Below are 57936 nucleotides of genomic sequence, written 5' to 3' on the forward strand. Positions count from 1 at the left end.
AGCAAGGAATAGCTCATGAAAGGTAATATAAGGGTAGAAAGCTCTCTAAGAAAAAGAAGTGATGATTTTATGATAGATTCGCCCTACCACCTTAAAACCACCCAACACTGAGTATTTATTTAGAATGAAGGAGTAAGGTTTATTGTCGGTTTTCTGTTAGGGATTGACCAAAATAAACGACACATAAAAAAAAAACCTATAGCAATAGGTGGTTGGCTTAATATACACTAGCACAATTCCAAGTCAACATGTTAGGATTGAAAAGCAGGTGCAATCCTGACTTAGGAGAGAACAGCAAGATCACTCCTATATGTCCACAAATATGAGCAAGTATATAAATGCAAGAATTACCTAATGGCGATGTGTTGAGGAGAGTAGCATTTGAAGTTTTGAAGTCGTCTATATTTATGAAGTACAAAAAAATGAATAAATCCTGGTTCTAATGACTCTCAAATTGTTGGGCTAAGAGATGCCAATTTTACAATAATTTGCACTGACATCGGTTCCATTCGTTAGTGATTAACCATTCAGAGACACAGCTAGCTAGAACAGCTCTGTCTCTTGTTGCAAAGGTTATTTTGCTGATAATTTTTTATTTTATGTTACTTTTGATGTTAATGAATTTCATATTATGATTCCAAGATATATAATTTATATACTTCTCCATCAGAGACACGTTCCAAACAACATGTTCCACGACCCAACTATTTCCCAAAATATATTTATTTTCCATCGTCCTTAATTCTTTGTTTCTCCAAGTTGATGTAACCCCTCTAGAAGATTTGGACACGTACACGAATGCATGTGCTTCAAGTCCTATACTTTTGTCTAATTGAAGTTGGTAGGCTTTAGCTTACTGGCCCCTTCTTATATTTCTCTTTTCGTCCTAAGAAAAAACCGTCTTGCGTCTCGGTTGGACAGCATTTTCCTTTCTTTTCTCAGCTACATAACACTCATCCACCCGCAGAGAAAAGGTAAATAGTCAAATCATGCACTCAACGAATTATTTTGAGATTTCATTGTTTATAGTTCAGCACTCGAATTTTACTAGACGCAAAACTCCAAAATTAAATTCTAAAACATAAACGAAAAACAGAAAACATAACAGCGCATCTAATTCATATTTTTATAATTCGTGTAATACATTATACGTACGCATAGGGTATATCACGTAAGATACAACATCAGACACACTGAATAAATGATTACAGAGTGAGCATGAGACTCTCGTATAGTAAAAATCTATCTTAGATTAGGGCTTTAATGGAGGAGAATTCAGTCTACCGACGTGCACTTGTACCAACATAAATAGATGGTTAGATTATATTAAATACATTCTTAGATTATTAATAAAAAATATTAATTATAAAGAACAAATGTTGAGATCATCTTATACGTGTTGGGTCATACAATAATGTCCGGCCTTTAATTAGGCCATTAAAGAAGCAAGGATTCATTTTCCACGTAAGGTCAAAAAGGTCAGTTAAACAGTGCCAAAATTTGCGGTGTCCGCAACAGACCTTAAATAATCAGGACTCAGAATATAGAACACAGTTAGAGCAAGTTCACCCGTTGGGTCACCAGGTTACCTACTATTCACTGCTTTTTAGTGTATATTTTCATTTTCTGGGTCACGAAATACACTGTGCTCGTGACACAGGGCACGAAATACACTGTGCAGGTCACCATGGTGACCCAGAACACTGTACAGGGTGACCCAGGGCACGAAATACACTGTGCTAGTGACCCAGATGGTGAAATTAACACTAAAAAGCAGTGAATAGCGGGTGACCTGGTGACCCAACGGGTGAACTTGCTCTTAATTGCTAGCTAGAATCCCCATATAATAAATGTCGGTCGTCCCCACTTTTTTAATTTCTTGATGAATTTCTCAACCAAAACTCCTGACTATACCTCACCATTTGGCGTCCATTAACCCCATCCCACACACTTTCACGCTTCTTCTTTCGCTTTCCTCCTCATGACTATGCCAAACAGACAAAGTCTTCTCTAATCTGCATTCAAGTCTCTCTCAGACGCTCACTCACTTCTCGCTTCTTCTTTAACTCGATCTCTTCTTCTTCCTCATGCTTTCGAGAAAGCAAACACCTCCGGATTCTCCATGGAAGGAGAAGGAAGAGAAATTGCTGCACTACTCCAAAAGCAAAGAACCCAACTTGTTGATGACCATCCTCAATAATCCCCACCTCAGGTTTGGTGCTTTCGTCTTTGTCTTTCTGTCTGCTTGGCTTCTACTACTCCTCTTTTGGTTCCCTCCTAAAATCACCATAACACAAACAACCACACCCAATGTCGTTGAGGCCCTTCTTGTTCCAGATCAAGATACCCAAGAACAACCAAAGTCTAAGTGCGAGGATCCAAGCGTGTCGGTTTATGTATACCCTTTGCCGGCGAAGTTCAACATTGCACTCCTTGACCGCTGCGAAGCCCTAAACGTCTACACCGACATGTGTCCTCACGTGGCGAACCACGGACTCGGCCAGCCCAAACCAAATATGGGTTTGGCCACATCGTGGTTCGCCACTCACCAGTTCATCGGTGAGATGATCTTCCACGCGCGCGTGGAGAATCACCCCTGCCGGACGCACGAACCCTCACGCGCCACCCTCTTCTACGTCCCCTTCTACGGCGGCCTCTACGCTTCCAGCAAGTTCCGCGAGGCCAACTTAACCGCCCGGGACGAGCTCGCCTTGGAATTGGTGGAGCACATTCAGTCCCAGCCCACGTGGCAGAAGCACAACGGCAAGGACCACTTCATCGCCCTGGGGAGGACCGCGTGGGATTTCATGAGAACATCGGACGGCCCAGATTTCGGCGCCAACGTCCTCCTCAACCTCCCTGCCGTTAAAAACATGTCGGTGCTGACCGTAGAAAGACAACCTTGGCAAGGCTCAAACCAGTTCGGCATACCCTACCCTTCCTACTTCCACCCCTCCACCTTGCCGGAGATGCTGACATGGCAGACCAAGATGCGCGGCGCCACCCGGTCTTACCTGTTCTCCTTCATAGGTGGGCCCAGGAAGGGGCTAGAGAAGGCGGCCGTACGTAACGAGTTCATAAGGCAATGCGGCGAGTCGACTCGGTGCTTCCTTATGAAATGTGGCGCTAACGGAGCTAGCAAATGCCACGAGCCGAGCGAGGTCTTGAAGGTGATGAGTGAGTCTCAGTTTTGCTTACAGGCTCCCGGAGACTCCTACACGCGGCGGTCAACGTTTGACTCTGTCTTGGCCGGGTGCATTCCGGTGTTCTTTTCACCGCACACGGCGTTCACGCAGTACAAGTGGTTTTTACCGGCGGAGGTGAGCGAGTATTCCGTTTACATTGACGAGAAGAGTGAGGCGAGTAAGAGGATAGAGGAAGAGTTGCTGAAGATTCCGACGGAGAAGGTTGCGATGATGAGGGAGAAGGTTATTGAGATGATTCCTAGCTTGACGTACGCGCATCCCAATGCGAGTGGTTTAGGGTTTAAGGACGCAGTTGACGTGTCGCTTGCATCATTGGCTAATCATGTCAATAATTTAGTGAATTAATTAATTTTGGAAGCTGCATTTTATACGTGTGTATATGAGGAGCCAGCGGTATGTGGAACGTGATGGTTTAAAGAATTAAACCTTACCGACAGTTTGGCCTCTTTTTTTTTTTTTTTTTTTCCTTCTTCTCTTTTCTTAGTGCTTTTATAAAGAATGATAATGTTCATTAATTCTGACCCATACATCTTCTTGCATTGTATTGTAGTGGGAAAAGCGAGTGTTACTTCTTCTTCTTTTTTTGTACGAGATTATAGATCCTCTTTTTGTCTAATTCGAAAAGAGTTCTACAATGTTGTATGTGAATTTCTAACAAAGGAAGGCTCCCTTGTGCATATGGCCACGTTTCTATGTTGCATGCTCATTCACATATTGTTTTTTTTCAATGATCATCTTGACCACATTTACTAAGTTTCATTTTTCTTGCATGCTTCTCTCCCTCTTATTTGCTAGACATGACTACAACTATGATAACATTTATAAAACCAAATGAACATATATAGGGGTTTTGGTGTGTATATGTATTGTGATATTGGAGGTAACTAAACGAAAGGCGGGAGATTGAGTTAGTACAGCACTTCATGTTTATAGTATGTGATATAAAAATTAAATCAGTATTGAGATCAAATAGTTTCTTTGATTAAAGTTTAAGGATGATAGAAGAAAAAATTTTAGCCTAGAAAATCAGGCCCAGTACTCTAGTGTCTACCACTACTACAAAAAGAGCCTAAGGGGACAGTTCATATGTGTCCCTAGCTACCAGTGCCTATATATGTGTGTGTGTGTGTGTGTCCATGCATGCAAAAGGGACACATAGTCATTTGTGCCTATTGCCAGCGTTCCTATTGCTAAATAGAATACTGAAGTTATTTGTCCCTATATAACATATACGTCCCATATTTCAAATATAATAAATTGAGTATTGATTTTATATGAATAAGTTAATGTAAAACTACAACGTGAAGTAGCATAAGAAGTCATTACAAATCACTTAATATTTTCTCCCGATTTGGTGCATTGATGCTACTTCTTTTCATAACCCTAAGCGGCCTTGCTTTGCCGCACTAAACCCTAAGCCAACTGTCGGCCTCCTTTGTCAACTTTGTCCACCTTTTTCCATCACCACATCTCGATCTCTTCATGTCGAGTATTGATTCTGTCACTAAAAATTTTGCTACCTCCTTGGCTATCGCTACCAATGAGGTTGTTGACATCTCCTCTGTGGATAATGGGGGGGCACAGCGAAATGCCCAATCATACCTTCTGGCAAGGCCTCTAGCTCTCAAGCCAACAAATGCTGCTGACCTGCGTAGGCATTTTCGTCGAATTTGGGTGCTGTATAAAGGCTTCAGCGTTCAGCAGAAAGCCCCAAATCGTTTTCTTTTCTCCTTTGATCTTCGGGGAGATAGAAATAAGGTATTGATGGGTGGACCGTGGAGTTTCAATCGTGCTTTGGTTGTTATTCAACCATACAATGGGGTTGCACCTCTACAATCTGTAGAGATGGAGGATCTTTTCTTTTGGGTTCGCATCACCAATATGCCGCCAGCATATAAGCAGAGGAACACTATTGCCAATGTCGCCTCTGTTGCGGGTAAGTTTCTTCATCTGGATCAGAAGCTTTTTGATGCAAATCGTGAAATTAGGTTAGGGTTTCTCATGCAATTTCGAAACCCTTCTTCATGAAAAAAATCCTAAAGTTTGGCAAAGGGGTTGAGCAGGAGGTCCACTTCTTTTTGAGAATCTTGTGGGCAAATGCAGCATATGCTTTTGTGTGTCTCATAAGGGGGACGCCTGCAAGACTGAAATCACTGCCCCGGCAGTCATGGTGGCTCCTACACCGACGGCAAGGAAGCTTGCGCTCAATAGTCCCTTTTTAGGGTTTCAGGAAAATCACTTCAAGGATGGTTTGTTTCACTTCCAAGGGCTTACCATCCCCATTCTTCCACCGGTGGGAAGATCTCTTTTTGGAGGTGCTGAGACAAGTAAGGTACGTAAACCTATTGTTCTTCGTCATACAGACAAACCACAAGCTTATGAAGACAATGCATTGGCCTTGGTATCGGTTGTAACTGACCAACCTACCAAGAGAGATCGGCCCTTCCCATCTCAAAAAAAGCTGCAATTCTTGATGTCTGATTTACTGGAGGGCAAAACAAGCCCTATTGCTCCCTCCAAGAAGGTAAAAATGCCTGCATTCCCTACTAAATTCAATGCCAAATCTCTGGGACTGGTGGAGACCCCAGGTGGTATGCTTGTGCAGACAGAGGTCATGATGCCTAAACCTTCACAAGTTGAGTTGCATAGGGGAAAGAAGAAGAGAGGTAGGCCATTGGGAGCCAAGAATAAAAATCCTCCCAAAGCAAAAAAGGTTCCCGCTGACGATGTCTAGAGTGTTCTGTATTCAGGTAAGCCTCCAAGCCCTAGTCTAATGGGCAAGGAGAAGATATAGGGTTTTCTTTATGTTTAGCCTATAAACTATGTAAATGTCTGGCATAGTTATAGGCTCACTTTAATAAGTGGGCGATAAGTTCTAATATAGTTGGTCTATCCTATGTATTACAGTGGCTCCTCCACGAAGTCTTGTCTGGCCATTGTTATGTGTCAGCGGATGGGTATGTAATGGCCTTTTTGGCATGCGCTTTTATCAATGGAATTACCATTTATTCAAAAAAAAAATAAGAAGTCATTACAATAATTACAACAAGAACAAAATATTATCAAGCGCAATTATTTAGAAGTACATTTTGTGCAACATACCTTCCTATTTGGTAAAATTGGATCCCATCAACCATTGAAATTTCATGACTATATATCATACAATTCGGTTTTAATATACAAAAGTTACAACTATTATTGTTTAGGATTTTATTAGTAGATTCTCTAGACAAACACTGTGTTCATCTATTTACCTAAACTAATTTTCTTTGACAAAATAAAGATATAAATTTGAACATATATCATGTAATATATATCATGTAAATAAAATTGCAGATGAGCATATATCATGTAATATATTTTGAAGTTACCACCTATGTGGAAGGGTCCTTTAGATAACATTATATTAAACATGATATTATGTGAGGTCTTTATTTATTTTTTTATTTTTTTTTAATCAAGTCCATGGAGGGAAATAGTATATTCATCACAAGCTAGAATAGACCGTTACATACCCTTCCACTGTCATTTAAGGACATAGACAAACAAGAAGCTAGTGGTAGTATCCACAAGTGGTACATAGAAATAGACCTACTCATTGTACATTCAAAAACGTAAAGGTAGCAGAAACCCTCCTTTGGTACTAATCCAGAGGTGGTAGAGATACATAGAGTGCACATCGGTGCTTAGCTTCCTAAATACAAGAAATTTATTGTAATTTAGACTAACTAAAAAACATAGGAAAAGGCTTAGGGCTATAAAACCCCAGCCTAAATTAGAAAGCCCAATAGGGCATCCCAAAGAGAAGAGGCCCAACTCAAGGCCCAGCAAGACAGGGCTGACCCAAGCCCAAACCACAACTCCACCACGCCTGCAGCTACTTGTTAAGCACCGCCCACGAGCCCCGCCACGAAACCAGCACTTCCGCCACGAGCCAGCCATGCCCCGAACCCCACGAGCCTCCGTCGATACAGCTCCCAGTTCTGAGCCCGCACTGTCGCCCAGACATTCCAAGACCCACACCGCCGCTGGATCTGGAACGCGCCATCCCTACACAGAAAGCCACCACAAACGCCTAAAAAAGCCGCTCACAACCTGCCATCAACCAGCCTGCCAAACCACAAGTCAAACATCCTCTCTCTTGTCCTCAGCCCAGGGCATTAAAATACCCGTCCGACAGCCAGCACAGTGACAACGCTGCGATACCGGCACTATCTATGGTCGCCGCTGGACAGAGAACGATTTGGTGGTGTAGTGGCTCTCGCAGCGCTAGAGCTAAGAGAGAGCTAATCTTTTTATTAATATAGTTTTTATGTTATTTGAGGTCAAATAAACGCTTGTTATGAATAATTGTCAATCTAAAATTCTAAATCATCAATTTGAGTATTTTTTATATATTTAAAAATAGATATAACACATTATGCTGTATGACACTAGTTGAGCTAATCCAATAAACATGCTTTACTGGAGCAATTTTTATTAAGAGATAAACAAGAATTATACAACCATATCACTAGGAACAGTCAGTAGCACTCTCCAATGGACGTAAACCCTTCCTACATACTAATCAATAACATAAAATAAAAAAAAAAAAATCAAAAGCAGTGTATTTAGGTAAAATGGTAACGCAAAATAAAGAGTAAAGAATGCCCAGGAAGATTTTGATGATCAAAAACAAGCATCCAACATGCAGCAGCAACATAGAGCAGCACAGCATCCCTTCCAGAACCCATCACCCTTCGACTTGGTTTCTACTGGAACACGAGCAGGGTTTTGGTCACCGACATCTGATCTTGTGGGATAACCGGCAGGTGGTGGAGCCTGAACATTGTAAGGACCCGGTGCAGTCGAATAAGGCAATGGAGGGTATGCTACAGCGGAAGATTTAGTGCTTGAACTCATCTTTAATGATTGAAACTTGGAGGCAAACGATGATCAGAGGAGCAAAAGGTAGAAGAAATTAGTAATGGCAACAATGAGAGTTACTCGGGAAGTTTGTGATATTGGATAGAAGAGAGATGAGGAATTTATACAAAGGAAAAAGTAGATGGGAATTGATGGAGTGGTTTATCTCTTACGTCTTAAGGTATATCGTGACTACTTTTACGTGCGAAAAGGCATTTTCAATACCGTGTTCTTCTTTTGACTGGAAGCTGCACAGAAATTCCTGAAAAGAGGGCTTCTAGAATTATTCTCGAAAGATTAAGATGGATACTTAATTGACGCTGTGTTTGAAAAATGGGACTTGAAAACAAAAAGCTGTCCAAGATAGTAATAGAAATTGTAATATTCCATTCTCAATAGATTAATGGGAGATTCCTTTCCCCACTGTCATCTTTCTGTTTGACAGGATCAAAGTGAAAAGCAACTTACTAGCTTTGCTATGACATTCTAGCCAAGTGCAGCAATATTTCTGAAGCAGATAGCAGGAGAAGAAAATTACAATTACCATTCAAATTTTGACGAATAGTAGTTCAAAGTCCACAAAATGGCGAAGTTTTATATACACACCACACCCCTCTCAAATCACTCAAAACTCAAGCTCCACACTTCCTAAACTCAACTGTATTCTCTACACTTAATAATCTTGATCTTTTTCTACACAGTTGAAATTTTATATAAAATAAAAAGAAAATAGATCAAAAGGGGAGAAAAAGAAAGAGTAAGAATTCACACGCAAACCAACATAATTGAATCTTTCACACAAATAACCGAAAATAGTTCCCTTTCTCGATGTGCATATTGGACGGGGCAAGAAAATTACTGTTGAATCTCAGTTGATATCACTCGATTCAAAAGCTTCATCCATTCATCCATGGTTCTGTTCATTCTGTCATTGTTGTTGAATGCTCATGTTTTAATAGGGTCTCACTGCATCCAAATTCACGGTTCATCTTCCGCAAGCTGCACATTGTATCCATGCTTTAGGTCTGTCACAAATCAAGGTTCCAAGGTAAAATGTTTAGATGTTCAATGATGATCTAATATGCTTCCAAGTACAAGGGTTGGTTTAGATCAGAACATTTGCACATGTTTAACTACTATACTTAAGAAGCAAAGGACAAAAGGTCGACAAAAGAGAATATATGACAGATATGATGGGCCATCAAGATCAGGTGGCAATGATGCTTGAAAACACAACTCACTAACATCATGAACTTATGAATCTATCTGATTCCAAAATGAATTCTTTCATTAGGATGAAATACTAAAGTACCAGCTAAAATTCTTAAGCTTCCTGAATTAATCGCCTAATATACAGATAGCAAAGCGTCTACTTAATTTTACAGATAAAAGTGTGACCAGGTGGCCATATTTCAGTTTACTTTAATGTCAAACCTACTATTCTACATGCATGCTGAAGAGGTAGCATGCAAGAAGTCTAAATGTAACATTATATTTGTATATGCATGGTATCACAAGGCATTTTTCACATTGAAAGGAGATTAAGAGTAGTTTAAATATGAAGTTTTTGCTTATGGGTGTAACAAGACGGTTCAAATTGTGATGTTACTCCCCTTTGATTTTGAAGGATCTTAATCACATTTTTAGACATTGGATGAATTACGTTTGCCTTAAACCAGTTAGTCAGTCACATTATAGGTAAGTGCCATCAAATAAAATACAAAACAGAGACTACATTACAGAGGATATCACAACACAAAAGTAAGAAGTTCAACCGACTAGAAAAAAGTTGTTTAATGATCTATTAAGGAATAATACTATCCACTGTACAATGAATCAGAACTAAAACTCTTGGCAAATTCCCTTTCAATATGTACGCCAAGACATACACAAGGAATTTGTCCTCCATCTTCCAAGAAAGCATTGTTGTAGATTAAAGAATACGAAAATTGAAAGAGTATGCGATCCATCTATAAATCGGATAGTACACATCTAGATCTAGATGTATTGATTTTTTTTATTTATTCTTATGCCTTTTAGTTTTGATTTTCAAAAGTATCTTCTCTTAACACACACACACACGGATATATACAAATGAAAGAACTAATGATGAAATTACAAAACTTACCAAGACAAATTATCATGCACTTTCAATAACATGAGTCAATATTGAAAGCAATATTGATTCAACCAAAAACATATGACGATAGAGGAGTTATCTTAACTTTATCTCTATATACTGTTTTCAAAATCTAAGAAGTATTGCATACTTAGACGGTACCTTTAACTGAAGATTTATCATATTTGTCTTTCCTCTCGTCCTCATTCTTCCATTCACTCTCATCATCATCATCGTCGTCATCATTGCCCATTGCATCCCTTCCATCATTTCCTATATCGCTCTCACTAGCTGTCTCCCATTCAGAATCATCACTCTCTCGGCCATATACATCACCAGCACCCTCACAATGCACACCCCCATGTTTGATAGCTGCCTCTCTAAATAACCAAGCTGCACGCATCTGCTTTTTAACCAATCGTTCAGCATAGTCAGGAACCTTATTTTGCCTCAATGAGAGATCAGGATCATTTGACTGAGAGCACTCGTTTATGAACAGAATGGCATCTAATAAACTCTCTTTTGCAAACCCAAGCATGTCGTAAGCCTGAGCTCTTCTCCAGAGACTTTTGGCATGACGATTTAGTGGGCTGTGAAGACAAAGTGCACGTGTAGCATCACTAATGGCAGCTAAGGGCTGTTGCAACAGAAGATAACACTGAGCTCGATTACTGTAAAGAACAACTCTCTCCTTTTTGGATCTCATTGGACACAATGTCAATGCTTCTGAGTATTTTGATGCAGCTCCAGATATATTTCCTGATGAGAACAGGGAATTTCCTTCAAGCTTGACCACAAGTGCTGCTGCCTGTTTAATATGGAGATCCTCTTTTGGCATATTCTTTTCCCATTTCAATCTCTGTCTGGAATTCAACAGTTCTTCAATCATTTCTTTCGTTCTGTTACTCAATGAGTTACGTCCAGTCCCTTGTGACTGGATACATTCCTGAAGAACATTGACAATGGAATCTCCGAGTTTCTTGTTATCACCTAGAGTTGTAATCTCCGCAAGGTCAACAAGTGCAGGTACAGCCTTATCAATGACCTGGATAATGGTTTCAGAAAAATTAGGTATTATAAATTAGGATGCACATTTATTTGATATTTAAAAAAAACAAAAAAAGTAAATGAAGTTATGATGTGCAATACTAAAACTTTGCATGCTAAAAAATCAACTATATTCAGGCCTTTGATAGCTTTTCACTTGGGACAATATTTACAATCTTCTTAAGGAATTGTTGAATTTTTAGAATGCTATTGACATATCTTCCTCCAGAAGAGATTTTTAAAAATAAAATATAGCTTGTTCTCCAACAGGTGTTAACACATATGATGTATTGAGAGTTTGAGACATTCATCAAGGACAGAAAAGCACACATGAGACAAGAAACAAATTTGAAACATAGGTAAGTGTAAGGAATGGGAACCATAAAATTCAAGTTTTTAAGAAAAAAATCATTAAGGCCACATAGCAGGGATCATGACACAAATAGTTAGAAACTAAAAGAAACAGTACTGAGTGTATGCACCATGCACAAACAGATGCAAAAACAATAATATAGAAGATACCTTATGACATGTACTAGGGTCTTGAAGTAACCAGAGAAGACAATCAATAGCCATATACTGCCAATCATCTGACGACCGAGCAATATTACACAATGCTTCGATAATACCAGGACAGCTAGCTACAGGTCCTCTACCCAGCTTATGATGACAAATTGTTCTTAATAAACCAATACCAGCTGGTGAGTTTTCATTGACAAGCCCACCCCACATGCCAGGTAGCTTTGTTAAGAATTCAGGCTTGCATATAGTTGGAAGAAACTCCGGTTTAAAGGCAAAGCAGTTAATGAGCTGGAGAGACCAGCATTGCAACTGACTTGCCCATTCTTCAGCCTTTCTGGACTCCATTTCAACACCTCCCATGCCACGAGTGAGCAGATCACAGTGATAGCTTAACCTTCGGTCAACGTACTGGTAGAAATGTGAATAGACAATCTCAAGTGAGCTCATTCCTAGTTGAATGGAAAGCTCAAGAATTTCACCATGACTTGCTACAGCAGGAAAAGTGCTGGCATAGGTAGCCAAGTGGCCTAAAGCTCGGACAGCCACTCTCTGTTCAACCCATGTTAACCTTCCTCTCAAAAGTTCAACTAAAGGAGCGATTACCCCTGCATGAACAGAACTTTCTGCAAATTCTTCCATGTTCATAGTGTATGAACCAATTATGTGAGCTGCATAATAAGGAATGTATATATTCTGGTCATGAGAAAGCCAGCGACGATTCTTCAGACCCTTCCATATCAGTGAAGCCATACACTCAAAGATACCAAGCTCAATGAACTCAGGATCATTTGGATGTGCCATGGCAGTGTTCCAAAGGCCACTGATAGGAAGAACCTGACCATCATCATCCTGTGTGGGAAGGTCTCTAAAGAACTTCAGGATACTTGCTCTTCGCTTACTTGGATTCCCTTCCTTCATCACACAAAAGAAGCATCCTGGGTAAGGACATTCGGAAGATGCTTTATCCATGTCCAGATGCAAGTTAATCTCACAAAAATCAGGGCGACTCAACTATTCATTACTCAGCTGAATCAAATAACTGCATCAACAGCTCATATGATTAACATGTTAGCTTAGCATCTATTGAGAAACAGATGGTAAACATAATCACAAGAGAATTAATACAGGCTGATAAGAAAAGGTTTACAGTTCACTCGTCTTTTTAGTTAATGATCTTCACATTTGAAATCACAAAAGTAAAAACCACAATTCTGAATTTTAATAAAATGATGTAGTCTATCACGAAAATAGGGGTAAATAGAAATGCGCGCCCAAGACATCCTAGCCAAAAGAAAATGTATACTTCACAATTATAATAGTAGTGGAACAAAGAAGACTCCTCCGACTTCACTTCCTTTCTTTATATTTCCACTAGAATTTCATTTTAAAAGCTGTCCTTTTCCTTAGGACATCTTATATGTTCAAAAAGCAGTCCAAAGTCATTTTGGTTCTTTCCAACAGAAAAACAAAATATCACAATTGTGTGGTACAAGTGCTGACAAAATTATTCCCTCCATTCTCCTCTCAAGTAAAATTTCAAAATGCCCCACAAATTTTTGGAGTACTCATAAAGTTATTTGCAAACAAAGATTAAAGCCAGCAATAAAAATGACAAACACATTTGTCATCATAAATGGATCACCATGTATTTCATCCCTTGTATTACAATGCAAAAGATAAAAACCTTTTGGAGTTTGAAGAAAGCAAGAAGGATCTATCGTCCAGAAAAACTTGAAACATGAAGACAAAACAAAGCGAATGAACAGAACATGATTTCATGAATATAAATTCACATTCTTCGCCTCCTCTCACACACATAACACTCTGTGTTACCATTTTTCACTTGTCAAACCTGAAGTAGTTCACCTTTTCATGTTCGTATTTTATAGTTGCTATACAGTTGACCAACTATCTCAAACAACTTTTCCTCATCTAATATCAATGCCATACCCACCCGTGAAGAAATATTTTCATTCCTATTTCCCAAGTGTATATTTCTTCAGATGTTGCTCATTCATGTTAACATTTGCCTCTCCATGACACTTACTTTTGCTAACAAGTGATTTCTAAACGACCCAAAACTTAATCCTAATTCCCTAAAGCATTCACGTAGAAATCTCCTGTCAACTATTTTAGTCACTACCCTATACTGTAATCATGCCTCCCATAAGCCATTCAACTCCCTCATTGTCAATAACTAACAATAACCTTCGCCTGCCCCAAAAATGAAGAAGCTAACAATAATCGATGCCACAAAACAATCACTTCTTAGTAATGAGTAATGACCACCAATGTTCATTATACCTCGCAGCTTTTCTTAATGTCCCCAAGCTGCCGCTGTTGAATATTTTATGTACACTCAGTCCTAACCCTACTTAATCTAAAACCCCTTAGCCTCCTTAGGCCTCTCTCGAAAACATGATTCTAAAACCTTTGTTTTTTGGCACTTTCAAAAGTCCAATACTTTCTACTTTATTAAAGTTTGGATTTTTATCAACTCCCAAGTTCAGAATCAACATTCCACCACAACCATTCAGCAAAGCTACAACATTTTTTTCCAAACAATTAGATCCAAAACAAAAATTCCAACTAATTAAGTGAGATCCAAACCAATCACTTGCACAAAACAATATTTGGAACCAAAAGCAAAAAGGGTTCAGACAATCAAACAGATACCTGAAAACAGAAACACTTCTTCTTCTGTAGATATAAGCTCACACTACGAAGTTCCAGAAGTAGTTGCAAAATCCTGAGCCAAAATGACAAAAATCTTTCTGGGTTCCCCAAAAGATGATTCCTTTTTCTCTGTTCCTGCTTCCCAACAACAGAAGAAGAACAAAAGAGTGTGCTTCTGTGTGTGTGGAAGCTGGTAGGAGACGAAAACGACTGTGTTTTAAGGGGTTTTGATACTGACTGGGAAGATGGGAACTTGTAATGAAAATTTTGCAACACTGTTTCAATTTACACTAAAATGGGATTAAATTAACATATATCTGTCTTCTCCACGCGCTCTTTCGGCGAAGTGGGGCTGTGGGGCCGAAGGCAAGAGAGGAAAGGGGCGGAGGAAACAGCGCGTGCGGCACAAACTGTACTTTAGTCGATTACGATTGCGCGGCGGAGGCAAAGACTGCAATGGCAAGAGGGGTCGCGGAGGGTACACCGAGACTTTATTCAATTCATAGTTTTTATGGCCCCATTTAGTTCCACGCCTGTCTTTGCCCTTTTGTTTGAATCAGAAGGACTTCGATTTTTATGTCGGATTTTGTTAACGTTTATGTCCAAATTTGATTTTGTCGATTTTTTTTTTCTAATTATATCTTCTTTTTTTTCCTGTTTTTTGCATATTTGAAAGGAAGTACTATGAATTTTTCGACTAAAATGACAACCCATTTATGTAATATTTCCTTTAAAATTGTAGTGAAAAACTTATAACGTCAAACAAAAAAACTAATGAGAAAAAATTCGGGACCGACTAAGTTAATGAGAAATTAATGAATCTGACATGTAGAGTTTTGAGGTTGTGTTCTTTTAAGTAGGGTTGGGATCGGTTGGCTCGGCTCGGGAATGGGTCAATACCGACAACGATACCAACTTTATAGTCAGCTCGGATCGATTCGGGATGCCGAAATTTTGCCAACGATACCGATTGATTCGGTATAGTTTCAGTACCAATCGGATTCCACATTTTCATTTTCGTGATCTGGGTTTTCCACATTTTCATCATTGAACTCACTTCGTGAATTGGGTTCTTGCATTGGTGGTGCAGAGGTGGATTGAAGCAAGGAAGAAGGTGGGTCTGCTGTAGGTGCAAAGGTGGATTGGGATTTGGGACAAAGAGATGTGGGAATTGTTAGTTGAAAAAGAAGATGAAGGAGAAGCAGAAGAATCAACCCATGTTCATATCCTAAATAATTGGTCTCAGACCAGTCATGGCAGCTCCACCACGTCTATGCGCACGACACCACCACCCTCGCTGTCTCCGTCAAACCGTATCCATGGCTCACCACGAATCCTAGCGACTCAATCTGAGACAGAACCGCCATGGACAGCGGAGCTCTAGAGGTCATGATCTGGATTCAGCTCGGCTCGGATAATTAGATATGTGTTTGACCCATACCGATGTCGACCCGTTTACATAGTTTTCAGTACGGTTCGGATCGGGATGCCGGAGAACTATCTTTTCATACCGAGCTGATCAGTTTCGGCTAGGATCGGACGGGATCGGTATTGGTTTCTCGGCTTTGAATTCCCAGGCCTACTTTTAAGTGAGCTTGGAAGTTTTTTGGACGTCCAATCTCTCAAAGTGAGAAAGCTTCGTGATAAGAACCTGTGCAAAAATAAGAAAAAAAGAAAGGTTTTTAGAGAGACTGCCTTAAGACTTACCAAAATTCTCACCCGAATCATATTTTATGAAAATGTGCAAATTTAATTAACTAAAAGAACTATTTTCCATTATGAAAATTATTCTATGCACCGACGGTGCAAATGACCCAACACTTATAAGATGATCTCAACCATTGATATTTATAATTAATATTTTTATTAATAACCTAAGGGTGTATTTAATATAATATAACCATCTATTTATGTTTGTGCAAGTACACGTCAGTGCACTGAATCATCCCCCTTTCCATTAAGGTTTTTTATCATCAGACAATAATTTTTTTTTTTTTTAATCAATTCATTAATGATTGTCATTACTCAAGCCAGAATTGCCATTACATACATCTCTGCTATCATTAACCAAATAGTCAGATAGACAAGAGGTTGTGGGTTACCAGGATGGTACATAGGTATAAACCATTCATTATACAATCAATGCTCACTTAATAAAGCGAACCTATAAGCTAGAACTAGCAAATAGTTGAAGTAAAAACTATATCATTAGAGCTTATTAAGAACTAACAAGCATAGGTCCCTAGAAAAGTAGGGAATTATTAGAGAAAACTAAACTAAACTAAATAGAGGCCAAGACATCCTGCCTAGGCCCAACAATTAAGCCCGGCCCTTCCACTCTCTATAGCCCAAAGGCCTTCATGCTTCACACGCACCTGCAGAACCATATTGTTGTACCCTTACACCGACGTCTGCACCGGCAAGCCACCTAACCGTCGTCCCCCATCAAGGAAGACCACCATTTCGCTCCACCACCCAAAAAATGAAGGACGAGTTGCAACATAGGGCGACCCCAACCCCAAACAGGTAAGAGTCTTTGTATCGAAGCCCCAAAACCCCTCCATGTTGGTCGCACAAGTCGCTGTCGTCTAGAAAGAAACCCAGTCGTCGCCTTCCCTGAAACCGGCACTCACAAACCTCTAACCCCAAAGCTATCTCAATCTGAAAGGCCCAGATACAACAACCATACTGCAAGCAAAGAAATCCCAGAGGTTTAAACCACATGTCGCCCGTCCGGCACCATCACCACGACGTCGAGGTGACGCTGGAGAGCCACCGAACAAGATCTGGAGGTGCCACTCTGCCGCAACCTTAGTGTTCTCGAGAGAGAGTTTTAGGGTTTTCTCGAGAGATAAAAACCTTGTGACAATAATTTTTCTATACCATAGTGTTTAACATGTTTTTAACTGTGGCTATAATATACATGTTGATAAGAGCATTTTATAATTAAAAATGTCCAAAAACTAAAATTTATTGTCAGACAATAAATCACTTTACTTTGAATAGGCAAAATTTTCTTATTTTTGAACTTATTAGTCAAGGACCCCCAGACTCTGGAGTCATACCTAACTGATTGTCCTTTCAAAAGAAGGTGTCCGTATTCCCTAAAAGTAGTCCTTAAATAAGTACAAGATGTAATATGGTGTTCAAGTTCGCAGTTTGAGTGATGTATGGCTCTAATATGACTTGGTGCTTAAGTTTGTTGTATAAGTCGTGAAATGTAACTTGGTAGTTGTGAATTGCTTAAGGTCAAGGTCAAGGTCATGATCCTTGAGGGTCAAGGTCATGATCCTTGAGGGTCAAGGATATCTTGGCCTTAGTGCTGGAAATACAATTCACACAATACAATGACAAAAATACCAAGCCACCAAAAACTCTCCGAATGGAGAATGATAAACAAATCACCACTATAGACAAAGACATTAGATATTGTCTAATTTCGACCTCACTACATGATTTTGTTCTTGGGTTTATATTCCAAAACATAGGGGTCATTATCGGCCGAGCTAGGGCCGGCCCTACCCTAAATTTTAGGGCTTAGGGCCGGGCCTAGTCAAAGTCAACAAAATTTAGGGTCGGGCCGAGGCTTAAATATGCTAACCCTTACCCGCCCCAAAAGCCCGATCTGACCAACCTTCCAAATAAAGCCAAATAGAGCCGAAATGGGCTTATTTTGTTTAACAAAATTTTTTTTTCTCAAAATGTGGCTCAATGGTTATATAGGTAATACAAGACTTATTGTTTTTTGTTGATCATATTTAATATATATATATATATATATATATAGGAATTAACTTATAACATTTATTTATATTTTTTTTTTTGAGAAAATGAAAGACTAATTCATTGATGAAACATCATTACAATAAGAAAGTATGAGAGCCTCCACACTTGGAGGAATGTTGGTAAAGAAATCAATACCAAACTGACCAACTTTGGCCTCCTGAGCCAAAGTATGCGCTACTAGATTAACCTGTCTACTACCAAACACCACTTTAGCATCTAAAGCATCATGCAACATGTTTCTCATATCATCAATTAAGAACCCCAACTCCGATTGATGAAGGGATGAGCCAGAGATAGTGTGAACCAAATCCATACAATCTGTTTCCACTATCACCGGTGTGAAATTCTGATCAATAGCCAACTGCACTCCTTGAAGCAGAGCCAACAACTCCGCATGCTGAGCAGAACTAGACACCATTACTGTGTGTCGAAAGCCCCCCAAAACAACTCCTTCATGGTTCCTGAACACAACTCCCAATCTTGTGATACTTGAATCCAAACAAAATGCTGCATCAACATTCAATTTAATAAAACCAATAGGGGGTTTTTCCATTGGGTCACAGACCTTGATCTATTAACAAACAGTGAGGGAGTGCGAGCACCAACCCATCGTTATTGGCACAATATCAGTAGCCAACTTGCACTCCTCATCCCAAATCCAGAAGTTTCTATTACGCCAAGTAGCCCAAATGGTCATCCATAAAGGAGCAAAATTTACAGGGGACTGTGCATAAATGGACACTAACTAGTCCGCAGCACTAGAGGCACCTGAAAGATTAGGAATATGAGCTACCTGGAGCATACTAACTGCATGGAGACAATCTCGTAGGGCATGAATAAGGGACTCAACTCAACTTCTTCCTTACAAAACGGACATTGGGTATCAATATCAATACCTCTTTCACTAAGCCTGCTTCGTGTAGGAAGAATATTAGAGGTTGCCTTCCAAGCACAAACCTTCACATTACCTAGCACAGGGGTATTCCATAATTTTTTCCAAAGAGCTGAACTAGGGTTAGGATTAGAAGGCTCTTCTTCAAGAATCCTACACCTAGCAATATGATAAGCAGACTTCACTATAAATATGCCTTTTCGGTCCGCATCCCAAATCCATATGTCTGAATGGTTCAAAGGGTTAAGTGGGATTGCCTGTATCTTCTGAACTAGGGGTGGGCAAAAACAACCCGAAAAGCGACCTAAACCAATCCGAACCGGCCAATCTTATTCTTTTTTTTTATGGGGTCTTCTATGTGTTCTCACCTTCTCAGGTCTTCCATTGCTTCTCTCTCTCTCTCTCTCTCTCTCTCTCTCTCTCTCTCTCTCTCTCTCTCACATTATTCCCTTTTCTCAGTCCGTCCATTTTTACTGATGAAAACCAAAAACAAAGATCAAATATTTCACCGAAAAACCAATTCAAACCCTTCATCTTCTTCAACCCAGATCCAAAGATCCCTCACCTACCTCACCATCTAGCACAACCACCTCTACAATGCCTCCGGCCACGAAATCAACGTCTACGATCAAATCCGAGCGACCCCAATCCCAGCCTTCATTAGTTCTAAAACCAATCTCTCTGAATCTCCTCTATCCAAACATCCTCAAGCATCCCTCGATCCCTCGATAGATCCAATAAGCAATGAGGAGTGACAAAGGCTAGATCTGATAGATCGGGCTCGCGGTGGTGGCGGTGTCGGTGTCGAGGTTCGAAACACTGAGGTCTCCTCCTCGTCCTCTCTGTCTCGCTTCTTCTCTCAACCATGGTCTCCTCCCACTTCCAATTGCAATCTGACAATGGTCTCCGTCAGATTGAGGCACTGAGTCTCCTCCTCGTCCTCTCTTTTCTATGGCGTGTTTAGGCTCGAAAGCCTGGAAACCTTACCCGAAAATTTTCTGTTCGGGTGTACTCCGATCCCAGAGTATGGATATCACGTTTTGGGCCCGACCCGAATATGTCAAGTTCGGTCTCAGTCCCTGTAAATATAGTGTCGGTCTGGGACCCTGCCTAGCCCTATTCTGAACAACATGTGCAGGGAATAAATTAGATAAAAGAGTAGTGTCCCACACCCTTAGAGCCAGAAAAAGATCTGCAACCACAACAGCTCGATCTGACCTATACAAACTCAAGTCCTCCCCCATTAGCCAAGGATCTACCCATATATTAGTGGTCGTCCCATTGCCAATATGTCTCCAGATGCCTGCCCGTAGAATATCTCTACTTGCACAATGCTCCTGAATAAGAGACTGAGGTAGCAAATAATAATTCATTGTATACAGTGGCATAGCCTGAGCTACAACTTTGATTAAGATCTCTCTACCAGCACTAATGCTTAATAATTTAGACCTCCATCCTGTCAGTTTCTTGGACAAGTTGTCTTTAATATAGGCAAATGTATCTATCCTGGACCGACTTACTAAAGTCGGGATACGTAGGTATTTCTCATGCTTGTCTACCACCTGAACTCCCAAAATGTTTGCCATACTTTCTCGCAAGTGGGGGAGCACAGTACCATTGAACACCGCATTACTCTTCTGCAAATTAACTTGTTGCCCCGACGCTTTCTCATAAATATTAAGTAACTGACGAATAAGATAACAATCTTGAGGGCTAGCATAAGAATATAACATGCTATCATCAGCAAAGAGCAAGTGACTAATAACAGGAGCCCATCACAAATGCGTAATCCCTGCCATTGACCACTAGAAACAGCATGAGAAATAAGAGTCGACAAACCTTCAACACAATGCAGGAATAAGTAGGGTGAGATAGGGTCACCTTGCCTCAGACCCCGCTGTGGATCAATGAAACCTTTGGCATTGCCATTAATGAGAAAGGAATAACGTACTGTGGATAGAAAAAACATAATCAGTTCCATCCACTGACTAGCAAAACCCATCTTGAGCATAATTTTCCGCAGAAAACTCCACTCCAGCCTATCATAGGCTTTGCTAATATCCAACTTAAGAGCCAAAAAGCCCTCCTGACCCCGTTTCAATCTATGCATGTAGTGAGCAACCTTTGAAGCCACAAGTGTATTATCAGAGATTAGGCAATTTGGTACAAAAGCACTCTGTTGAGGTGAAATAAGAGCTGGTAGAAAGCTCTTCAACCTGTTAGCAACAACTTTGGATGCAATCTTATAAATGACATTGCACAAAGCTATGGGTCTCAAGTGTGACATACTCACCACTTCCTTAATTTTTGGAATCAAAACCACATGAGTGAAGTTCAAATCCGGGGGCATCTCCAAGTTAGTCAACCAGCATTACTCACTTCATGGCCCACCAAATCCCAATATTTCTGAAAAAAGAAAGGAGACATACTTTCAAGCCCCGGAGCTTTAGAAGGGTGCATTTGAAAAAGAGCTTCCCGAATCTCCTCCATACTATACGGAGCCAATAAGGACCCATTCATTGAATCCCTGACCCTTGGCGCAATGGTTTGTAGTACCATCTCCTGAGCTTCCAAGTCTGAAGGCTGAGAACTAAAAATAGATTGGAAATAATCCAAAACAACTTTATCAATCCCATTCTGTGAGGCCTGCCAAACACCATTTTCATCAAAGAGACCCTTGATTTTGTTTTTTTTTGTAGTCGATTAGAGGCTCTCTTATGGAAAAATTTGGAATTCCTATCGCCATCTTTAAGCCATATTGCACGTGATCGTTGACGCCAGTAAGTCTCATCTATCAACATCAATTCATTCAATCTTCTGGAGAGTTGTTGTTTAGCTTCCTGGTCATCTTGATCAAAGGGCTTCTCTAATAGGGTGTTAAGCTGTGAACGAACTACCTGCACCTCCTCCCTTCGGCTTTGAAAACAGTACGATCCCAAGTCAACAAATGGTTACCAACTCCTCTTATTTTCCGACATAACTGAAGCATAGGATTCCCATTATAAGGCTCACTCCATACTTCCTCCACCTTCTGTGTAAACCCTTCATGAGCACACCACATTTCCTCAAAATGGAACCGCCTCCTCCGCCTCTCCAGCTGCAGTTGCTCACGACGCACCTCCAACATAATGGGGACATGATCAGAACGACTAGGATGCAAGTTTACTACCCTAGAGAAACCAAACTATGTCCCCCATGCTGGTGAACAAGTGCTTCTGTCCAAACGCTCTTTGGTGCCGGGATTGCTCCATGTGTAGATATCACCTGCAGCTCCCATATCCCCCAAATTACAGTCCAACAAAGCTTTCCGGAACACTTGCATATGGCCTTGACTCCGAAGTCGACCGCTTGACTTTTCCCCCAGTTCCAGGATCTTGTTAAAATCTCCAGCCACAACCCATTTCTCCTCCGAATTTCTGGCCAAAGATGGCAGCAAATCCCAAGAGACATGGCGTTGACCAGTCTCCAGATGCCAGTAAAAGCCGGTGAAATGCCATTCCACGTTGTCTGGCCCTTTCACCATCGCATCAATGAAATACCTGTTCAAATCTCTCACCTGGACAGAGATCGAATCATCCCACATCAATGCCAGACCTCCTGCTCTATCCACCTGATCAAAATGAGCGATGTGAAGAAATCCCACCGATCGAAGGAGTGTCTTATGTTGCTTTTTGGTACAATGGGTTTCACTAAGAAATACCAAGCACAACTTGTGCTTCTGAATCAATAACTTGAGGGCATGACGAGTTCCTCTGTTCACAATACCTTGGCAATTCCAAATCAGACAATTCATGGTGTGAAGGCAAGGTGTTAAGCACCTACTAAAGCCGAAGATCGGCACTGCAGAAAACCCTAGAAACAGAGGCGGCAAACCCTAGTTTTGAAAAGTTCTCCCTAGACGACTAGTTTATGTGAATTCTAGTTGTCATCAATTAACTTATAACATTTATTAATATTAGTTAAGTTGGTTATATTCAATTAACTAATCTCTCTAAATCTCCCAATATTAATTATTGTGTAACAAAGAAAATAAAAATTAAAGAAAACAAAGCTTACAAAATCGATTGCAAAGAAAGAGATAAATTGCATATTATAGGAAAAAAAAATATAATTAAAAAAGAGAAAATTATTAGGGTTTATTCAGGCGGACTTGGCCCTAAAGGGTTCAAACTGGCCGGGATTCATTTTCATGGCCCATACCCTACCCTATTTTAGAAAGGAAAAATTTTAAGAACAGTACATGAAGTATGGGCCGTTCCGAAGTTCGGTGTATTTTCATGATGTCAATAACACCGTTAAACCTATGAAATTATTCAATTTTCAAAGGGTAATTTTGGGTTTTCACTTCTCTCTCTCTCTCTCTCTCTCTCTCTCTCTCTCTCGGACACCCATTTCTAGGTATCTTTCTTCTTCTTCCTCCTTTTTCTCCTTCTTCTTCTTCTTCCTCTCTCCATTCCTCTCTCGGACACCCATTTCTGGGCATCTTTCTCCTTCCTTCTTCTTCTTCCTCCTTTTTCTCCTTCTTCTTCTTCTTCTTATTCCTTCTTCTTCCTCTCTCCCTCCCCGATTTGATTTGGATACCCAGATTATTTGATTTTTTCCTCCTCCTTATTCTTCTCCCTTCTTCCTTCTCCTCCTCCTTCATCTTCCTTCCTTCCTCCCTCCCTCCCTCTCCGATATCAAGTTTTATTTGGACACCAAATCTAATTTTCTTCTTCCTTCTTCTTCTTCAATCTTCCTCCCTCCCTCCCTCCCTCCCCGATTTGATCTAGACACCCAAAATTTAGGTACCCAAATATGATTTTCTTCTTCTCCTCCTTCTTCCCTCTTCTTTTTCTCCTTCTTCCTCCTCCTTCTTCTTCTTCCTTCTCCTTCTCCTTCTCCTTCTTCTTCTTCTTCTTCTTCTTCCCTCTTCTTTTTCTTCTTCTCCTTCCTTCTCCTCCTCCTCCTTCTTCTTCGTCTTCCTTCTCCTTCTTCCTCCTTCTGCAATTTTTTTTTTGTTAATTCATGAAGAGATGAATTTGCCCTTACAAATTTGACTAAAATCAGATTGACTAACGGGGGCCGTAACGGCATATACTGATTTTGGGTCGGGATTGTAACGTCATGTATCAAAGTTAATTCTTTGAAAACAAATACACCAAACTTCAGAACGGCCTATATTTCATGTACTGTTCTTAAAATTTTTCCTTTTAGAAAGGATAGGGCTGGCCCGCCTTAAATGCAAGGGTCGGGTAGGGCTTCAGCCCCTACGGGTCGGACGGACTTAGGGCCAAAGAGCCAAATGATGACCCCTACCAAAACATATCTCGCCATACAAAAATGAATTTGCACATGTAAAGCACTTCACCTTCCCTCTCTCAGGCGATGTGGAATTGTCGTGCACCTGTTAACCTTTCAGTGCCAATAAAAGCAACTTTGATTTAGTTGGCAAAATTGCAGATGTAGTCGCTGGTACATGACTACTCAGCTTGGGATGATTCTCTTCCTTCATCGAGAGCTAGAAGATACAGTTATTGCTATTTGAGAATGATCCCAAATTAAGTACCCTTCGCTTGGAATCATTCTCTTCCTCTTTCTGCTATGACAATAGAATTTAGATGTATCAAATGGTTTTAGGTTGTAGTTTGTTTTGTACCATCATTAAAAACAAATGAATTTTAAACTGAAAAGTATCACTCTCCCCAGTTATGCGGAAAAGGTTAATAATGGTCCAAAAGAACAGTAAACTAACTCAACTTTAGGATCTACTAATCGGGGATTTGTTTCCAACAAAACCGAATGGCCGAGGGGACCCAGCACAGACATTAGACAACTTTGCTCGTCATTGTTCACCAAAAAAAAAAAAAAAAAACAATTTTGCTCATCATGCGTTCATGCATCTATGTATCAGTTTGGATTAATCATCAACCCTAGCTTAGCCTTTCTTGGCTAAAATCTTAAGCACCATCATTATCTTATATATGCCTTTCGAACGTAGATCAGGCTTTTTATAACAAAAAGGTAAGACTTCAAAATCAAGGAGAATGAGCAAAGGGATGCCCAGGCCCAAATCAAGTAACGAGGTGGTTGATGAGTTCACCCAAAACAATGCTCGGATAACCTGTTTTACTCGTGTGCAGTGTGCTCATATCACCAATGCTCTCTCCAACACACCAAAACAGTGGTTTTCATTTCTGTCTTCAATACCTTTTCTTAGATTTAGTTCTTTCTTTTCTTGACTTGTATTTTCTAGGGCAGATTAATTTCACTATCTTATGTATTTTATGGGTCAACTTTACTGTTCTTTTAGGGTGTTGTGTATGTTTATGATACTCACAACTTTCTAATTTTAACGCATTGCAATTTGTACTTTTTCAAAATCGTAACAATTTTGTGCATTAACTAACCTGATGTAACGTCAACGAACCACAAAATCGAAATTGAAGTACAAAACTTTCTTTAACATCGATAGAGACTCTTTTTAGAATTCACACACTTTTCAAAACATGCTCGCCCATTTCTTTTGCTCACGCTAATGCATTCGGAAAAATCCACTACTTAGTGTTGACATCCATTTTGCATATATAACTATTAATCTCAAGATTTTTCAACGGTTAGATTAACAGTTAAATTGATTGAACTCGAAAAATTATAGTTTTGAACAGTGAATTTCTTCAATGCCATATCTTCTATTCTTCTAAGCAAGTATATATACATCATTACCTCATCAATCTTCACATAATATCTTGGTGCAGCTTCATGTAAACCTTTTCCCCGTCGATCGTTTTACATTGTCTGGGTTTCACCGATCTCCATTTCAGATCCAGCCAGTGAAGGAAGAGCTAGCTAGGTTTGCTTACGCACATGTTATTATTAATATGGTGTGGGGCAGAGAAGTACAGTAGTTGGGAGTTCACTGTAGTATTACCCCCATCGATGTAAAGCAACTGGATCGAAACCCTGAAAATGGCTGACGAAAACGACTGCTGCAAATCCATAAGAGTTTATATTATGACCGCAGCAAAAATGTCGGTTGCACATTAGGCCACCGACACCAGTTTCACTTCAATTACCAGTCGGTGGAGCATTTCACAGAATTGACATTAATAACATCAGCTCAGCCTTTTGCTTCTTCTACATACCTCGATCTCCTTCATAAATATGTTGTTACAGTCATCGACAATATTCCTCAGTTTCTGTGAAGAATACCAGAAACTTCATGCACTGGAAAATCCAAATCTAGCCCTTTTGAGTTCACATTGAAAATTGCACCAATTAAAATGAAAAAAAAAAAAAAAAAAAACGAAGCATCCATATGTTTGTTTATTTTCTTGTTAGATCAAAATCTAGTTCAACCATTTGTATTTTTCCATAATTATCTACAAACTCGATGGTCTAATATAAATCCTCATATCTGTCATTAAAGACATAAAAAACTATATTTTCGACGTCATAATTTTAAACATATCTTAAGAAAAACTTATTTTACCACCGATTGTTTTGCCCAATTTGACAAGTTCTTAAGGTGTTCCTCACTCTACTCTACTACTACTCCTATGTGTGATATAGTTTTTTTTTTTTTTTTTGGGTCTGATATGTGTGATTTTTTTGTTTTAAGAAAAAAGAAACTTTTATTATTGAAACATATGATTACAATGGTAAATAAGAGCATCCAGAACAAACGCTGAAGCGTTTGAGAATCATTCATTATGCATATTAGCATCAAAACCATGACTTGCAAAACTGTGAGCTACTACTCTATTGGAGGTTTGTTAAACATGTTGGGCTACCCTATAGTTATATCTTAATTTAAAAATTTAAAATAAAAAATAAAACCCTTAACAAAAAGAGAACCTTATTAATAAAATGGTAGACATTAATTCCACTTGCATATATTCTATATCATATTTCATAACACCATGTGGATGCACTTGCTTGCCCAAATGGTATTATTAATTACATGCCCACTTAGAATAAATTCTTCTTACTTAAAAAAAAAAAAGTGCTAAATTACAAGAAAAAAAGGACAAATATTATTTTTTGGCTTTCGTATATCAAGAATTTGATTGGTTTTAGACCAAAGGGAACTCTAAAATGGTACTATTTGGAACAACAAAAAATTTAGTTCTTCTTGCCCTCTTCACCACCTTCTTCCAAGTAAGCCTTCTTCCTCCTCTCCGCCGTGGCAAACAGACAAATCACAAGGTAACACGTGGCGTATATCCCGTGCACCTTCCAATTAGTCTTCGGCGGCTGCCGCAGCACCGCCCTGTGAAACACCGACATGTAGTAATGCAGCCCGACCGCGAACCCGAGAAAAGTCTGGGCCAGGCCCAACATCTTCGAGCCCAACCCGGAGTCGGTCGAGAAAACCAGGATCAAGTACATGATGAGGAGGAGGAGATAGAGCACGTAGCCGAGAGTCTGCAGAACCTGGAGGCAGATGTAGGTGGACTGCGAAGTAGCGTAGAAGAACTTGAGGGGCTCGAGGCCAGTGACCAAGGAAGAGAGGCAGAGGATTGAGAAGTAGATGGAGAGGTAGACTTGGATGAAGATGAGGAGCTTTTGGAGGGAAAAGTAGGCTTTGATTCTGTTGAAGAGGAGAGAGACTAGGAGCAATGGGATAAGTAGGAATGCGCAGGAGACTATGGAAGCGATGGTGGGGGCGTATTTATTTCCGACGAGTGGTTTGAACCTGGTGGTCATTTGCTTGTTGGCTTGGGTGAGGTAGATTTTTGATGTGGTTGAGATTTTCTCCAGGTCTGGGATCAGACTCTGTTGGAATTGGCCGGGTAAGTCTGTGAAGTCGGAGACGAAGTCGGTGTCGTCTTCTTGTTCGATCCAGCTGGGTTGGATTGGTTTCTTGGTGGGTTTTTGTGGGGTGGGGGTTTTCTGTGTTTTTTGGATTGGTTTGGGAGTTTGAGGTTGTTTTGTGGTGGTGGGTTTGGTTGTTTTGTTCTTGGGGGAGGTCAGTTTGGCTAGATCTGAGGTCTTCTTGGATGACAGTGAAGTGGGTTTGGTGGAGTTTGAGGGTTTGGAAGTGGAATTGAGCTTCTTGAGGCCAATCTTGATACTGGGTGGTGATGATGATGATGACTTGGTTGGATTGGTGCTTGGTTTGATGAGCTTAGTTTGGTTCTTGGATGATAGGTTGGGTTTAAGTGGCTTGAGCAGCTTGGTTTGGTTTTTGGAGGATGATGAAGTGGGTTTGATGAGCTTGGTTTGGTTTTTGGAGGATTGGGGAGTTGAGGTGGTGGTTTTGGTCTTGATCTTCTTAGGCTGGACTTCTTCATCTTCTTCATCTAATTCCAACATTTTCCTTGAAGCCAAAAACTGTGATGAGCTCTGAATTCGAGGCAGTTTCTCATCTTCTTCTGCGGCACAAAGGAGCAGAGTAGAAGAAAAGAGGAACACAACAAGAGAAACTAGCAAAAGTACCTTTCTGAACTTGAAGTACATGAGTGGAGCCATTTCTTTGCTGAAATCAAGGTCTCTGGGGGCTTCAGAGATCTTGGGTTGGATTTGGATCCAGGATTATATATATATATATATAGAGAGAGAGAGAGAGAGAGAGAGCAGAAGTGAAAGCAAGTATGGGAATTATATATAGGGCATGGCTAAGTGAGAAGAGAGAGTGAAGTAAGGAAGACTTTAATGGCAAGGAGATGAGATGAGGTCGGTCACATGGTGAAAGTCCTGTCCAAGAAGTAGAGAAGGAGGGAGAGAGGGAGGGAAGAGCTTTCAGTTCTGTCTCTAATTACGCGGTTTAACAGGCCCCTTTGTGCTTCACTGTCCTATAATTAGGCAGCATTGTTTGTTAGTCTAAATCTGTTGAGTGATTAGTTATATAATTAGGCAGTCTAATTTGATTCCTGAAATTATGACTTTTCATTAAATTGTGTTCAGACGATGACTTCAGACTTCAGAGGGTCAATAAGTACAAATGTACAATCAAATATATTGGTCTATTTTTATGATTGTATAAGTCTGTCCTTTGAAAGGTGATGAAGGTTATCAGAAATCATATGATCCTAATCTTTTTTTTTTTTTTTTTTGTTAATGGTTAAGATGTAAGATATGCTAGCTTTGAGTGGATTCAAATTTGCTAACCACTTTTATTTTTTGGTGATATCATCACCCTATTAAAACTTGTCATGTCATATATAATTAATTTTATACTTAAAATATTTTTTTTAATAAATCATCATGATTCACTTTAATTATGTTTTATAACACATGGTGATTTTTTATTGAGTCATGGTATCACCACCAAAGTATTGGTGGTGAGCAAATTTGAATCCGCGTTGAGTACATTGTTTTGGTCCCTCATACAAAGGTTACACAATCAAGACCTAATAGTGAGAATAACATTGTCCTAGTGTTTTTTTTTCTTGGTGAGAATGTTGAAATTGACTTATAGGTTTTGTAATGTTAGTCAAGAATTAAAATTGTTGAAGATTAAAAGAACAAATCATTTTATCTCATTTTTGGATCAATGTCATTTATGGAGTTTGGAACGTGAGGTCTATGATCTCTAGTTCAAGGCTTGGATTCAAGTTCCAAAATTTGGGTTATCTGGATAAAAATGTGGAGTTAGGGATCCAAGGCTCAGGGTTTCGAGACTTGGAATTTAGTGGGCTCAAGTTCAAAGAGCAAGGTCTAGTGTTTGAGTGTTTGAGATTTGGGGTATAAGGGTCGGGGCACTAGGTCTTAAGGTCTAGTGTCCAAATGTCAGAGGCAGCATTTTAGCTGAAACTATATAATACTGATTGATAACCACTGCAAGTGGCCTAGTGGTTCTTGCTTAGTTAGGTGTGCTCCCCAACCTAGGTTCGAACCCCGAAGCTGTCAAAGTGGCCAGGCATTGTGCTGCAATGCACAGTTGGAGCATTTCACATGCCCCGAATGGGGTTTATCTTGGGCCTAGGAAGCCTTTGGGTTCCCCTTGACAAAGTCAAAAAAATATAATACTGATTAATACTAAATATCGGAGATTGAATTTTAGTGTTTGTGATCCTTATAAGTTTCAGTTTGAAATTGAGAATTTAATATGCCTGAATTTTGAATAAGATATATTTAAACAAGTAATAAAAATGATCATGTTTTTTGAAATGGGAATTCTCATCTCTTATTCGACTATATATATTATCTTAGTTTCGGATTAGGAGAATATGAATGTCCAACTTTCGAAAGGATAATATGAATGTCCATTCATTCCACTAGTTTATCTAGTGTGCACCAAATATCATATGAATGACAATCCACTAAACATCAAGTCTTTTATTTTATTTTTTTCCAAAAAGTGTAACATCAAGAGAACTAATTCAAATTGTATGCTAATCAGTAAAAAGTCATCCTCTTACAACAACAATCAATCGTTATAGCACTAATACAATTATTTTTGTGTAGTGATATTACACCAGACAAAAAAAACTCCCCATTATGATATTGTGACAGCTTTTGATTTCCCTACTAGCAATACCCTGAAAAACCCACAACAAAATGTACCAATTAAGTTCATCATCGACATGGGCCATTTGACTCTCTGTGTTTCCACTCTTTGTGTCTCCAAAACCAAGATCTGGGGTAAGACCACTAGTTGAAATAGTTGACTTATTTTGCTCTCCTCCTCCTCTAGATTCATGGAGCTCTGATTCTCTAATTCCATTCTACTAGTTTATTAGCCTTTGCCTTAATGCTCTCCCATCTGGGTTTCCATGAGAAAACTAATTGATCTCTGTCTTGTAGGGCCCCTGACACAGTGTCCCTGCTGGTGGCCACGTTGTGATCATTGGGAGCCATGGGTCCCCGATGCGAGGATCCTAAGCTCCTTCCTCCTTCCTTCCCTTCAATGGTGAAAATAAAATCCCAGTTCAGAGAGTGGCTTAATTACCCTAACCCTACTTACCCTTATTTGTGAGAGTGAAGGGGACCCCAGAAAAGAAGGGCTACTGTCCTTCAATTTCAAGATTTTTCCAATATTGTTGGTGGTGAATATTCTTGTGATTCAGAGCTCATCAATCATTGCAACTGGGAACTGTGCAAAGTTTGTCAAGAACCTTAAATTCAGGGATTTTTTTTTCCAGTCTTTTTAGTTAATGTTTGAGTTGTCCCCTGGAGGTGAATATACTCACTTGACTGCATTTCAATTTTCATGAAAGTTTCAGGTCATCTTGGCTTTAAAAGGGTAGTAGTTGCAGCTATTTATAGCTTTCTAAATTTAGGGGAGGGTATGATGGAGAGGGAGATGACTTCTTTATCAGCTCATTTATTTAAGGCATTCAATTTTAAGGTCATTATACCAGTTTCTCACTCAATATCACATCTTTAATGTTTTGAAATGTCTTTCAGTTTAAGTAACAAATATATCACAACTTACTATAGCATCCTCTGACTAGTAATGAGAGTGTCAATGTGTGATAGAGTTGTATATTACTTGATATTTATTGTTTTGGAAATTATTCACAATCTGAGTTTACACACTAGTAACTAGTTACTTGATTTAAGAAGCTATTGAGTATCTCCACCATTTTGTTTCCCATCAAATAGCTCAAGGCCTCAAGTTTGCTTATTGATGTAGCTCGATGTATAGTAATTGTAGATCAACTCTTTATAGTGGTAAATTAGGGAGGGTGTCTATGACTACAAGTCTACAACATACTGGGTTACGTACTACTATAATGGTCTAAGTTATCATCAGTGTATTTATACATTAATATAATGAAGACTTTTCGTATCACTCCTCATAATTAGCAAAAATATTGACATATATGACGAACGTTCACAACGAAGATCTAACACTGCAAATGCAAGTAAATAAAAGTATAATATTATAAGTGTTTGAAGATGAGGTAAAGTGAAATATAATGTCAACTTGCTGATCTAAAGTGATTTTAAGGTTCCAATGCACCTAACAAATTTTAGTCTTAGTTGAATCGCAACAGAAAAATTCCCCCCAAACCACACCCAAAAGTGCTATTTTACCATCCGTTGAAAAACAAATACCACTAGGAGACCGAGAAAAAGAGAAGGGTGGGGATAAACTCTCCACGTACGCGGGCTTCTTCGCAAAAATATTTAATGTACTGACGTGTACTTACATAAATAAAAATGAACGGTTGGATAACATCAAAATGATCAAATACATTTTTTGGTTATAAGAAAAAAGATTGCTTGTAAATATAAATAGTTAGTGTATGCTGGATTTGTTGGTTCACTTGCACCATCAGTGTATAGAAGAATTTTTCATTAAAAGGATAGTGACGGTTCCTTCCCCGAGTAGTGCCAATTCATGTTTTTTTGCTCATTAGGCTTTGGGTTATTTGTACTCTTTTTTATACTAGGGAAGAAGATGTTGTTGTATCCTCTCTAAGACTTATTTTTTCTTAAGCACCAAACTCTGGGCTCTAATTTTTAACTACCTATACTAAAGCTCTAACTCCTTATGAATAGTAATTTCCATATTGGTTTACTATTTTACCCCTCTTTGTTGTTTTATTACGATGTCATTTAACCTTAATAATTGACAGTAATATGTGTTATTTTAGTATTTTGTCCCTACTCCAAAATCCACCACCCACTACAAATATATACACATAATTTCGGCCTTAATCCATAACTCACACATCATTCAAATGGTGTGTTGGCAATTTCTAATTTTGTCCTGTTTGGCTATTCCATAATTTAATTTTTTGTCAACTTATATTGTGTCAAAGAATATGTGAAATTATTTAATTTTTTTTATTGAGACCCCTGAAGAATAGTTCATTATGTGATTTAAGAACATATCAGTTAAAAAAAAAAGAAACTTTCATAAACCTTGATTTATCTTTTATTGCTCTTCATTCCTCTTATGACACGTTTATTTATTTGGAATGTAAATAATCATGAATCAGAGACAACTGAAATGGGAGAAGAAATGAATCGGTATTGATTCCTAAACCCATCTCCCCCATTCGGAATCAAATTCCTGAGTATTCAAGAATCGATTCCTTATAAAGAGGTGGGACCTACACCCATTCTGATTCCTTCATGAGTTCATGTATTAGTAAACGCATGAATACTTTTACCCTGAATCATTCCAATTCCTTTATGTGTTAGTAAACGCATGAATAAATTTACCCCGTAATCATTCTCTCCCATTTTAAGTAAGTAAACATGCCCTGAGATATTACGAATCTTATCGATGTAGAACTAGATTCAAGTTTTCAACCAATTTATTTGGACCAATTCCTTTGGCCACCCACCTAGAACGTAATATATTCACAAGTCTTTGTCAACGGGATTTTTTTGATGATTTATTAATTTTGATTTTCTTCAGTAACAGCCCACACTTGCACTCACAATAAATCAACCTACCTTCAACAAGATCATGGGTTCATATACTCTAGAGTCAAGATTTTATAGAAAGATGAAGATCAGAGTCAAAAGTCAAACTTTTCTGAATAAGCTTCCATGGCTCTTTGTTCTTGCATTCAAGCCCATGACAGCTAGAGAGTTCTGTAATTGAAGCTTTAGAGGGAACATGCATTTCCTGGGTTCACATGCGAAAGGGCTTCAAAAGGGCCATGCAACCAATTAAAAGAAACAAAGAAAAAAGAGTGACGGCCACCACGGCACCATTACTTTTTCATCTTTTTGTAAAAGTCATATACCCGTCTTTTCATTTTCTAAAAAAGTCATATATATAGCGTTATATTAATATGTTAATACATTTATTAAATTAATTTGATTTAGACAGGGCCGGCCCTGAGATTTCCGGGGCTCTAGGCGAATAAAAAAAATAGGGCTCGTCAGGTTGTGATCTATTTTTTACTTCTTTTCTCTTCTACCCGCATAATCATACTCTATAATAATTGTCAGTTAGTATCAACCGAAAAAGATATATTGTAGTGAAATCAAAATTGAAATTTTGATAAAGGTAGAGAATTCAACAAAATGATAAAGACCTTCATCTTCTAAGAAATAATCAATTTGTGATATATAAAATAATCTATTCCAAAAAAATAACTAGCATGTCATTCGAATGAAACTCCAGATATGTGTTGCATTTGTTCATCAGTACATAATATCAGGTGAATCAAAAAAGAAATCCATATTAATCTAAATCATCAAAGAGAAACCAAAACTTGAAATCTACTCAATGAATATCTATTCTCTTAGATAGTAATTGATCGGATAAATCCTTTTTTTGTCCAAAAATTAGGAAAAAAAAATTCCTCAAAACAAAAAAAAAAGGAAGCAGATTGGAAAAAGATAAATGGGGTGAGAGAGGCTCGAACTCTCGACCTCAGGATAACTCACTGTTTTAAGCTATGAGACCTACGCGCTAGCCAACTGCGCCACCACCCCTTTGATGTTAAACCGTCTAAAATATAATATTTGTACGATATAATAGATTAAATAGAAGTAAACCACATTTGAATTGCTGAGGCTCAAATCTCATTGCAATGGTGTTTCCCCTCTCACCGCTCTTAGTGAGCTACTCAGACAAACTATACGAAAGATGAAGAACTCATTAAGAGTGGTGGGAGGAGACTGTGGCAACATAGATATTAAGGCCAAAGATTTCGAGATCAAAAAGTGTGGGTGGAATGAGGTCGAAAGGAGATTCTTGTGCATGGAGGAATAGTTGGATGTCCCGCACATAATCTTTGAGAACGACTGCCTTGCAGTTGTGCGAGTTAAGTGCAGAGTGAGGATCTTTCTCTACTTGGTCACGCAGTTAACTCTATCTCACAATGTATAATCATCCTTTTGATTATTATTTCTATTTCTTTTTTCTTTTTAGCTTAAGTTATTTCCTTTTTGGTTAATATTCTCTTTTGGTTTGTATTTCCTTTTGGTTAGTTAGCCTTTTGAATAAGTGCGCATTCTCAAATTTACATTGAGTATCAGTTGTTAGGGTGGTTTCTGGTCTTGCAGGATTATGGCTTCGACATTATGATAGATATGATTACTGTAACTTGATCTGGTACGGTCGTTTTGATTGATATTTATTATCAATGAAATTCTCTTATTTCCCTAAAAAAAAGTACTAATATGTATTGACCGATATGTATAGAAATTCAATAAACACTTGAAATTTTAATAAATCCAAAGAACCAAATTTTCTATCGAAATGGAAGTTTTAAATCCTAAAACATAGAGTTAAGGAAAGTGGATTGAAATGTCGAATTGGGAAGAAAATAGTAAAAAAAAAAAAAAAAAAACTTTTGGTAAGGATCCAAGTATATTATTAGGGATGAGAGGGCACAATATTTTCTATTCTTGTTATCTTGTTATCCTCGTCCATAGATTGGCTAGTGATATAGCTTAGTGGTTGGTTGGTTATGCCCTACACTGAACTCTAAATCTCGCTTGATTGCTTAGAGCATCTCTAAGTTACTCTAACAGAGATGTCAATTTTTTTTTTGTCAAATTTTAATTTGAATGCTGAGTTTTTTTCGATGGTAATATGAAATCTGAGTTGGAAGTTGTCATTTTGGCCAAATTCCAATTCCAACCCATATGGTCTAATTAAGGAATTAATATTGTCTCAGCAAGTGTTATTTCATACGTAATAGCATCGTACAGAAAATGCAGTTTTGTTTAAAGTCATCAGCATGGTTATAGTATCATATCAATGAGTGCAATTCCGTCCTCTGCATTTCTCCTAATTTTCTTCCTCCGTCTGTCAATCTCTCTTCTTTTCTTGTCATCCTTAGCCCTGCGCTTCTTTCTCTGTAAAAGAACAGACTGCATTAGTAAACTTCAAATACAAAGTAATGGGAAAAAGGTTTTCATCTAGTCTTTGAAACCAAGTACCAACACATACTAAGCAAAAATAATTAACCATAAATGAAAAGGGTTCTGATAGCCTGAATTCCGATCTCAACTTGGCCTACAAGTTAAGCTGTGATAGTTGAGACAAAGGGTTCAAACACTATTGTCCAAAGGCGCATACCTTGTCACTACTAATCAAACCAAGCTGTTGAACACTAGTATGAACTCTTCGTTCACGAGGCTCCATGACAACAGTTCTTCTATTTTCAATAGGTGGCCTTCTTCTCCTGGGTGTGTTCTTAAACTTTGAAACAAATGGGAGAGCTGTTTGCAATGACTTAGAGATCACCAATGGGTTGAACTTCCTCCGCTTCCTTTCAATTGGCTGAAGAAACAAGCAACCCAAAAAAAGGGAAGTGAGAAACCATGTGCCAGTGCAATAATAAGCCTTATATGCATCACTAATTACCTTGTAAAGTGAATCTTTATTAACAGGAATAGGAAGATTGTGTTCTCTCCTCAGCTCAGCTGTGGTTTTCATCCCTTGCCAGATGAATTGGGGAAGAAAATATCCAACGTAAGATTTTACATCCTCATCAAGTGGAGCAGATGCGGGAGCTCACATTGAAGTTGAAGCATCCAATTACATCCTCATCACGTGGAGCAGATGCAGGAGCTCATATTGAAGTTGAAGCATCCAACTCAAAATAAAGTGGAAATGGGTGAAGTCATATATATTCAGATGCAAGGTTTGGACAACCAGATATAGGATTTTTCTATATTCTCAACACATACCTTCTTCACCTGCCCCCGGATACCACTGACAGTTTGTATAGCACCACCTTCAAAGCGAGCTATTTCAAGATTGGACATGAACATGTCTCCTATTAGTGCTGTCTTCTTGAATATCTGGCGGGGATAGCCAACCATTTTGACTTTCTTCTCTATCTTTGATGCGTGGTTGAACTCGAGCACAACAGCAGTTGCTGCGATCCTAAATGCTGCCTGGAAAACCAAAGAAAGGAGCTTAGCAACAAAGTACAATTGATGTCAAAATGTAGGCATTAGATTATGAGTAGATATTTTATTGGTTGATAGTATGACATTAGACTCCCTCCAGGGATTTTTGTTTTTTGACTGATGTTTATTCATCATCATGAATATGGACAATCTAGCTCACTGAAACCATCCAACTACCCTCATTGCAGAACACTGATCTGTTGAAATATCAAATTTTCCTTATTTGTGAATCTACCAAATGCTGTAAGCATATTCTCGATAAGTTTAAATCCTAGACATCATATATTCTGCATTCTGTTCCCAATTATTATTCAGATCTAACACAACTGACATATGTTAAAACCCTGAATATTACAGAAGGGGTTTTTCAAAAACAAAAAGAGCCTTAAATGCCATGTTTGACAAACCAAAGTATCTTAAATGAAACATACTCGAAGCTTTCCCTCTATTAATCCTAAGGTTCGTTACTAGCTGTTATGGAATTGAAGGGAAACAACTAAATTCTGGAAAGCAAAATTGTCAAACCTGATTGTTTGATAAATTCTGGAAAGCAACCACACCAGTATTGGGAGGTGCAAGAGGGCCCAAAAGCATGGCAAGACAGTGCATATGTTCTGGAGTGTACTTAACCCTGTGATGCCTTCCATTGCGATCTTCAATGGCATAAACTGGTATTGTTTGGTATCGTCTCCACCCAATAGAAACAACGATAGGATCACTAGTCTTCAGAACTTTCTTGTGCCATCTATGCCGTTTTAACCTAGTCTGAAAGAAATCGAACTAGGCATCTTGAGGGTCAAAAGTTTTCAAGTATATGAGAGAAAGAATTGAACTTCTTGTACAAGCTAAATTGGTTCAAAAATGAAGCAGAGCACGTGTGAAGGGCTAGTCTAGAGATGAAACAACAAGGATCAAGTATTTTTTGAGCATACAAACCTGCATGTATCCAACATTTTGTTCCCTAAGACCAATTCCTCCGACTAGAATAGGATGTCAGGGATCAAAGTATCTAACCATCTCATAGGAACATCATGAACCTCCAACTGTAGGTAAGTCGCTGTTCGAAAACCATCTATCTCTATTCAGGTATCCTCGTCAATGTCATTGAGTTCAGCTTTGTTCATCTCTTTCTGCAGTTCAATCTCCTCCTTCAGCTGGAAGAACCAGGCATTAGCTCCCACTACATTGTGGTGTACATAGCTATCTTAATAACAAGAAAAGAAACTTTACCTCATCAAAATAATCACTTTCTTTGGATTGAACTCGGCCACAATTGCCTCCATATTTATTAACAAATTCCTTCGCATATGACTCTGTTTCATCATGCGTAGATCAAATTAGGTAACAAAGGCAAGATGAAACAATCCATAAATGATATTCTTTGATTTTCAAAAGTATACCAGAAATAGATCTTTCAGGTGCAGGATACTGACCATTAAACTTTACACGAAGAACAAGCTTTTTGAGCCTCCGCTCCTCTTTGGCCAAGTCATTTTCCTTGCTTGTATTCCTAGTATGCTTCTCACCAGTTTCTAAATCTTCAAAGTCACCATAGACAACATCTTCATCTTCACTATCCTCAGTGGTTTCATTTCTTTGAGCAGCTTTCAACCAATCACCAGTGACAAAACGATTGCGAATACTCTCTTCACATTCTTTCCTTTTCTAGTCATTGAAATTTGAATAATACTTGGAACAGTCGTTGACATTCCAATTTCCACCTTCTACCCCTCTCTGTTTCTGAAATAAACCAAAAAAAAATAAAAAATTGCAAACCCAATATATAATAATGCTCTTAGATTTGAAGCATATATGCATGTAATCTCTAGAACAAACCTTGTTTCCTTCTCCTTTTGGCTTTAGAAAGTCTTCTCCATCACTTTCCTCATCGGCGCTACTATCATTTTCTTCATTGACAGAAGTTGACATTGATGTAGATTTCCCATATACAAGTTGGAATGTTGGATAAGGTTAGTGGTTTGTTTCAAGAAAGTCCTTTCTGCCAAAGACTCTTTCCACTTTGCAATGTTTCCCATGTCATCTAGCATGAGTAGACAAAATCAGAGACAGAATGGACACTTAACAGAAAAGCAGTCTGTTTTAACAATTGCCACATTCGATTACATAAACAACTGATGATTAACGATTTCAATATACACAAAGTTTCTTAGATTTTCTGTATTTTTGACATCACATACTTTTTATTATAAAACATTTTTCTCAAATAAGAATATAATTACTACATACAACAAACTTGTAAATTCGTGAATAACTGTACCATCTGTTCCATGAACCTGCTCATCTTCACCTGAAGACTCTGAACCACTATATTCACAATTATCTACATCATCATTGTCGTTGTCGTCTTCATCCCCATCCTCAACTTCAGCCTCATCATTTGAGTCCTATAATGTTGAAAATGTATAGAGCCATGAGTATTATAAGACCTGTTAAAGCGCAAAGGATATTTACAGTTGTAACTACTTATATTCCTCATCAGATATACTAAGGTCTAGTTTTTGCACCTTCATATCATTATCATCAAAGCCATTTCCAAAGATGACTTTTCTCCTTGATCTTCCATTATGAAAGTCAACATATTTCATCAACTGATCTTTATGAGTAGCATCATGATATGATGCATCACAATTTTCTCTATCAGATCCACTATATTCACTATCGGTCAGCACATATATGTCAGCAGCATCAGCTTTGGTAGCTTCTCCAGACTGATAATCCTCTGAGTTCTCTATCATGCAAATCTGTTCTCTAGATTCACTAGTATCCTTCCCACCACGTTGAGTTTCCAACGATAAGTTAGGCTTCCGGTTAAAAAGATTAATGGAACCCTGCTCTAGCTTTTCATCAACCGAATATTTTGTGCTCTGAAGGGATTTTACCAAATTCACACCCAAATCTTTGCACTTTCCTGCTACACAAGAACAAAAGTAGTCATCAAATGAAAGCTACTTGAGCAACACTCGGTGATATATTTATAAGTAAATAAATATAAATTGCAACCATGTCTGTTGCTTCCGCCTTATCATCAACATGTGAGTACTGGACAAAGTGGTCATTTATGTTAATATAGACCGCATCTTTGTCATACAGAAGATTCCCAATTCCAGACATGGGTGCATAAAACAGTTTTTCCTTGTTACTCAGTCCCTTCTTTCTGGCAGCTGAGGGTAAAGGACAAGGATCAGTCATGGCTGTCATACCAGAAACATTATAATCACCAACACCTGCAATATGAATCTGATAGACAGATGTGCATCAGAAATAGAAAGAGACTGCAAATATGATTCATGTTTGTCCGGAGAGAACATGTCAGAAGGAAATAAGGGGAATTTCATTGAAAGATATGCTACTCAAAGTCACCACAAAGAACAAGTTGTTAAAAGGATCAAAGCTTCATGTTACTGATTACAGGTAAGAAACAAGTTCATCAAACACTGGTCATGTTCACAATGTACTGATAATTTTGAAACTCCAATAAATCCTTTGTCAAAGTTATGCCAAGAGAAAGCTGTATTAGTACTTGAGCATTTCAACATTAACTTAGCTAGACTCAAGTTCATATCTTCTCTTCCAAAGAAAGTTTTAGATTTCTTATCATATAATTACAAAATGCAAACAGATAAGATAAGAGCTTAATATGTTACAAAGCATACCTCTGTTCCTTTCTTCATGCTACAATTAACCCCGCAGATAACCATAGTGCGTGACATTTCTATCACATTTGTTATTCATATGGACATTTTCAGGAGGAGTGACATCTTCAAAACGATCTACCAAAACATAAGGATGAGCAGTTTGCCAAGATAAAGGATGAAACTTCATAACAGATATGAAACGTGCCAGATTGTGAATTTCTCTTTTGACAAACCTAAAAGAGGGAAAGAGGAAGAAGAAAATCAACAACATTATCCAATGTAATATATAACAGTTAACTTTCGCTAGTGACTAAATCGATGACATCCAATGTGGAGAGTTTCACTACTTACTTCCCATGATCCAGGCCAGATAAATAAAACAGTTTAGCACCATCATATATTTCAGTCCAGAAACGGTGCTTCAGATGCTGCTTTGTTTTCTTTAATTTATTTGCTTCTTTGAAATTTATCAAGGTGAGTAAGAACTCCCATAACCTTTGGGAAGCCATGAACTTGCAATATATTAAGGAATTCAAATGTTTCCTGCAAAGCAGACAAAACTGACAATATTACAACATCAAAATCCCAAGGCCTTCATTTCATAATGCAGACAATATGATCAGTACGAAGAAAATAGCAAGACTATCTAAAGTCTCACCATTTCAAAACCATAGCTTCCATCTATCTAAAATCAGCAAACTTTGCCGCATCAATCATACCGTTGATGTCATTCGGGCACTCCACAATCTGTAACTACCTACCAAATCCAATGAATCAAGCTCTCAATCAAACAACACTAAATCAAGCCAATTATAAGAAGTACGAGAGGAGGAAGATGGCATTTGGAACCTGACACAATGGTAATCGGGCCTCGAACCTTCTCAGGCAAATCGAGCTTGGTATAATGCTTTACAAGTGACTCTATTAACAAGGACTTGCCAACCTAGAATCAACCATAGTAAGAAATCACTGTTCAGGGTTTAGGGTTTAAGGTTTCGGATATACGTACCTTTGGAGGTCCATGCACCACAACAACGTATGGAGCTGGTTCTTCGCCATAGGCCTGTTCTGCTCTTTCTCAACGGCACGGTATTGCAGACGCTTGGCTTTGACGGTGGAGTTAAAAGCAAATGCCCTGTGGTTTTGCCACCGGTCGATTCTTGAGGTTTCAGGCTTCTTATTAGCCTTAGGACCCGACTGCCTGGCCCTATGACCCTTATGCGACTGCTCCTTAGTCCCACTATCCATGAACGCTGGCTAACGACGGAGAAGAGAACGGACGCAAAGAAAAGCGTGGAACGGGATCGATTCCGGAGACTCAGAGAAGCAAAAATCTTGATCATGAGGAGAGAGGGTGGTGGTTGCAATGAGGAAGGCGTTGATTCTTGAGTAGGAATGACAATTTCAGGTGGACGGGCATGTGAGATGACTGGATGAGACTGTCAAATAAAACTGGGTATGAATGAGAGAGAGAGGGAGGGATTAGAACTCCGTGTTAGCGCCCAAGGTTGTGACTTGTGAAACCCTGAATTTTTTTTTTTTTTTGATGATTGAAATTGAACTTTATTATTATTATTATTATTATTTTGAAACGGAGTTTGGAATCCAGCCTAGTTGGGAGGCTCAGCCCCATGCCCGGACATATTATTAAAAGTAGGAACAAAGTATAACGGGGAAGACATAATACCTAAGCCCCATGAGAAACTACATAGATCTTCGTAGAATACATCCCAAATAATAACGGCCTAACCCAAAATGCATCTATACTATTACAAATAGCAAGGTGTGCCAAACGATGGGCAACACCGTTTGCTTCACAGTAAACATGTCGGACCTAAGCTGTTAACGTATCTTTTACAATCGTCAACTATCCGACCTATATGTGAAAAGTCACACTCCTGTTCTTTGACAGCATTAATCAGCGATAAACAATCACTTTCCACTTCAATTGCATTCCAGCCTTCATGAATATCTACCAATAGCCCCGCACGTAAGGCTTCCGCCTCCATGTGCAAAGCTGAAGAGGCAGAAGGAAAATGTTTAGCAAGTGCAGCGAGAAACTGACCTGAATCTGATCTGAGTACTATACCCACACCGCCAAGCTTGTTGTTCAGATTGTCGGCCCGGTCCGCATTTAATTTAACTCTCCCAACAGAAGGAGCAGTCCAACAACGTGTAGCCGGTTTGCGAACGGTATTGTTTCTGTTTGTGGTATGTGAGCAATCTCGGTGCACCTTCTTTATCTCCTCCAACCAAGTAGTAGCCCATGCAAGTACATTAATTGGATTAAAACAATCATTCTTCCAAAGAATGTTGTTTCGTTCTTTCCAAATGGCCCATAGAAGAACTAAGAATAGCTCAAGGGAAGGTCCAGGGAGAGAATCAAAAGCATACCTGACCCATTCATAAAGTGAAGTGACATGTTGTCTAATAAGTGGAAGATTAAGATTTGCTATGATGCCAAATGATAGCAGTAGCATTACAGTGGATGAATATGTGCTTCACGTCTTCAATACTGTCTCTGCAGAGAACGCATTTGAGGTTGGGCAGGTGTACTTTTTGTGACAGAGCCGTCTTAGTACCCTTAATCAACCTCCAAGTATGCATTTTAATTTTAGGAGGCACGTGTATCTTCCAGAGTTTAGTCCAAAAGTGATCAGACTTGCAGCCAACAGTAGAAGTAGAGGAAGAGGCCTTACGCATGTGAGTGGACAGTTGTCGTGCCACAAAATACCCATTCTTCACACTGTATTAAACTTTATTAAACTCAATATAATACGTCAATCTTTCATAGATAAAAGCAAGAATGAAAGAAAGAAAACATAAGAAAATGATTTTTTTTTTAATCGGGGTAAGGTAGCGAGTTTGTAACACACACATTCAATTAGTATTCATATTTCGTAACATAAGAATATGATTTGTGTGGACATATTTTTTGAATCAAACCCAAATCGGGTGCCAATATATTGCATCACAAGCCAGAATAGACCGATACATACCCTTCCGCTGTAGACAAGAAGCTAGTGGTAGTACTCACAATGGTACATTGCTATAGACCCACTCATTAGACAATTAAGTACATAGACATAGCGAGAATCCTCTTTCGATACTACTCTAGAGGCGCTAGAGTTACATAGGGTGCACAAAAGTGTCTAGGTTCCTAACAAGGAAATTATTGAAAAAAGACTGGGGGATGTATTGTATATGGAATTAGTGGAACTTTTAAAGAAATCTATGGAATATTTTAAAAGTTTGGGTGTATTCAATATAGACTTTTAGCAGTCCATGAAAGTCTTGAGGTATTCAGTTAGGATTTTTAAAGACTTAACGAATTCCACCAAAATCTAGGGGTATTCAATTAGGACTTTAAAAAATGAATAAAAATACAGAGGTATTTAAAATATCATTCATACTTATGGAATTAGAAAATCATGGATAATCATGGACTTTGTAGTGTTAACTATACATATCAAACTCCAATAATTTTCCAGCCTCCAGACTAAAGATTTGAAAAAGTCTATCAAAGTTTCCTCTTAAAAAAGAAAAGAAAAAAGTCTATCAAAGTTCTTCTCTCTACTCACGAAGAAGTTGGTTCTTCATCATCTCTCTTTCTTAATTTTTTGTCTTTTCTCTAAACTTTTATGATATCAACGTTTTTTGATACCCAACATGTTCATTGTAGTTGTTGAATGTGATTTTTTTTTTTTTTCAATTGTGATACTTCGGACCCTAATAGCAATAAAAATGATTTATGAAACCCTAACACCCAAATATTGTGGCCTACCCGAAGACCTTGAACAATGTTGCTATGACATACTAAATTTTATCTTATTAATTAATTATTCTCATTAATTTGAATTTATATTATGGTTCAAAGAAAGGTTGAACAATTGAATTTCAATTGATTGATTATAGATCAAGACATTGACCAATATTCCTATAATATATGTAAATCAGCAAAAACAAAATTGATGAGAATAATTAACCATAAACATCAAGTGATCTATATTGTATATTTATGTTGTTGGGAGATTAGGAATGAGAACAAACTCGCTAGACAGATTAACAATAATTCATTTGAGACAATTTCTATTAGAAGATACTTGAGCATTGAAGAGGCAACGAGTTATTATCTTGTTTTGTGTTTGGGCTGCATTTATATATATATATATATATATTTTGTACATGCTAGGAAATCTGTAGAAGTCATTCATAATAAAGTATATAGATTTTCATGAATCAATAAAAGTCTGTTGCTAAAATCAATGGTTTTAAGAAATCCATAACAGTCTATCAACTTTTTAAAGAGTTTGTAGGCTTTTCAAAAAATATGTCATTTAAAAAAAGTCTGCACAAATCCAAATACAATACACCCCCTAAGCTAAATTCATACTAGATGTTGAGGGAAAAACACCCAGCCAAAATTAGCAAACCCAAAAGAGCAGCCGAAAGAGACAAAATGCTGAACCCAAGGCCCAGCTGGATTGGCCCGATCCAAACCATGCATCTCCATCCACCCGGTAGATCCATGAGACCGTTCTGGTGCATCGTCGCTCAACCACGTTGCCACCCCGACCTACTGCCATAGCCTCCACGACCCATGCCGCCGTGGCCCACACCGCCTCGATCAAAGCAGCCTCGGGCCGAGCCGCCACGAAACAAGCAGCAATGCAGCGTCCCACTGTTCGAAGCGCCACTATCTTAACGCCGCACGTCGGGCTCGGAAGCCTCTGACCCGCCCAAACGCTGCAAAACTCCCTCGTCTGATTTACAGAGAAAAACAACGCCCAGAGATGCCGCCCAGATCCGTCGTCAACCATCCTGCCAAACCACGAGCCCAACATCTTTTCTCCAGACCACAGCCCAGGGCGATGAATTACCCGTCCGACAGCCAGCATAGGCACAACGCAGCAGCGCTACTCGTGGCCGCCGCTAGACAGGATAATGTTTGGTGGTGTATGGTCTCTCTCGCGACGCTTTGTGTGAACATATATACGCTCTATGTACGTAGAAAAAGGAATTTTTTTTTTGAATAAATCATCATATAATTGATAATAAAATTTAAGCTATAATGACCATTACATACCATTCCACTGTCATCTATAGATAGACAAGAAGTTGTGGTGGTAGCACGGTAGTATATAAAAATATGTCCACTCATTAAACATTTATTGCACACATAATAAAGTAAGCATTCAAATATAAACAAACAAAGCATAGTAATAGGCTAACAAAACCTTAATTAAAAAGTAAGACCCAGCCCTAACTAGCTAACCCACCCCCAATGAGGCCCAAGGCCCTATCCCAACCCCAAAGAGAGCACGCCAGCCAAAAAGACCCAGGAAAGGTTGTCTCCAGCTAGGACAAAATGGTGCCACCACAACCACCGTCCCCGCGGATATGCTTGAAGCTTGTAGCAGCCATCCAACGCCACAAAGAGTGCTGCTAAGATCATCCAGCCCTTTCATTGGATCCCGGGCAAAGCAACAACTGAGCATTCTCCCTTCGAAACTGATTGGTACCAGATCGACACTTTCACTTTCTTTGTTGAGGCAGTCAAACCTATTTTCCCCTTAAGCATATCAGTTAATTAACATAAATTTCATTTTTTTTTTGGGGGGAAAAGAATGCAGATGTAGCGCATCATCTCTTCGTTGTTTGCTTTACCTCCTCAACTGAAACCAATGCTAGTGCCTCATCCTCACTGTTGGTTGATTTCATGTCAGCTAGCACTCCGAATTACCACTACCTTTGTGCGACTACCATATAATTTGACACATATACAAAAATATGTCCTTAATGAAAGAAATAAGGCACATAAGCGTATTTCTCTCCAAAAAATATGTCTCCTTATGCCCTTTTTGTAGTAGTGATGCTGGAAATCCTAAACATTGATGTCATATATCAAAAGGTTAGTTTACGTAAATGCATAATCTTTTTTTTTTTTTTCTAAAATAGAAAACAGAAAAAGCAAAACACAAAGAAAAACTCAAGAACCTTAATACTGTTTAAGGAAAACTGAAATTGGTAGAGAATTGAGTCGCACTTTCATTGATAATAGGGGCCTTTTTATATAGAGGATTACAAGGCATAGAATCAGAGTTCTACAAGGAAACGTAATATTACAATTGATTGGATATCTCCAAGATTCTCCGATATTATCTCTAATTCTAACCTTATTACCACTAGGTTAAGTAACCTAGAGTTTGGGCCAGACACATATTCTGGATTTACTTGAACACTCCCCCTTGTGTGGCCCAAACGTGGTGCTCCTCTCGTTGCCTCATTAAAAACCTTGCCAAGTAATAAAAACCCAGTGGGATAAAAATAACCTCGGTCGAAGGGGAAAAAGAGCACAACACACCCTTCACGTTTCAAGACCATACATGTAGACACCTCCCCCTGATGTCTGCATCTCCCCCTGGCGACTACGGTCATTAGAGTTCGGATAACTTCCGCAAACGATACTACCAACATGTTTCTCAAAAGTGGAATTTAGGCAGTGACTTAGTGAGCAAGTCTGACATACTGTCCTCAGATCGAACCTAGTTCAATTTGATCTTGAGGAGAGTTTGTTGTTGCTGATTATACTTGGTGTGGTCGCTATTGATGTAGCCTTGCTTCAAAACAAGCAGCATTATCCTATATGCTCGTAGGCTCATCTGTGGTAGACTTCAAACCACAATTGTTCGAACATGCGTAACTATGGATCCAATCCATATACATTCACAAACCACTTTGTGAAGAGCAATAATCTCTGCATGATTCGAAATATAGTGACTAGGGTCTATTCTGTAGACCTCCAAGATATCACGGTCTTTACCCATGGAGAACACTTAACCAGTTTGAGAATGACCTTTGTATGGGTCAGAGAGATACCCAATATCAGCAAAACCTTCCAAAACACATGTCGTTTTGGGATGAGGATAGAGGACGCAGGTCAGTGTTGGCGGCGTTCCTGGTGTGTGATGGGTCCGAATCCATCATCTCTCTATAGGGATAGAACAAGCCCATATCAATCGTACATCTCAAGTACTGAAAGATATCTTTTACACCAATCCAATGGCGTAGCTTTGGCGCAAAGCTATATCTAGCTAACAAGTTCATTGCAAATGAGATGTCCGGTCTTGTGCATTTAGCTAAGTACAATAATGCGCCTATTGTACTCAAGTAAGTCACTTCTGCCTCTAGCACATCTTCGTCATCATCCTTCAGACGAAGAGGATCATTTTCAGGATCAAGATAACAGGCGATCATGGGGGTGCTTGAAGTTTTGACCCTGTCAAACTGCCTAAGAATCTATCAACACGATGCTTAAGTTCCAAACTGAGACATAATCGTGTTCTCCCAAAATCCTTCATCTCAAACTCGGATTTCAAGTGTTCAGCGGTTTCCCTTAACTCTTTAAGGGCTTCTAATGAAGATCATGTCCAACATGAACTGCGATAGAATCCGAAACTTGTTATGGAAACGCGCGGGCATATCCCTTCCCAATCAAGTAATCACTTGAGTGAGCATTTCAATCTTATTGTAAACGCGCTCCGTGGTCTAGAGCCACTTGACTTGGGTAAATAAAGTTCACCATGAACCTTCATGTATATTCTGTATCTAGATCCCCATAGAGATACGTAGTGACCACATTCGTAAGCTGCATGCTCCGTTATTTAGAAACTACCAAACTGACAAGGTAGTGGAGTGCAATGACATTCATTACGAGAGAATATGTCTCATCGTAGTCGATTCCAGGGCATTTTGTGACAAACCTTGCGCCATAAGGCGAGATTACCATCTCTTTTTCTCACTACGCTTTCTAACGAAGACCCATTAGTCAACAGGTTTTATGTTAGGAGGTGTTGACATCACTGGCTCAAAAACCTTCCCCTTCGTTAGAGAATCCAACTTAACTTGGATCACATCTTTCCATTTAGGCCAAATTTCTCTATGTTGGCATTCATTCATCAACGGAGCGTGGTTCGATATCATCAGACTCAACAAACTCATGTGCAATGAAATGCGTGACAACATCATCAGTTATGATGGAGTTTCTATCCCACGTCTCATGTACACTAGTGTAATTTTCAAAGAGCTCTATATTCTCAGGAATAGGTTCTGACGTTGAGGCGTCCCCCAATGATAACCATAACCCGAAAGATTCTCATAAGATGGATTTTGAGTGTCGATGATCCAAGTATTAGGTTGTGCCAAAGCATCCTTCGAACCCACAGGCCTCCCACGCATCCTAGCTGGGGCCATGACCTATAACGCCAGAGTGCCACTCTATTTGGCGTTAGCGCCATGCCTACCTCTATGTAGGGTGGCGCTACATCCTCTCGTAGGGATGTACTTCCTTGCAGACATATTTGCAGTAGATGTGTGATCTCGTTACTTTAGTAGGGATCGAGATGAGACATAGTGGGGACAAACCACGACAATTCCTGTCGTTCTTGCTGAACATCTGTGTTCTTATCTCCCCCTAACGATAGGAAGATTGTCTCATCAAAGTGTCATCTGCAAATCTAGCGGTAAGGAGATCGCCTAGCAAGGGCATTAAGTGGCGGACGATTGTTAGAGTCTCAAATCCAACTGAGTTGCCCATTCGTCTGTAAGGACCCATCATAGAGCGTTGTGGCGGCGCAATTATCACATAAATGACACACTCAAATATGCGTAAGTACGATACTTGTACCCAGTCACTAGCTGTAACGCAGAGGTAGATTCAGTGGCGGTGGGTCGTAGACGAATTAGCATAGTTGCATGCGATATTGAATCACCCCAAGGGGATATTAGGAGATTGGTGTGCATTACCAATGTCCGGACTACTATCGTAGTCATTTCTGCGAGACCATTTGGGTGTGTACATGGGAATATGATGTCCAACATCAGTCCCAATGCAATGACCATCGAAAGTCTTCGATGTAAACTCACTAGCATCGTCAAGTCCAATTGACAGAATAGGATGATCCGGGGAGTGAGCCCGTTGTCATATGATATTTGCTAGGAGTGTAGCATAAGCACCATTACAAGTGGACAATGGCACAACTCGTGACCAGCGTGTTTGCGTGTCAACCAACATCATGAGATAATTAAACGTCCGCAAGTTGGTTGAACTAGTCCACAGAATCCTCACGGATTCTATGTAAGAACATAATGAGTATTTTTATATCCTTTTCATAGGACTGTCTCAGTCCTAATTTCCTTAAGGAACGGGCTTTGTAAAACAAGCTAGAGGCTTTAGAAGCAACCAATGAGGATTTTGGTTGGGCTTGAGCGTCTGAAATGCTATTTGAAGCAAGTTGGTGATTGCAGCATCACCTGGGGCGCCATCACCATGATGGACTCCATCCATGGCGTCATGGATGAGGACTGCGCCAGCCCTAGGCTGGTGGTGGATGAAGGCGGTGCCCTAGGCAGCCGCGTCGGTCTCACTTAGTCCAGGAATCAACTTTTGATTCATGCTTCGTTTCGCTCGAGAGAAAGGATGTCCATGTGAAGTCTTTAGTAGACGAATCATCATATGATGACCAGGATGACCTATCCTGTCGTGACAAAGCCAATATGTGTCTAAATCCAAGAGATTTTCTCTCATAAATTTTATTGGATTAATAGCTCAAATAGTGACAAAGAGTCCACTAGAGAGACACATAAACTTCTCTAAGATGCACATTTGTTCGCAATCGTTAGAGGCATTGCAAAGGAACTCATTTACGTTCTCTACATGCGTTTTCGCATGGAATCTGTTGGCTATTCATAGGGTACGATTTTCCCTAAGAGCGTAGAGAGTTTTTGTGACAGTAATCAAGGTGCCATTTGACAAGTGGAACTTGGGCTATTCCATGTCCTTGAATTAATACTGATGGCCCAGCCATCGTAGTCACAAAAGTCATATGCTCAGAATCAAAATGGAGTCATAAAGAACTCGAAATTTTATTCATAAGCCAACAGAGTTACATCATTGTCTCTTTGACCAAAGAAAATCTAATCCAGAATGCTAGCTAATGCAAAACAATGGTAGTCATCTAACTTCTTTCGGTAATTCCAAAATAAATGTGACCAGTTGAGTAGAGAGATGTCGGTAGAGTAAGGCTCGCTTAAGTACCACTAATCTCAAAACCTTCCTAGACATCACACTTATTTTGGGTGAGCCTACTTTGAAGAAAGACTTAAACCATTGGCATTTACTACAAAGTATATGGCAACTGCCTATTACATCTCTTGGAAAATAAAGACTTAAACAGAATTGGCGATCTATTGATCCCAGCCAGATTCGTAGTCTTCAACCCTTCACTCTAGATCATCTTCTTGATCTTCTTGTTCCACATAGTGAGCTTCTCTTGCTTCACAATATGCTTTGTAGGCGGTGACAATTTCTTCACGAGCTCTACAATGTGTGCCCAATGACCGGATCCTCCACATCAAGAACATACATCTCTTCGCTCAGACTCCATTGATTGAGGCGCTTTGAAAGCGTCATTTAGATGGCTCTTAGTGTTGGTGTCGCCACCAACATGGCTAGAGGAGTTGCCTCCCTCTCTCTTTCCACGTTTACCTCTTCGGTTCCGTGTTTGCCTATTTTGGCAGTTACCTTCCCAAGTAGAGCGATTATATGGACCAGAACGTCCAGAAATATCCCTAAGATTAGGGTTTCGCTCTTGGCGCCCTCTCTTAGAGGCACGATTATAATTGGATTCCGGAATATGCTCTGTTTCCATGGATCTCGAATTATAGTTCTTCACAGGGATGTTGTCATGCTTTTCAGCGACATTCATAGCTCCAATAAACTATGAAACCTTGTGATCCATTCTGCAATAACATCGATTCGATAGTTCTTAGCAACCATCAATGCATAGACGGGGAAGGTAGAGAGAGTCTTCTCAATCAACATCGCATCTGTGATATCTTTATCACAGAATTCCATTAAGGATTTAATGCGAAGTGCTTCTGAGTTGTAGTCAAGAACTAACTTGAAATCACAGAAGCGGAGGCTATGCCATCTCACTTCTAGGTCAGGAAGCAGGGAGTCACGGACATTGCCAAATCTTTCTTCGAGTGAGACCCACAGCCTTCTGGGGTCTTCTTCATTCATACACTCGTACTAGAGAAAATCATCCATATAGCTAGTCATTAGGATGATGACTTTCGTCTTATTTGCCTCTAAGGCTACTCCATTTGCTTCCAAACCTTGAGTTTGCTCAACAGTTAGCACGTCCTGGCTAGGCTTGAGAATCTTATCCAGGATTCCATCGGCCTTGAGATGCTGGCGGACATCACGAACCCACCTGTGATATTCAGAGCTAGTTGTTCCCAATGGAGCAAAGTCCAATTTGTTCAAGTTACTCATCCTGAAAAAGAACAAGAAATTAGGGTTAGTTTCGGAGCGTAAAAGGCTACCACGAAAACACATAAAATTTCTGAGCGTAGTTGCTCTCAAGAAATTATGAATTTATGAGCGTAATCACTTCCAAGAATTTAGGAATTTCTGAGCGTAATCGCTTCCAAGAAATTCAATTCCAAGAGGTATTGGATTAAATTGAAACAATGACGTAAGTGGTCGATCATAAATTCTCTACAAACTCTAAGTTTGGAGATCTCAACAAGCTCCAAGCTTGGAGTAAGCACGAACCCCCACCGTTCGGCTTAATTAGGTCTCCCCTATGATGAAGAAAGAGGGGTAGAAGAAGGGAGTTTGCAAGTCCCCGAAAAAAAAGAAGAGAAATTGAATTAAAAAACTCTAAAAAAACGGGAACTTTTAGAAAAAAAATACCTCGAAATAGGTCGTCTGAAAATTTAGCCTGAAAGTGGTTGGAAAAGTCGCCGGCGGTGTTGACTGAGTAGCTGATGTGGCAGATATTCTAACGTGGTAGTGGGTCCCTCTTACTGACGTGGTGTGGGTCCCTCTTGCTGACGTGGCGTGGATCCCTCTTGCTGACGTGGCGTGGTCCCTTTGTTGACGTGGCCTGGGTTCGGGTGCTGACGTGGCTGTGGGCCTGCGTCAGTGGGCCTCTGCCTTGGGCTTCTGGGCTTCTTTTCCTTTCCCTTTTTTTCGTTTTTTTTTCTTTCTGCTGCAGGTTTTTCTGAAGGCCGGTTCAGAAACTTTTAGACCGGTTTTTTGAGCTCTTCTTCCTGTTCCTGAATGCTGATGTTGAGGTGCTACTATGGGCAAAATTTGGTAGCAATCGGAGGTTCAGAAGGTGGTGAACCGGTGCAGAGATCCTTTTTTTTTTTTTTTCTTCTTGGAGGGCTGGTTCGATACTTCCGGTGGCCAGTTCGATAGTTTTCCGGCCGGTTTTGGTGGTTTTGCCGCCGGTTCTGGAATCCTGGGATTGAGGACTTCAATATATGTGGCGGTGGCGGCTAGGGTTTGAAGGCTACCGATTTAGAGTTTCAAGGTTAGGGCTTTGTGTTGATAACGTGTTTAAGGAAAGCTGAAATTGGGAGAGAATTGAGTCATACTTTCATTGATAATAGGGGCCTCTTTATATAGAGGATTACAAGGCATAAAATCAGAGTTCTACAAGGAAACGTAATATTACAATTGATTGGATATCTCCAAGATTGTCCGATATTATCTCTAATTCTAACCCTATTACCACTAGGTTAAGTAACTTAGAGTTTGGGCCAGACACATATTCTGGATTTACTTGAACAAATACCATTTAGTTAAGTGAAATCAGTCTCTCTTTTGATCCAGTAAGTGGCACTAGTTTGTCTTTTGTATTTGTGGAAGATTTAAGAAAAAAACGTCTCAATATATCGAGTCGGATTTTGACGATATTTTTTCAAGTTTTTTTTTTTGAATTGGCCCGGGGGGCAAAAATATCATTCATCACAAGCCAGAACAGGCCGTTACATACCGTTCCGCTGCCATTTAAGGACATAGGCAGACAAGAAGATAGTGGTAGTACCCACAGAATAGACTTACTCATTGTACAATCAAATACGTAGAGGTAGCGGGGATCCTCCATTGGTACTACGCTGGAGGCGCTAGAGATCGAGTTTCCTAATACAAGGAAATTATTGAAATTAGATAAAACTAAAATATAGAATTGGGCCAAAGGCAAAGCCTTAGCCCAAATTAGAGGCCCACTGGGTCGCACAAAAGGAGAAAGCCCAAACCCCAAGGCACAATAGGATTTGGAGCATGGCCCAAAGGTCATCATCCGCATGCGGCTGCCCGTACAGCCCCTTGCCTCCACCAGTCCACCATCGTGCTGGGCAGACCATGCCCCAACCAGCCTCACAGGCACGACCCAGCAGACGCCGCACCACCGCACTTGGCCCACATCGCCGCGCACCGCTCTAGAGTCGGAAGTCTGCCCGGAACCTCCGGATCTTCACCGCCGCACAGCTCCTCAAAACCACGCTGCCGCTCCCCACTGGAACCCTGCCGCCGCCCAGATCTGCAGAGCACACGCCGAAGCCCGCCATCCTTGCACAACACAAAACGCACCCAGAGATGTCGTTCGGACCTCACCATCGCCACTCGTCCAAATCCTTGAGTTTCAACACCTCTCCCAAGACCTCCCTGAGCAAATAGCAAGTCCCTTCCGACAGCGGCCCATTAGCGGCAAGGCAAACCCTCACTGATCTTGAGCGCCGCCGAACGAGCAAAATTCTCAAAACCTAGGTCTTTTGGGTGCTCCGGGTTTTCTAGAGCTCCTTGGTTCCTCGGTGTGTTTTGTTCTCCAATACCTTTTGGCAAACTAAGGATATTTTTTCAAGTTGATGATAGGAAAATCAAATTTATTAATTACTAAAATATGTATTTACATTTTTACAATTAATAAATTGTTAGGAAAAATACGAATCGGTGACCAACATATGTGTCAAATTGCTTTAATTTAGATGGTCAGTGTTGCATGCCTTCATGATCAAGAAAAGTTAATAAGCAAAGCAGAGCCAGTGCAAAACCAACTTCATATATATAGCTAACTTTGTACTCTTCTTTGATTGTGTATATCAAAGTCTTACTTAGCACGAATCTAGACAATGAATGAATGAACAACACTACTTAAGAATTAAGACCAAAATCCAACAAAAAGATGGTTACTAAATAAATTACATTATGATCTAAACGTGGTGGTAATGTCAGATTATCGATCTTCAAGCTAGCGAGGATATACTTCAGAGATTAATGCAGCCTCATTTTCAGGTACTTTGACCGAGACAAAGTTGCTCTTGGATGCTGTTACTCCTGAACTACTTTCCCATCCCAAGGACAGGTCTGATCCGACGCTACTATGCATAAAAAATGCTGGTTCTGAGGGTACTGGGAGACTGAGAGAGTGGCTATTCAACATGAGAATAACTGAAGTCATGGTTGGTCTATCAGCTATGTTTTCTTGCACGCATAACAAACCAATGTGAATGCATCTCATGATTTCGGTCCTTGAACCATTCGTCAATGTCGGATCTATTAGATTTGAAGTTGTTCCTTCCCTCCAGATTTTCCATGCCTGCATTGATTTGTGCATTTTTTATAAGAATCTAAAGTTAGATATGAAATTTTCTTTTCCTGGACCAGAATAATATATCTCTTTTTACTTACATAGCTTGGAAGATCCTCCATGTTCTCTCCCTGAAGGAAGCAGCTATTTTTCTGTCCGCTTATTATCTCCAAGATCAACACGCCAAAACTATAGACGTCAGACTTCACGGAAAAATGTCCATGCATCGCATACTCAGGAGCCATATATCCACTGCATTTGAACAAGAAGAAGGTCAGCTTTAACTAAAATGGATCAAATTTTAAAGCTATTGATATTTTAAGCTCTGCTGCCTGGTCTTACTAGGTCCCCACAATACGACTAGTATTGCCTTGTGTTTCATCAAGCACAAACAACCTTGCCATGCCAAAATCTGAAATTTTGGAGTTCAATTCTGCATCTATTAAGATGTTACTAGCTTTGAGATCGCGATGAATAATCCTGAGCCGAGAATCCTCATGAAGGTAAAGCAGCCCTCGAGCAATGCCTTCTATGATTTTGTAACGCTTATCCCAATCCAATTGCGCGCATTTGATTGGATCTACACTCAGACAAAAGGAAGATTCGATGTGTTACAGCGTAATTGAATCAAAAGATTTTCCAAGTTAAAGAAAAATGCAGACATGGATCATACCAAATATGATGTGATCAAGACTTGAGTTAGGAACAAACTCATAGACAAGAAGCCTTTCGTTTTCTTGCAAGCAGAAACCGAGAAGTCTAACTAAATTTCGGTGTTGAAGCCTAGCTACTAGCAAGACCTCATTTTTGAATTCTGAATCTCCTTGTCCAGAATCCATAGAGAGCCTTTTCACTGCTATCTCTTCACCATTGGAAAGTTTACCCTGAAAAAGTTTTAGTACAAAAATAGGCAAAAAAACAAAATTATGAGTTACACTTGAGGAATACATAGGCTAAATTTGGCATATAATTGATATTTTTGCTCATATCCATATAGCTAGTAATATATCTGTACCCTGTAAACAGAACCAAAACCGCCCTGTCCAAGTTTATTTGCTTCAGAAAAATCATCTGTAGCAACTCTGATGGTGTCAAAGTCGAATTGCAAGGATTCTGCACTTCTAATTTCATCTGCATCTTCGGCACCTGAGGAGTGATTGAACAAAAATCAAACAAGTTCAATGTCCAGAATTAAGCAGTTGTAACAAAATTAAACTTAAATGTTTAGTACAATAGGCTTTCCCAAAATAAAGTAGAAAATAAATGTCACAAGAGTTCATTTTGTTTGAGCAGTACCTGGAAGTTTATTTTGATCAAGATTTTTCTTTGTCTTCCTTACTCTTAAATAAATGCAGATGCATACAATTAGTACGAGAGAAACTGTGACTGCCACAACTACTAGGATGATGGTCCGCGACTTATTACTCTTCTGGGGTCCTGCCAAAATCAAAGATATATCTTATGTTTTTTGTAAGCATCCTGCAGGGCTGCAGGTTATATTTACACTGATAGATCACCATGATCATCAAATTAAATAATGACTTGTTACCATCTACTTAAGTTTCAGAACCTAAAAACTTATGGAGATACTACTAAAATCACAGAACACACACAGAGGGATCTAGCCATAATATGAAGCTAATCACCTTTAGCCCCACTACGCAGTGTAGAAAGAAAAACCAACAGCAAATGTGCAAAAAAATCATCACATAAATGCAACACACTTGTGTACCTTCTGAATTTGTGGTATTGGTTGATGGTGAAGGCGAAGATATTGGTGGCGATGATGGCAGTGGTGCCACATTTTCAGGGTCGTAGAAGGGAGAAATCTCATACTGAATGTTACAACTTGGTTTAACAATTCTGGCACCATCCTTCCCATAACTGTTAGTTGGGATGTCTCCATAAGCACCAGCCAAGCAATCAGTGCAAAGTTCCTCGGACAAATCTGGCGTGCACTGGGCTAGTGCATATATTGTCTTGAAACCTGAAGTAGTGTTGTTTGCTGCGAATTTACGAAGTGAACCACCTGCTGCAGCTTCACTACTCAATCTTTGGAATAGAATCCCAAGATCTTCAAAGAACTTTTCCACTTCCGATGATGATAAGTTTCTTGGACTCACGAAATAGAAAGCAGGGAGATCCTCCATGAGGCCATAGAGGGATCGGTTTGAGTAGCGTAACATGCAAGTGTCATAAAACCCAAGAGCTTCTTTTTGGTTAGGACAAAGCTTTCTGAGCTCAAGGCTGGAGTTTTTAAGGCAGCTACGGCAAGTATCGGCTACAACATCTCCTCTACAAAGTCCGGTTGCATAAACTTGGTTGGTTGAGTTATCGGCATTGGATGGATTGTAAAAGCCATAGCCGTTGCCATTGGTGGAGACGAGAGGGAGGAGAGAAGGGTGTCGAGGTTTGTTTGGTAGGTACTATTAGTGGTGCAGTTACCTTTTCCATTGAAACAGGAATGGGCTGCGAGATCTGGCTGAGCAAGGGATTGAGTGATCAAGAGTAACAGAACATGAGAAGAGAAAAATAGAGTTGTTAAGGAAACCATTGTCATGGTGTGATTGTGGCAGTTCGCCCAATGCTAACTATGTTCTGGAAAATCTCATTTTATTAACTAAGCAAGTCATGTGAAATAATGACTAGTCAGCGCATATCTTAAGGATTTGATAATATACAATATTGGTGGGTGGCCGAATATTTGGTTAATGCCGTGGCCAAAGAAACTCGGAGATATATAATTTTTGTTTGTAAATAATGTTACATGAATCATTTTTGTATTTACCACATTACGCATGATTTGTATGTACCCTCATAGAAATAAGAATTCGAAATCATTTTGTTAACTTATTGTTGATTAAGTTTTCTTTAAAACAATTCGTTGACCACTTTATTTCTATTAGTTTGAAAGCAA

At 39.4% G+C, this 57936-nt stretch overlaps 4 protein-coding genes, 1 non-coding gene and 2 pseudogenes across 7 annotated transcripts; 1 reads left to right on the forward strand and 6 right to left on the reverse strand.

Moving 5' to 3' along the window:
- The first annotated feature begins 1898 nt into the window (after nt 1-1898).
- On the forward strand, nt 1899-3875 carry LOC112189931 (probable xyloglucan galactosyltransferase GT17). The gene has a single exon (XM_024329325.2). It carries the CDS (start codon nt 2088-2090, stop codon nt 3549-3551), a length of 1464 nt encoding a protein of 487 aa, XP_024185093.1. The 5' UTR covers nt 1899-2087; the 3' UTR covers nt 3552-3875.
- Nucleotides 3876-8634: 4759 nt separating this feature from the next.
- LOC112186658 lies at nt 8635-15019 on the reverse strand. Of its 2 annotated transcripts, none has more exons than XM_024325155.2 (4): nt 14476-15019; nt 11800-12838; nt 10393-11275; nt 8635-9110 (listed from the first exon to the last, which is right to left on the reverse strand). In XM_024325155.2, exons 2-4 carry the CDS (start codon nt 12766-12768, stop codon nt 9097-9099), a joined length of 1866 nt encoding a protein of 621 aa, XP_024180923.1. In that variant the 5' UTR covers nt 12769-12838; nt 14476-15019; the 3' UTR covers nt 8635-9096. The 2 variants fall into 2 exon arrangements, with proteins under 2 accessions (XP_024180923.1, XP_024180921.1); XM_024325153.2 differs by having other exon boundaries at nt 8635-9136.
- A 3294-nt stretch (nt 15020-18313) lies between these two features.
- Nucleotides 18314-21503, reverse strand: LOC112184012. The gene is made up of 5 exons (XM_024322315.1): nt 20920-21503; nt 20141-20866; nt 19055-19312; nt 18868-18929; nt 18314-18768 (listed from the first exon to the last, which is right to left on the reverse strand). Exons 1-5 carry the CDS (start codon nt 21501-21503, stop codon nt 18314-18316), a joined length of 2085 nt encoding a protein of 694 aa, XP_024178083.1.
- A 5490-nt stretch (nt 21504-26993) lies between these two features.
- LOC112187669 lies at nt 26994-28892 on the reverse strand. 2 transcript variants are annotated; one of them, XM_024326559.2, is made up of 2 exons: nt 28356-28892; nt 26994-28313 (listed from the first exon to the last, which is right to left on the reverse strand). In XM_024326559.2, exons 1-2 carry the CDS (start codon nt 28604-28606, stop codon nt 27257-27259), a joined length of 1308 nt encoding a protein of 435 aa, XP_024182327.1. In that variant the 5' UTR covers nt 28607-28892; the 3' UTR covers nt 26994-27256. The 2 variants fall into 2 exon arrangements, with proteins under 2 accessions (XP_024182327.1, XP_024182326.1); XM_024326558.2 differs by having other exon boundaries at nt 26994-28890.
- Nucleotides 28893-34395: 5503 nt separating this feature from the next.
- Nucleotides 34396-34486, reverse strand: TRNAM-CAU. Its single transcript is given in 2 exon segments — nt 34396-34431; nt 34449-34486. It is a non-coding gene; the product is annotated as a tRNA-Met (tRNA).
- Nucleotides 34487-35667: 1181 nt separating this feature from the next.
- Nucleotides 35668-41417, reverse strand: LOC112184013 (annotated as a pseudogene).
- A 12068-nt stretch (nt 41418-53485) lies between these two features.
- Nucleotides 53486-57617, reverse strand: LOC112186272 (annotated as a pseudogene).
- Nucleotides 57618-57936: the final 319 nt, after the last annotated feature.

The sequence above is a fragment of the Rosa chinensis genome, chromosome 2, assembly GCF_002994745.2.
Source record: "Rosa chinensis cultivar Old Blush chromosome 2, RchiOBHm-V2, whole genome shotgun sequence".
In the NCBI taxonomy this organism is placed as follows: Eukaryota; Viridiplantae; Streptophyta; class Magnoliopsida; order Rosales; family Rosaceae; genus Rosa; species Rosa chinensis.

Bases quoted from the DNA above. Each gene is read 5' to 3' on its own strand.
- LOC112189931 (XM_024329325.2), top strand. From the start codon at position 2,088: ATGCTTTCGAGAAAGCAAACACCTCCGGATTCTCCATGGAAGGAGAAG.
- LOC112186658 (XM_024325153.2), bottom strand. From the start codon at position 12,768: ATGGATAAAGCATCTTCCGAATGTCCTTACCCAGGATGCTTCTTTTGT. The intron at 11,276-11,799 runs GTATCTTCTATA...ACCATTATCCAG, and splicing joins ACCCTAGTACATGTCATAAG to GTCATTGATAAGGCTGTACC. The intron at 9,137-10,392 runs GTACCGTCTAAG...GATTTGTGACAG, and splicing joins TGATAAATCTTCAGTTAAAG to ACCTAAAGCATGGATACAAT.
- LOC112184012 (XM_024322315.1), bottom strand. From the start codon at position 21,503: ATGCCCCCGGATTTGAACTTCACTCATGTGGTTTTGATTCCAAAAATT. The intron at 20,867-20,919 runs GTTATTAGTCAC...TTCTTATGCTAG, and splicing joins CGCATTTGTGATGGGCTCCT to CCCTCAAGATTGTTATCTTA. The intron at 18,769-18,867 runs GTTGGTGCTCGC...ATGTTGATGCAG, and splicing joins TATTGTGCCAATAACGATGG to CATTTTGTTTGGATTCAAGT.
- LOC112187669 (XM_024326558.2), bottom strand. From the start codon at position 28,606: ATGGCTCCACTCATGTACTTCAAGTTCAGAAAGGTACTTTTGCTAGTT.